At 34.3% G+C, this 72,089-nt stretch overlaps 3 protein-coding genes across 8 annotated transcripts; 2 read left to right on the forward strand and 1 right to left on the reverse strand.

Moving 5' to 3' along the window:
* Positions 1-19,057: 19,057 nt before the first annotated feature.
* Positions 19,058-23,841, forward strand: ALF4 (aberrant root formation protein). Of its 2 annotated transcripts, none has more exons than XR_001047004.4 (14): positions 19,058-19,658; positions 19,751-19,915; positions 20,014-20,163; positions 20,304-20,376; positions 20,798-20,973; positions 21,079-21,138; positions 21,266-21,416; positions 21,527-21,586; positions 21,709-21,971; positions 22,047-22,118; positions 22,364-22,441; positions 22,551-22,741; positions 22,892-22,943; positions 23,383-23,471. XR_001047004.4 is itself a non-coding variant. In XM_012220764.4 (14 exons), exons 1-14 carry the CDS (start codon positions 19,569-19,571, stop codon positions 23,601-23,603), a joined length of 1,818 nt encoding a protein of 605 aa, XP_012076154.1. In that variant the 5' UTR covers positions 19,061-19,568; the 3' UTR covers positions 23,604-23,841. The 2 variants fall into 2 exon arrangements, 1 of the variants encoding a protein (XP_012076154.1); XM_012220764.4 differs by having other exon boundaries at positions 19,061-19,658; positions 22,535-22,741; positions 23,383-23,841.
* A 6,263-nt stretch (positions 23,842-30,104) lies between these two features.
* Positions 30,105-33,647, forward strand: LOC105637325 (pentatricopeptide repeat-containing protein At2g13420, mitochondrial). 2 transcript variants are annotated; one of them, XR_002284755.3, is made up of 3 exons: positions 30,105-31,799; positions 32,251-32,394; positions 32,573-33,647. XR_002284755.3 is itself a non-coding variant. In XM_012220763.4 (2 exons), exon 1 carries the CDS (start codon positions 30,225-30,227, stop codon positions 31,770-31,772), a length of 1,548 nt encoding a protein of 515 aa, XP_012076153.1. In that variant the 5' UTR covers positions 30,105-30,224; the 3' UTR covers positions 31,773-31,799; positions 32,251-32,491. The 2 variants fall into 2 exon arrangements, 1 of the variants encoding a protein (XP_012076153.1); XM_012220763.4 differs by lacking the exon at positions 32,573-33,647 and having other exon boundaries at positions 32,251-32,491.
* Positions 33,648-37,061: 3,414 nt separating this feature from the next.
* On the reverse strand, positions 37,062-60,211 carry LOC105637324 (putative cyclic nucleotide-gated ion channel 20, chloroplastic). Of its 4 annotated transcripts, none has more exons than XM_012220760.4 (13): positions 59,907-60,205; positions 58,366-58,839; positions 56,890-57,081; positions 55,715-55,813; positions 51,573-51,710; positions 50,708-50,959; positions 49,506-49,769; positions 48,977-49,122; positions 47,273-47,350; positions 41,226-41,355; positions 38,913-39,147; positions 38,012-38,156; positions 37,062-37,574 (listed from the first exon to the last, which is right to left on the reverse strand). In XM_012220760.4, exons 2-13 carry the CDS (start codon positions 58,768-58,770, stop codon positions 37,454-37,456), a joined length of 2,205 nt encoding a protein of 734 aa, XP_012076150.1. In that variant the 5' UTR covers positions 58,771-58,839; positions 59,907-60,205; the 3' UTR covers positions 37,062-37,453. The 4 variants fall into 4 exon arrangements, 3 of the variants coding, with proteins under 3 accessions (XP_012076150.1, XP_012076149.1, XP_037497772.1); XM_012220759.4 differs by having other exon boundaries at positions 58,366-58,851; XM_037641844.2 differs by lacking the exon at positions 47,273-47,350 and having other exon boundaries at positions 58,366-58,851.
* Positions 60,212-72,089: the final 11,878 nt, after the last annotated feature.

The following is a 72,089-nucleotide window of genomic DNA, read 5'->3' on the forward strand; positions in this document are numbered from 1 at the left end:
AACCAATTAATTTCAGAATCTGCAACCGATTTGCGACCACATTTAATAATTGTGATCGACACTTTTTGCTACTGATTTGCAACCGATTAGTCGGTCTCTAATTTGAGACCGCTTAGACAATCGGTCGCAAAATTATTTGCGACGAGCACATTTGCGACTGATTAATTTTTGTTGCAAATTGGTCGCTACTGTGAACCCCTTTCCCCAGATATCATAGGCATGTGATGCATATGACAAAAGAAAGAAATGCACGTGAGTGTGTGAGTCGCCACCTTGTTTAATTATTTTAGGGTAAACTAGGAAAAAACCCTAAGTGACTCCAATTTTTAATTAACCTAATTATTAGATTAATTAACCCAATGTTTAAAGCATGGTCTACGAACCTGAGATGGATCCCGAGACTATGTCATGCTGATGAACTAACCGATGAATGAATGCTTTGCAAGGTGAATGATGTAATTGGACCAAATGAAATGTTTATGTGATTTTGATGATTTCGACTTGCCACCCGGGGTGAAATCCCGAACGTGCTTACGTACTTCCGTTTGAATGGAAGATCAAAGTCAACGTAGTTCGATAGGCCTTCTTTGAAGGGCTTTGAATGGGTATGCTTTATGCATGAGTGTGTATGCTTTGTGCATGATTTTGTGTATGCTTTGTGCATTTTGTGTGTATGCTTTGTGCATGATTTTGTGTATGCTTTGTGCATTTTTGTATGTATGCTTTATGCATGATTGTGTGTATGCTTCGTGCATTTTTGTTTAGGCATTTTGCCAAAAGATCGATTGATTCGATTAGGCGTGTTGCCAAAAATGTTGATTTTAATGGCTTTTAGCCAAAATGATTTGATTTAGGAAATTGTTGCCAAAATGTGCGATTTAGGCGATTGTCGCCAAAATGGTTGATTTTAAGGCCTTTGGCCAAAATGTGTTGTTTTAGGCAATTAGTTTGCCAAAAATGTGCGATTTAGGCGATTGTCGCCAAAATGGTTGATTTTAAGGCCTTTGGCCAAAATGTGTTGTTTTAGGCAATTAGTTTGCCAAAAATGTGCGATTTAGGCGATTGTCGCCAAAATGGTTGATTTTAAGGCCTTTGGCCAAAATGTGTTGTTTTAGGTAATTAGTTTGCCAAAAATGTGCGATTTAGGCTTTAATGCCACGATTATCAATTAATCGGGCGTTCGAGCTTAATCACAATTTATTGTCGAAACGTGATCGATTAAGGCTTTTAGCCACAATTATTGATTAATTGGACTTAAGCCAGATTTATTCGAAATAAGGCAATTGAACCGTAGTTATTAATTAACTAGGCTCTTTTAGCCAATATTGTCGGACTTAAACTTTAATACCACGATTATTGATTAACCGGGCATTTAAGCTTAATCAAATTAATTAAGGCAGTTTATTTACCAAAAAATAATGACGTGGATGCATTTATGCAATTGTAGAATTATTAAGAGTAGAAGAGAAATATGCATGAAGTGCTAAAATTAAATAGGCAGAGTTTTGTTTACATACCTGATTTAATCGAAGACCGCTTCTTAACTCCAGATTAAGCTCCTCGCTTAGGAAATATTAATTAATTTTAATTTGTTTAATTTTAATGTCCAAATATCACAATAAAAATGCAATAAAAATTAAATTAAATGCAAAAAGCGGTAAAGAAAACGCAAGGAGCGTGAGAGGGAGAAGGATTCGTCCGTCAACACAGACAGAGGTGTCAAAAATAGGCTGAAAATGGTCTATTTATAGGCCATTAAATAGACCATTTTCGGGTCCAGGGCGGCAGGTGACGCCTGGCTCGGCGGCAGCTGCCGCCCAGTCGGTGGGGCGGCAGGTGCCGCCCATGCTGGGCGGCAGGTGCCGCCTGGGAGGGCGGCAGGTGTCACCCAGTCGGTGGGGCGGCAGGTGCCGCCCATGCTGGGCGGCTGCTGCCGCCCAGGCGGTGGGGCGGCAGGTGCCGCCCATGTTGGGCGGCAGCTGCCGCCGTGTCCGGCGGCCGGAGCCGCCGTGTCCGGCGGCCGGCGCCGCTGTAGCTGGTGGTGGCCACCATGTCTCGCTCCGGGAGCTTTTTTGGGAGTTTCCGACCTCCAAAAATCATTCCGGGACCGGTTCTGCGATCCTCGTGAAATTCCGGACGTTTCAAGTACCATATTAGCATATTTTCAGTAAATGTCCAAAATGGCCTCCGGTCCGGCCGGACTGTTTGCACAGTTGCTGCAGCAAAGTCAAAGTTACTGTAGAAAAGTCAAATTTACTGTAGCAAAGTCAAACTAATTGGCATGGCACTGTAGCAGCGTGTTTTCCTCCATTTAAAGAGTTTCACATGCCACCAACAACATGAGAAGCCTCAAAATTTGAGTATTCACAGCTACATCCATTTAGCGACCGATTTCTTATACATATCGGTCGCAATTTATCGATTTTTTTGTAGTGTACGCCTGTGCTACAAGGAGGTGTCGATCCAAGAGCGTGCTCACCTAAGCACGGGCCGTGTTGTAACCAACTTGAGGACTAAGAGGCTAGTACGCCCAGCCCGTGCTAGGGAGCACACCCGTTCTAAGGACCAAACTTCATATTAGCCCGAAAACGTCAATTCTAGCCCATGCCGCTTACATGGATCTGCATGAAACGACTTTTGACATGCTAATTAAGCTTAAATCCTATCAAGCAGCTGGGAGAATCCTAATTTGGAAGAAATACAAAGTCTAACCAGTTTCTTATCTTAAAACAATTTCTTCCTTATTAGAGATTCTTTTTCCTCAACAAAGTCGAAGATGTCCTAAGGAGTCTATATAAAGAGAGAGACTAGCTACTTTATTTTTATCTGAAATTCGATCGTTATCTATATACTTTTCTCTCTCTTTAAGACTTCAAGCACTCAAGCTGGTGTCATGATTCGAGGAAGCCGCTCGAGCTAATCGTTGACTAGTTTTTATTTTTAAACTCTCTTTTTGTTTATTATTCTTTATGGGGTTATTTACAAATTTAATTGAGTTTGATTTACTTACTATGTTGAACTAAATCTCTTTACTAGGGATATGATGTAGCTTTAATTCAACTCCAGTTTATAATATTAGATTTGATTTCTTTATTCAAGTAAAGTTTATTATTGATCTTAATGCTTCCTGGTGGAGTTTCTCCCTAGATTGATTTATTTCATTAATCACTATCGAAAAAAGAGTTTTTGATATGAACAGGGTAATAAATTTCATGAAAATAACAACTTTATGCGAGAGGTAGATGGTTTGACTCGTGAGAGGTTTTCATAAAATTAAAAGCCTATATTTGTGTTAATTTGTGGATGCCTGAATAATCATAAAACTTAATGATTTAATCTATATTTGATTGCGCCATTGAAAGATGGGTAATTGAATTGGGTTAAAATAGCTAGTAAAACATCGAAAGAACTTATTAGCGATTTTAGACTTATTTCTCCTTCTTGAATAATTAAAATTGATTATTGAACTAATAGGATAAACTGGATAGAATAAGTGAAGTTAAAATCCCTAGTATCTTTTAAACCTTGATTTCTTTTCAACAACTTCTTGCTTGATCTCATTCTTATTATTTTTACTTTAATTCTTTTATTTTCAAAATACATTCTCTTTATTATCGTTTAAATAATGATAGGTTAACACAATTTTGGTATTTGGTATACAATTTTCGTGGGACGATACTCTACTCACTCTTTATTATTTACTTGTGATTTCATACACTTGCGAAAAAATCTCTTAAAATTATACAAATATAAAGAAAAAATAATATTAAAATAAAAAATATATTTTTCTTTTCTTTATCCATCTCCTAAAATAAAATCTTTTAAATCACAATCAAATAATAACATCGAATATTTAAAAATAACTTTGAAAATTTAAAAATATAAAAATTTTCAAAAGCTTTATTAATATATATATATATATATATATATATATATATATATATATATATATATATATATATATATATATATATATATATAATAAATTAAAAAAGTTAAAACGTTGAAATTTTGAAAGGCTTTCACAACATTTTACCAGCTTGTTTACATCTCTTAGCACGCTCTTGGATGATAGATACTGAGGCTATTCATAGAGAAGGGAATACAGTTGCGGATGCTTTATCTAATGAGGCTTTGGCTATAGCTAGGCTTGGCCACGGTTCCGGAATCGGCGGTTCCGGTTCCAGAAAAATTGGAATCGAAACCGAACCGAAAAGGTCCGGTTCCAGTTCCGGTTTGGAACCGTCCGGTTCCGGTTCCGATCCGGTTACAAAACCGACGGTTCCAATCGGTTTTCCGGCGAATCGCATAATTTTAAATTTTAAATTTTGAAGACCGGTTTAAAAAAAATTATTTGAACATTAAAAATTAAAAAATACACCTAAAAAATTAAAAAATACTTCAATTAAATTTATTTTTTTAAAGACTTGAACTGTTGAACATAATTATTTTTTAAAAAAAAATTTCAACTGAATTTTTTTTTAAAAAAATTTTAAACATAATTTAAAAAAAAAGGCTTGAACTTAATTTTTTTTTTTGTTTTAAAAAAAAATTAAGTTGCCTACGTACCTCTTAGGGTTTAGAGAAATCAAAGCCCACGTAATTCTTACTTACCTTATAGCAATTTCACCCCTTTTACCTTAATCACTATTTCCACCACCGGTTGATGTTCCCGTTGAGGACCCATCGTATAAATCATATAAATCTTCATTTTCTTTTGGATTTTCTTGGGCTCTTAGTTCGGCCTTGGTCCAATCATCCACGCATGCTTGTGCTTCTAATGAATCGGGTGTCATACGAGATCGTGTTTCATCAAGTATGTTTCCTCCTTGACTAAAAGCTTGTTCAACCGCAACAGTGGAGACCGGAGCTGCTAAAATTTGTTTTGCAAGTAAAGAAAGAATAGGAAAAGTATTTGCGCGACGACTCCACCAATCTAAAATTGCAAAATCAGTATCTGCATAATCATCACCAAACTCAAAAGAAGTTGTTAGATAATTATCAAATTCAGAAATAGAACTGAATTCCCTAGTTCTTTTTTGTCTTTGTAGTAAAACTTGTTGAGCAACACCAACACCACTTACCCTTTGTGTTGGAAATTGTTGAATATTAAATTGAGAAGAAGTAGAAGTAGATGAACTAGAAACTTGAACAAATTCATTATATAATTGCATAATATTTTGTTTAACTTCATGCATTACTACATTTATATTAACATTATCTTCTACATCAAGATTTAATACATCATAATAAATAGTCAAATAATCACATAAAACATCCATTCTACATCTAGGATCAAATACAATAGCAACAAGATAAAGAGGTGGTATATTTTTAAAATAAGATAACCATTTTTTTTCATTGAAAAAATACAATCTTTTAATAAATCATCATTTTGAAATTCTTGGAGTGCAGTAACAATATTAATACACATAGGTAAAAATAAATGAGATGTGGGATAATAAATCCCACTAAATTTATAGGTAGCATCATTAAAAATTTTTAAAATATCTAAAATTTTTGCACAAATCTCCCAATTTTGTGGATATAAATTAATATCCTCAATATTATTAGTAACAAAAAAGCATAATAATTTTTTATAAGAAAAAGACTCGTTTAGTAATTCATATGTTGAATTCCAACGAGTTGGGACATCCCTTGGAAAACGTTTTGGTTTTTATTATTTTCTTTACAAAATTTAACCCAACTTTTCATCACTTGGGGATGTGTCCATAAATATGAAATAGCTTTTTTAATTGGAGAAATAAAACATTCAAGAATTTTTAAACCATCTTGTACACATAAATTTAAAACATGACATGCACATCTTATATGAAAAAATTTTCCACCAATATTTGGTTCACAAATTTTTTTAAGTTCAATAATTGATCTAGTATTTGCAGAAGCATTATCAAATGAAATTGAAAAAATTTTTTTTGTCAACTTATATTCATCTAAAATTGAAACAATTACTCTATAAATATTATTTGCAGTATGTTTATCATCAAAAACACGAAAACCAATAATTATTTTTTTAATTTTCCAATCATCATCAATCCAATGACATGTAATACCCATATAAGAATGCATTTGCCAATGATCACTCCAAACATCACAACAAATTGAAACACGAATTTTCATTTGAGAAAATAAAAGCTCTAACTCTTTTTTTCCTTTATTATATAAAGAAGTAATAGTTCTTTTTACAGTATTTCTTGGTACTCTTTTAGCAGAAGGATTTAAAGCTTTTTGACAATAATTATTAAAACCTACTTTTTCACCAAAACTAAAAGATAAATGTTCCATAGAAATCATTTTTGCTAATTCTTTTTTTTGTATTTTTTCAGAATATTTAAATAAAGAAATGTTAGAAGCGTACCCTGAAATTTGTGAGACCAATCAACTCCTATTTTTGTTGGAGGTTTTGTCTCCAAATGCTTCCAAAATGATCCATAGCCGCCCGCTTGTTTAAATTTATAAGATTTTCCACAATAATTGCAAATTACATCGTACATTTTCTCGCCTTTGAATTTTTTTGTGAAATGAATGGAGAATGTGTCGGAACTTTGTCTTGCTCTTGTAACAATTTGTGCTCGTTGCTCTTGCTCTTGCTCTTCATCTTCTTGTAATTGCTCATTAAATTCGGATTCTTGAGTTGGAATATCCAAATTTTCATTTTGATAACCCTCAAAATTAAATTGGTTGGGAATCATATCATAGATGTCGTTTGTAGGGATAGATGATTCTCTAATCTTTCCCTTGCCCTTACCCGAATTTGAGTTTCCTCCACTTGCCATTATATGATAATAAGATATAATTTGGAAAATTGAATAAAAAAATTAGAGACAATAATAACTTAATAAGAGAGATTGTAGAGTAGAGAAGAATAAATGAATAATATAGAGTAGAGTGTAGTATATTGTAGAGAGAGTAAGTAGAGAGTGTAGTATATTGTAGAGAGAGTAAGTAGAGAGAGTTGAGATTTTTTTTGTAATGAATTTGTAAATAAATGAGGTACTTATAATAAATCCAAAAATTCATTTTTCCAAAAATACCCTTGAAACTAGCCATTATGTAGCCGTTTATGGCTGTTGGGAGGGGTAATTAAGAGATTTCACAATAAAATTTTTTTTAAAAAAATCAGGTCTGACAGTTACAACGGCTAGAACCGCCAGTTCGAACCGGTGGTTCTAGCCGGCCTGAGAACCGGCGGTTCCAGTCCGGTTCCGACCGGTTCTGTTCCTAATTTTCTGGAACCGGAACCGAACCGAAATTTTTCGGTTCCGGTTCCGGTTCTCACCGGTTCCGGTTACAGTTCCGGGCCGGTTCAAACCGACGGTTCCGGTTCCCGGAACCGTAATTTGGCCATGCCTAGCTATAGCTAGAGGACTGAAAATTTTAGAACTTCCAATTCCTGCTGCTGCTAAGCTTGTGGAGGCTGACAGATCAGGTGTTTTTTTGGCAAAAAGGATAGCTTAAGTTTCGTTGTAACCCTCCGTAGCATTTAAAAAAAAAAAATCTACACTATTTATTTAAAAAATTAATTTCAATAAGATATATTCAATAATCAAAGAAAAATTTAAAATATTAATTTTATGTAAACTAACTTGTCGAAAGATAAAAAATGTATAAATTTAAAAATAAATATTTGGTTTAAAAAATAAATTAAAAAATTAAAAATTTTCAAAAGCTTAATTATGTATAGTTGTATTTTTAAAAATAAATTTATAAAAAAATCCAATCAAATTGTAAAAAAAAAAAAAAAATTCAAAAATCAATCCTAAGCAAAATATTTTAAATTACAATCAAATATTATATATTTTTTAATTTTTTTTTCCTTATCCTTATCTCTCTCCTAATCAAAATATTCAATATTACAATTAAATATTATAAATATTTTTTAAGATGAAATTTTTTTAATTAATTATGACTAAAGTTATTTTGGAATGTTTTAAATTTTACCACTAACACTGTTGAAAATCACATTATTCTCTATATCGCCGCACACATACACACATATATAATCTTAAAGCAAAAAAAAAAAAAAAAGTTTTAAAAAGCTGACTTGGCATCTTCCTCTTTCAACATTTCATTTTTCCTTTTTTTACAAATTTTCCACATTTTTAATTAATTTATTTCATTTATTTTTTCCACAAAATTTTTTATAAATTTCTACACTTAAATTCTCTTGAGATAGATTATCCTTCAAAACGAGCTAATGGGCTCCATGACACTATATATATTGTGACATCCTACTCTGAGTCGAGTCTTAGCATAGAGTTGAGTAGTCGAGTTGAGTCGAGTTGAACCAAACCCGGTTGGGGTAGAATGGGTTTATAAGTGGACTTAATTGAGTGAGAGAAAAAAAGATAAAGCATGTGGGTGAGGATTGATTTGTATTAAAAGATTGAGCTTGGGTATTAAGTTGTAGCCTGTTTACAATTGAGGTACCATTTAGGAAGTTTTTCATAAAAGCCTTTGATTTTTGATGGCCTACCCGTAATAACCATTTCACTTTCCCATTTTCATGTTTATCTTCATCTTCTTCATTTTCTTCCTTTCCTCTTCCACCTTACTTTCAATTTTCATGGTAGTTAAGCCTTAACTTCAACTTCTCTTTTATCCAAGTAAGTAAACCTTTTTGAAGCTCATAATTGAATCATTTGGTGCTATTGTATTAGAATTTAATTCTTATTTATAGGTGAAGGGAGTTCTAAGAGTGTAGAGAGAAGAAGTTAAAGAAGCTAAGAGGAGCTCAAGCTTTTGGAGTAAAGGTTTGATATCTCTTATTAATTTTCATTTTCTTTGTATGAGATTTGTGTGGTGTGTTGCTATTGAGACAATCTTGCTTTATGTTGAGTGGGAGGACTGGTAATGGTGAGAAAACAGGGGAAAACAGGGGAAGTATTGAATAAATGAAGTGAATATTGAGTTTATGTTGAAACAGGTTTTGCTGAAAATTTTACCAGTAGCTTCATCTTGATTTTGACCCCATTTAATGATGGAATTAGGAAGTGTCATAGAAGAGTTATTTGTTCCTCTATGTGTTATCTTTACATGGGTTTTTGAATCATCCAAATTGGAGTTGTATATTGAGAGATATGACCAAAAGAGTACAGACAGTGCAGGCTGGAAGGGCGCGCGCGAATGCTCGCGTTGCCTTCTCGCGCTCGCGATTTTCACATGCGCGCTCGCGACTTTCACCTGAAACTCTCTGACTCTTATTTGGCACATCTCGCGCTCGCGACTTTCAAGTACGCGCTTGCGACTTGTGCTCGCAAACTCTCTGACTCTCATTTGGCACATCTCGCGCTCGCGACTGTGAAGTGCACGCTCGCGTACTTGGCCCTTGGCCTGTAAGCGCTCGCGACCTTCATCGCGCGCTCGCGAATTTAGCTTGAGAACACACTGTCTCTCATTTGGCACTTCTCGCGCTCGCGACTTTCAAGTACGCGGTTGCGACTTGTGCCCGATAACTCACTGTCTCTCATCTGGTGCATTACGCGCTCGCGACTTTGCAAGGCGCGCTCGCGACTTGTGTTTTCATACACTTTTGGACTTCTTTTTCAATGCAATTGTATTTCTTTGCTTCACTTATATGCCTCCAATCATTTTAACATCAAATACAACATTAGAACATGTATCAAAACAACATTCAAGCATGCAAATGATGTGAAATCAAATATACATTATGAATTATGAAGTTATGAACTATTAATGTGATGTTGTGTTATATTATTGACATACCAACATTATGCTCCATTGAGGTTAGGTAGAAACCATGTAGATAAGGCTATGTCGCGACATAGGATAGCAGATCTGCACCTCATACAGTTGGATACTCCGGCTACAGGCCGTTGAGTGGATATGATTATATGGGCCATAGCAGCCAAGCATACAGTATTCATTCAGTTTCATACAGTTTTTCTTATCACTTTGGTTTTACTATAACCTTATGGAGCCATACAGATATCTTGACATAACATTTCATGAATTATACAGTATTATCAACAGTACAAAAGATAATCAAGGTATCATGAAAGTATCATGATGTGTGTGCTTATATGTGCCATATGTGTTTACATGGTTCTTTCTATATATGTATGTGTTTATTTGTTTCTTTATATGTTGAGATATCCACTGAGCATTATTTGCTCAGCGAGTTACCTGTTTAACTCGCAGGTTTTGAGATTGGACCATAGAGAGTCGGCTTACAACTGCTGCAGTTCATCTGTAGAAGACTCAGTCTTCAGGGTAGCTACTCATTTTAATATGTATCTTTATCTACCCTTTTTATGGCATGTACAGGGCACTCAGTTGGGCCTATTTCATTTTGACATTTGTATCATGTTTTGTAAATATAAATTACATTATTTTTGTAAACAGTATCAGCATGCCATTATATTCAACATACATTATGATTTCAGCATGTCAGGCCATACAGTCAACCAGTTTGTAGCATCTCGACTCGGTTCATTCGGGTTCACGGGTGGACCGGGAAGGGGTGTTACAAATTTTGGTATCAGAGCCCTAGGTTTAGTTTCCCCGGGCTTGCATGCATAAGTCAGTATAGTGTACATGCCATGTCTACCCTGATGAACTAAGCAGTTGTTATTCTTTTAGGAGGATGTCACAAGAAGGTGAGAGTGAGTCACACGCCTCCAGGCCAGTGGAGGGTGAGGCTCCAGTAGCACCAGGTCAAGAGATGTTGTTAAAGCAACTTGCAGATACTTTTCGACAGATTGCAGGGGTGATGCCTCAAGCACCAATAGTAGTAGAAAGAGAAAGAAAGCCCCCACTAGAGAAGCTTCGGAAATATGGGGTGAAAGAATTCAGTGCTAACAAGGATGACAGTCCAGAAAGAGCTGAGTATTGGTTAGATGGGACATCGAGAGTTCTGGAACAATTACAATGTACACCAGAGGACAAGTTGGTTTGTGCCACATCATTGCTCATAGATGAGGCATATACCTGGTGGACTACTGTTCAGCAGCGGGTATCAGCAAATCAGCGTACATGGCAATTCTTCTTGGATGAATTCAAGAAGAAGTTCATTACAGAGGCTTACTTAGATGCAAGAAGGAAAGAATTCTTATACCTGAGGCAGAACAGACTGTCAGTTGCCGAATATGAGCGAGAGTTTACCAGGCTCAGCAGGTATGGTAAGGGGATAGTGACTACAGAGACCGAAAGGTGTAAAAAGTTTCAAGAAGGCTTGAATGATGAGATTCAGATGGGAGTGGTAGCTTCCAGATTCAGAGAGTTCTCAGCTTTGGTAGAGGCAGCACAGGAGATAGAGCGCATTCAGGCTAGTCAGCGTACCAGACGCCAGCGGTCTCAGCAGAGGAGAGACCAAACTCAGAGTGCACCCAGTACCTATCAGTCAGAAAGCAAGAGATTCAAAGGTGCTAGTAGTTCAGCTAGTGCTAGACCTTCCTTTAGCCAAGGCGCAACTAGGGGTGCTAACATGCCAGCGGTATCAGTTGTGGCTAGTTCTGCTGGAGGTAGTCGAGGTCAGGCAGAGGAATTGGTAGAGGCACCGGTAGAGGTGCAGAGTCAGTCGGTTATACTTTTCCACCTTGTGAGCATTGTGGCAGACGGCATGGTGGAGATTGTTGGTTGATGACTGGTAAATGTTGGATATGCGGAGCATCAGACCATCAGAAGAAGGATTGTCCGAAGAGGGCAAAAGTTCCTACACAGTTCATAACAGGCAGAGGAAGAGGTGAGAGCTCCGGAGGGCAGAGACAGCAGTCAGAGACTGTGGACAGACCTGATACAAGAGGTCCAGCCAGGGTCTATGCTATGCGAGCCAGAGAAGATGAGGAAGCTCCAGATGTAATAGTTGGTGAGTTTTTCTTATGTGATCATACAGTTTATGCTTTAATTGATCCTGGCTCATCTCATTCATACATTAGTGTACCTAAACCTTGGGTTAAAGGGTTAGAAGTTGCATATGTGAGTCAGGGTATGTTAGTTACTAATCCATTAGGAGATGTAGTACAGACTCATACAGTGGTCGAAGGATGTCCAATCGTTATTCATGGAAAGGAGTTTCCAGGAGATCTTATGGAGTTGCCATTTAGAGAATTTGATGTTATTCTGGGTATGGATTGGCTATCCAGACATCAGGCTATAGTTGATTGTGCAAAGAAAAGGGTGACATTATATACAACAGCAGGGGAAGAGATTACAGTAGTCGGGAAGCGGCGAGAGTTTCTGGGTAATGTGATATCAGCCATGGCAGCAAAGAGATTAATTCAGAAGGGTTGTGAAGCATACTTGATATGTGCATTACAAGCAGAGAAAGAACAGTCCAAAGTGCAAGATATACCAACAGTGTGTGATTATCCAGATGTATTTCCAGAAGAGTTACCAGGGTTACCACCAAGGAGGGAAGTGGAGTTTACTATAGATGTCTATCCTGGAGCAGCACCAGTATCAATGGCACCTTACAGAATGGCACCAGCAGAGCTAAAAGAGTTAAAGATTCAGCTGCAGGAGTTATTGGATAAAGGCTTTATCAGACCCAGTGTATCACCTTGGGGAGCACCGGTGTTATTTGTAAAGAAGAAAGATGGATCATTCAGATTGTGCATTGATTACTGACAACTGAACAAACTGACAATCAAGAATAAGTATCCATTGCCTCGAATCGATGATTTGTTTGATCAGCTAAAAGGTGCAGGTATGTTTTCTAAGATCGACCTTAGGTCGGGATACCATCAGTTGCGGATAAAGGAAGAAGATATCGCTAAGACTGCATTCAGGACCCGATATGGTCACTATGAATTTTTAGTCATGCTATTCGGTCTCACAAATGCACCAGCGGTTTTCATGGATCTCATGAACCGCGTGTTTCATTCATATCTGGATCAGTTTGTGGTGGTGTTTATAGATGACATTTTGGTCTACTCCAAAGATAAAGTCGAACATGATAAACATTTGCGGATTGTACTTCAAACACTGAGGGATAAACAGCTGTATGCTAAGCTCAGTAAGTGTGAGTTTTGGCTGGAAGAAGTTTCTTTCTTAGGACATGTGGTGTCATCGGAGGGTATCAGAGTGGACCCTAAGAAGATTGAAGCTATTGTTGATTGGAGACCACCCAGAAATGTCACAGAAGTTCGAAGTTTTCTGGGTTTAGCCGGTTATTACAGAAGGTTCGTAAAAGGATTCTCCATCATTGCATCACCTTTAACAAGATTGTTGAAGAAAGAGGTTGTATTCCAATGGGATGATAGATGTCAGCAGAGTTTTGACACTTTGAAGAAAAAGTTGACTGAAGCACCAGTGTTGACTCAGCCAGTGTCAGGTAAAGATTTTGAGATTTACAGTGATGCCTCTCATATTGGGTTAGGATGTGTACTCATGCAAGACAGGAAAGTGGTAGCTTATGTCTCCAGACAGTTGAAGCCACATGAATTGAATGAATTATCCAACTCATGATTTAGAACTGGCAGCCATTGTTCTAGCATTCAAGGTATGGCGGCATTACCTGTATGGTGAAAAGTGTTACATTTATACAGATCATTAGAGTCTAAAGTATTTACCGACACAGAAAGATTTGAATTCAAGACAACGGAAGTGGATGCAGATTCTGGCTAATTATGATTATGTCATTAATTATCATCCAGGCAAAGCTAACGTGGTAGCTGATGCCCTTAGCCGCAAATCATTATTTGCTTTGAAAGCAATGAGAATTAGCATGGAGTTGCAACAGCAGGGAGTTATTCTAGCACAGATGCAAGTACAGCCATCTTGGGTTCAGGAAGTTGCAGAGGCACAGAAAAAAGATGCACAAACAGCACTATGGGTGAAACAAGTACAGGAAGATCATGGTGGGAAATTCAGATTAGATAACAGTGGAGTTTTATTCTATGAAGACAGAGTTGTTGTACCACAGATAGGGGAGCTTAGACAAAAGATTCTGCATGAAGCTCATAACAGTCCATATATAATGCATCCAGGTAGTACCAAGATGTATCAAGATTTGAAGAAAGGCTATTGGTGGCCGGGCATGAAGAAAGATATCGGACATGTTGTAACAAGATGTTTAACATGTCAACAAGTAAAAGCAGAACATCAACTGCCAGCTGGGTTACTTCATCCAATAACAGTGCCAACATGGAAGTGGGATCAAATCACGATGGATTTTGTTACTGGATTACCTCAGACGCAGCGGAAGCATGATGCAGTATGGGTGATCGTGGACAGATTTACTAAGTCCGCACACTTTCTACTAGTCAGGATGGACTATTCTCTGGACAAGTTAGCAGACATTTATGTTAGCGAAATAGTTCGACTACATGGAGTTCCATCATCCATTATATCGGATCGTGATCCAAGGTTTACATCGAAGTTTTGGGGTAAACTGCAGGAAGCATTAGGAACGAGATTGCATTTCAGTACTGCATTTCATCCTCAAACAGATGGCCAATCAGAGAGAGTAATTCAGATCCTGGAAGACATGATGAGATCATGTGTCATAGAATTTGAAGGCAGTTGGGACAGATATGTACCTCTCATGGAGTTTGCCTACAACAACAGCTACCAATCGAGCATTAAGATGGCACCATATGAAGCATTGTATGGTAGACAATGTAGAACACCTGTGTGTTGGACAGAACTGAGTGAGAAGAAGATTTTGGGTCCAGATTTGGTTAGAGAAACGGAAGAGAAAGTGGAAATCATCAGAAAACGGCTGAAAGAAGCAAGTGATCGACAGAAGTCTTATGCTGATTTAAAGAGAAAGGATATTGAGTACTCGGTCGGTGATAAAGTATTTCTGAAAGTTTCACCATGGAAAAAGATCCTAAGGTTTGGACGAAAGGGTAAGCTTAGCCCTAGGTTCATTGGTCCATACGAGATTGTTGAACGTGTAGGACCATTAGCCTATCGCCTAGCGTTACCTTCAACCTTAGATCGAATTCATAATGTCTTATCAGACCCATGTTAAGGAGATACAGATCAGACCCATCACACGTGTTATCAGCAGAAGAGATTGAAATTCAGCCGGATCTCACTTATGAAGAAGAACCAGTTCAGATCTTAGCCAGAGAAACTAAGGAATTGCGAAACAAGAAAATAGCATTGGTAAAAGTTCTTTGGAGGAATCATAAGACAGAAGAAGCAACTTGGGAATCTGAAGACACCATGCGACAACAGTATCCGCAGTTGTTCACAACAGGTAAACTTCGGGACGAAGTTTTTATTTAGGAGGGGAGAATTGTGACATCCTACTCTGAGTCGAGTCTTAGCATAGAGTTGAGTAGTCGAGTTGAGCCGAGTTGAACCAAACCCGATTGGGGTAGAATGGGTTTATAAGTGGACTTAATTGAGTGAGAGAAAAAAAGATAAAGCATGTGGGTGAGGATTGATTTGTATTAAAAGATTGAGCTTGGGTATTAAGTTGTAGCCTGTTTACAATTGAGGTACCATTTAGGAAGTTTTCCATAAAAGCCTTTGATTTTTGATGGCCTACCCGTAATAACCATTTCACTTTCCCATTTTCATGTTTATCTTCATCTTCTTCATTTTCTTCCTTTCCTCTTCCACCTTACTTTCAATTTTCATGGTAGTTAAGCCTTAACTTCAACTTCTCTTTTATCTAAGTAAGTAAACCTTTTTGAAGCTCATAATTGAATCATTTGGTGCTATTGTATTAGAATTTAATTCTTATTTATAGGTGAAGGGAGTTCTAAAAGTGTAGAGAGAAGAAGTTAAAGAAGCTAAGAGGAGCTCAAGCTTTTGGAGTAAAGGTTTGATATCTCTTGTTAATTTTCATTTTCTTTGTATGAGATTTGTGTGGTGTGTTGCTATTGAGACAATCTTGCTTTATGTTGAGTGGGAGGACTGGTAATGGTGAGAAAACAGGGGAAAACAGGGGAAGTATTGAATAAATGAAGTGAATATTGAGTTTATGTTGAAACAGGTTTTGCTGGAAATTTTACCAGTAGCTTCATCTTGATTTTGACCCCATTTAATGATGGAATTAGGAAGTGTCATAGAAGAGTTATTTGTTCCTCTATGTGTTAGCTTTACATGGGTTTTTGAATCATCCAAATTGGAGTTGTATATTGAGAGATATGACCAAAAGAGTACAGACAGTGCAGGCTGGAAGCGCGCGCGCGAATGCTCGCGTTGCCTTCTCGCGCTCGCGATTTTCACATGCGCGCTCGCGACTTTCACCTGAAACTCTCTGACTCTTATTTGGCACATCTCGTGCTCGCGACTTTCAAGTACGCGCTTGCGACTTGTGCTCGCAAACTCTCTGACTCTCATTTGGCACATCTCGCGCTCGCGACTGTGAAGTGCACGCTCGCGTACTTGGCCCTTGGCCTGTAAGCGCTCGCAACCTTCATCGCGCGCTCGCGAATTTAGCCTGAGAACACACTGTCTCTCATTTGGCACTTCTCGCGCTCGCGACTTTCAAGTACGCGGTCGCGACTTGTGCCCGATAACTCACTGTCTCTCATCTGGTGCATTACGCGCTCGCGACTTGTGTTTTCATACACTTTTGGACTTCTTTTTCAATGCAATTGTATTTCTTTGCTTCACTTATATGCCTCCAATCATTTTAACATCAAATACAACATTAGAACATGTATCAAAACAACATTCAAGCATGCAAATGATGTGAAATCAAATATACATTATGAATTATGAAGTTATGAACTATTAATGTGATGTTGTGTTATATTATTGACATACCAACATTATGCTCCATTGAGGTTAGGTAGAAACCATGTAGATAAGGCTATGTCGCGACATAGGATAGCAGATCTGCACCTCATACAGTTGGATACTCCGGCTACAGGCCGTTGAGTGGATATGATTATATGGGCCATAGCAGCCAAGCATACAGTATTCATTCAGTTTCATACAGTTTTTCTTATCACTTCGGTTTCACTATAACCTTATGGAGCCATACAGATATCTTGACATAACATTTCATGAATTATACAGTATTATCAACAGTACAAAAGATAATCAAGGTATCATGAAAGTATCATGATGTGTGTGCTTATATGTGCCATATGTGTTTACATGGTTCTTTCTATATATGTATGTGCTTATTTGTTTCTTTATATGTTGAGATATCCACTGAGCATTATTTGCTCAGCGAGTTAACTGTTTAACTCGCAGGTTTTGAGATTGGACCATAGAGAGTCGGCTTACAACTGCTGCAGTTCATATGTAGAAGACTCAGTCTTCAGGGTAGCTACTCATTTTAATATGTATCTTTGTCTACCCTTTTTATGGCATGTACAGGGCACTCAGTTGGGCCCATTTCATTTTGACATTTGTATCATGTTTTGTAAATATAAATTACATTATTTTTGTAAACAGTATCAGCATGCCATTATATTCAACATACATTATGATTTCAGCATGTCAGGCCATACAGTCAACAGTTTGTAGCATCTCGACTCGGTTCATTCGGGTTCACGGGTGGACCGGGAAGGGGTGTTACATATATGGTGCATTCTGTTACAGACTGCTATCTCAGACGACTTGCATTTTGTAGCTTCTGACAAGAGCAATGACACTTTGACAAATAAAAATATTGTGAAATGCTTCATTCATCTGCCTATTATTCCTGTGAAGTTTATAAGGTCTGGAACTCTGAGATTGTGTAACAAGTCGTTTGGGTTCTAAATAACTATAACCATGTGTACTCAAGTGGTGGTTTCTATTATTGTTGGAATGATAGAATTATGGTGGTCTCCATTTTATGCTTTAACTTTGCTTGACAGTTCATTTACAGTGTCTTGTGTTTTATGTAATTTTTTTTTTCTTAGTTTATTTACTTTTTTAATTTATGGTGGGGATAGGATAATAGTGTTGTTGGTTGGTAGATCTTGACTTTAAATCTATATCTTTTAAGCGATTTTTATCAAACCGATTTGGAAATGAAGAGATAGATAATACTTGAAATAGAGGTGAAGTTGTTCATATCTTGATATAAAGCAAATTGAAATGAAATTCTACGGTTTCTGTTATCAAGTTATAATCCCTTCACGACACTTAATTCTTACAGGTATATTAAAAAAATGATAATGTTATATTTCTAAAATCATCATAAGAAAATTATTAATTTGATATTTAAATAATAATAAGCCAATAGTCCTGTGAAAATGAACAATAATAAACTTTTATCAAAGCTTTCCTATTGGAGGATTTAGATATTTAAGCAACTTAATTAATGATCAGTCCTTCCTTTTTATTATTATTTTTTTTTTTGAAACATAAATCCTCCGTTCTTGATTAATTTATAAGAATTCCTGTAAAAAATACCACAAAGAATTATCGTCAAATCAATTTATAGAATACTTTAATTCAAAGTAAGTGTAAATAGTCTACTATTCCATAATAGTGAATAATACATTTTCAATCTGCGCAAATGCACAGGCCTTCACCTACTTTATATATAGTATAAATTAGAAAATTTAGTTATAGGATACATATTAAGGCAACTATTGCTAAAAGATTAAAAATAATAGATGAGGTAGTTAGCTTTTTACATAACCTTATATATCATTGTATATTTGTATATTTATATATTTGATGGTTTCAATATAAAATAAAAAGTTTAAATTGTCAAATGGCTTTTTATTTGTATATTTATATATTTGATGGTTTCAATACAAAATAAAAAGTTTAAATTGTCAAATGGCTTTTTACTGAGACATATAGTTCATTTGGTGGTTTTAGTGCAAATATGGGATATGACCACTAATAATAAAAAATATAAAAGAGAATAGTGTTTTGTTAGGAGTCCACTGGATGAATTTAGTGCGTAAATATTTCAAGTTAAGTAATAAAAACATTAATTTTTTATTTACACAGTTATAAATTACCAAGAGTAATAAAATATTTGAAGCTCAACTTTTTGCTTTATGCACCAAACTTACTATTCAATTGTTACGTAAGCTTCTTATACAGTTATGAATTAAATTACACTTATTAAATTACTAAGAGCAATTTAGTTTTAAGATGCAACCGCAACAAATCCATAAGTTTTAGGGTGCAACTGTAGCAAATGGACAAATTTAAGATTTTTTTTTTTTTTAGGATGCAATTACATTTCAAAAGCCAATTAGTAACTACAGATACTCGACAAATTGTAGATAAATTGAAGGATAGGCGCTTTAAATTTATAAATAGGTTTTTTGAATGACATTATTTTTCTTACGACCCCAAATTCTAGCAAAAATTCACGAAATTAATTGGTTGAATTGGAGGAAGAGGGGTTCGGGCTGTGCGGCATTCGATCCAGCCCCTTCTGCTGTCTCCTTTCGTGTAGCAAGCTGAGATTGCTCCGCCACCACCTCTGGCGACTCCATCCGGCGCTTATGAGTGGAACCCATGCATCAGCCGCATAAAAGCTTCCTGCTCCTGCAAATTTGAATTACTCTTCTTATTTCTCATCACTTTGCGTTTGTTCATCCCCGTTTGTAGTTGGTAAAATTCTCTTGTGACGCATTGCAAGAGCCTAATCTTGTTATTAGGAGACTCTGTGCGATAAACTTTGTGTAGTAAACTGAAGAAGCATCCGCCACACCATGTCAGAAGAAACCACAGGGCTTCACGAAACTGCTTCTACCCATTCTCTTGTGCTTCGTCTACAAGAAATCCTATCCTCTTGCTCCGAAGTAATTCCCTCACAACTAAAAATTTCAAAATCATTCTGTTTGCTTTTGAGAAGATTCAATTTGAAAATGTTTTCTCTAAATTTATTCTGTAGTCAATTAAAGTTGGAGATGAAAGCTCAGTGTCAGAGCTGGTTGACTTCCTCGAAACAATCTCGGGCTCAGCGTTAGCTAACCCTGAAGACAAAGATGCACAAAACAAAGCATTGGAAATTCTTTCTTACATCCATATGTTTTTGCTTTCTTCTAGTTTAGACCAGGTTTACTTGTTTGTTCTCATTCTAATTTTTTTGTTCCTTTTATTTAAATTCGTTTTTATGGGTTTCCTTTGCTCATAAATTTATTCTATGAATTGCAGGAGGTTCTTGATGTGCTTTCATTTGTGTTGCCGAAAGCAGCTGCAAAGTTTGCAGGGTTGTCAAGTAGGTGCTTGGAGATTGCTGATATGATTATTGATCGTTTTATAGCTATATGTAGTCCACGGGACATGCTTTCAATTCTTTGCGGGGTAATTGTTTAAATTCATTTGCTCAACTTAATGTTGACCCTTCTCCTTTTCATTTGTGAATTTGATGGCATTGTTTCAAATCTAGATTAAATATATAATTGCTTTGATTAATGCTAAAATCTGTGTTTTAATTGGTTCAGGCTTTGAGTGCCACAGATAGGCCAATTAATGCATCTGGTTATGTTGCCTCTATTCTAAGCGGGCTCTCAAAAGGTCAGGATTTCCAATATTGAGTATATTATCGAAATGATATTTCTTGCTTACAGTATCATTATGAACCTTTATGCATTTCATTTCTGTTTCATGTCATGAATATTCTTGTAGTAAATTGTTTTTTATTAAAAAAATAATGAAATGTGTTTTTTTTTTTCTTTTTTTCACTATATATGGTTTTGCAGCTTGACACTATTTCTTAAGGTATAAAATATTCAGACTTAAGTGGTTTTGTTATTGTTTAATCGATAATCTACAATTTTTTGTTCTGTTTGATATAAAATGAAGGGCTTTTGCTGTGTCAGCACATAATGAAGTTTTCCAACTGCAAAAAGCTATTGTTATGAATGTGATAATTTTTTTGATACACTTAACAGTCTTCTGATTCTGGTTGAATTCATGTCGTGTCTTTTTCCCTTAGTATTCCTTTCAATACAGAGGCGTCACTTTGAGCAAGTAAAAGTAGCAATTCCAGTTATCCTAAATGTGTTAAAGATCGCATGTTCTGAGCTGGCTGACGAAGACAAAGAATGTGTTGATTTAATTTGCAGAGCTTTAGACATTGCACATTCCATACGAGCCATTTGTGAAAAAATGGTATGCCATTTTGAAACTTTGTTTTCCTGTTCATTTTCCTTTGTATATACTGAACCAAGCCCTAATAAGTTTTCACCATTTACCTAACTTGTTTCGGGATGACAGGAGGGCAGAGTAAATGAAAAGCTTCGTGCTCTACTTGGTTTATATGTTTTACAAATCATGGTTAGTACTCTCAAATTAGCTGTCCTCTAGCTAAAGTTCTTAAGTTGAGCACATATACATTTTCTAGTCATTTTATTTCAAATATGGTTTTGTTCATGTCTTAAGCTATGACACCCTTGATGTGTAGGCTTTTCTTTCATTCAATGAAGGAGATAAGTTGTCAAGCTGTCTTCATCCGGTGTCACAGCTTTCCAAAATTTTCCCATATTGCAGTGTATCATATGTTGGTTTAATAACAGGATCTGATGTTAACTTAATGACCAACATTATTGTTGGAGGTAAACTTCAATAGGTTTCTGCATGGTATTGTTTTATCTAAGATTTGTAACTTCTAAGTAAATGATGACAATCTTTCCTTGCCATGTTGTATAACTTACAAATTACACAGAGGTGGAATATGATTTTATGAGCTGTTTATCCTACATCAAACATGGTGCATCCCTTTCAGGTTTGTGTGTGCAAAAAATACAGAGGTTCCTATTCTCGTTTGTTTCTTCTTTTTCAATATTGATTATCTTAATTCTTTCTTTGTTCTTGCAATTGCTTTTTTTTATTGCTCTTTCTGTACAGTGATCTGGGGTCATATCTATGATGATGTTGCTCTGGCTGCTGGGGAAAATATGTCTGCTGTCAAGGATGAACTTCGAAGTAATCAAACTAATAGGTGGCAAGCTATAGGCATGTTAAAGTATATATTGGCATCTACCAATATGCCATGGGAATTAAAGAAACATGCCATTAACCTCTTGCTTTGTATTACAAATGGAAATGTTGCACGCGATTTACAAGCTGATTGCTCTATTTATTTGCCTAGCCTCTATGCAGTGTTGCAGGTAATCTCTTGCGATTTTGAGTTTGGGCATGCATTTTTGTTCTCTTTTCTAATGGTGAGAACATATATCCTTCAGGCCATTACAAAGGTCATCATTTATGCACCAAATACTGAGTTAAGGAAGAATGCCTTTGAGGCACTAAAGAGGGTAAGTTTTTTAACTGTAATTGAAATAGTGGAGGCACCAGTAACCCCGTGCTTTACAGGCTTTATCCTGAAATTCCTGCAGGTAGAACCTAGAAATTGTTGATAATCAATAGGAAAACTACCATAAACCATTCTAGAAAAGCAGGATATGTACTGGTCTTTTCCTTTATCCTTTTATTCCTTTTTGAAGCTTTGAAATTATTTGACTTGTGTCCAAATAATTAATCAGTTAATAAGTTTAACCAGGTACTTCATGATGTTCCAACATTTGAGAGGCTTGATATTTTAAAAGCATTGATAGCAAACAACAATTCTTCCTCCATGGTAAGTGCTTACTAGTTGATTTATAAGCTTCGACATTTGTTCAAATTATAAGCTAAAATTTCTGTCTGAAATATTTGTCACAACTTCATATAGATTGCAATTCTTTTAGATCTTGTTAGAGGAGAGTTGCACATGGAACGTTTCCAAAGAAAATCAATTAGAAAAAATGAATCATTGCCAGCCAAAAATCAAGGTAGTTCAATTACATCACTTTGGAATGATGGAGTGCTTGAACTGTTGGAGAGAGTTTTGAGGCCACCAGAGGGAGGACCTCCACCCTTTCCTGAGCATGGAGATGCGGTATTTCATTTATTAGTCTCTTCTCTTAAAAGTCTACTGTTGTTCCTTCTTCTTTTTTTTTTTTTTTTTCAGAAAAATAAAATAAAACTAGCATGTAGTATTGAATGTTTCAAAAGATTTATGTTTTACATTTATGATGTTGTTCCTCAGGTTCTATCTGCACTCAACCTTTACAGATTTATATTGATGACAGAATCAGCAGGTGAAACGTTTACTTGAAAAGTTCTAATTGGTGATGTTGCTACTCTTTATGTGCTTTGCGTTAATATTTTTTTTTCTTGCTTGAATAAAACATATTTGGGCAATGATTCTGGCCACTTAGCTACAAAATCACAGAGGTTTGCGAGTATTTTAATCGGTTTGTTCGTTTTAAGATAATTCATTTGATTCAAGCCATACATGGATCTCCTAACTGAACTTGAAAAGTTAATGCGGACATATTTATTCAGCAAATTTGTTTAAGTGAATCCAGTTACTTTTGACATTATATTTTAGTTTAGATGGTGCACCAGATGAATGGATTTAATACTTAATATTGGTCAACTCACCACTAAACACATTTGCCTGAAGATCTGAAAAATTTTATGATTTCGCTTAAATGAATTATACATTCGTATTTAATTTATTGTCAAAATGAACAGGACAAACCAACTTTACTGGAGTACTATCGAAGAACAATTTGCAGAAGGCATATAATGAATGGCTTCTGCCTCTTCGAACCCTTGTGACTGGAATTATGACAGAGAATAAGAATGATTATAATCAACTTGCAATGAACACAGTATGTGCTCTTAACCCAGTTGAGTTAGTTATGTATCGATGTATTGAGCTTGTTGAAGAAAAGCTAAAACAGTCAACATAAACTGTGATCATCACATCTGATAGCTCATGCTTTAAGTCCCAGCTCACTTGAACTACAGAGGGATAGGTAGACATACGTTTGCCGACATAAATTATTGTATTTTTGTTTCTTTCTTTTTTGTTCCCTCAATAATTTCAATACAAATATAATGACGAGAAACATGAGCCGAAAACATTTTGCAGGTAAGGTTTGGTTTGTTGTCTGGTATTTATGTGAATCAAATGTCGTAGTTTATCAATCTTAGCTTTCTATGCTGTTTTCAAGGAGAGTATCCATTTGTTAGATTTAAACACTGAGTTTGTTTTGTTTCAATGCATATATGTTATATACTGCACCTTGTTCATGAAATAAGTAAATTCGACACAAATTGGTTTCATTTTGACCTATGGCTTGAGGCATAATTATTGAAAATGTGGGTGGGAGAAGTTTTTCTTGGCAGGACCAAATGCCAATATGCTTTCTCTTTACGAAGTGCACAAATGTAACATACTCAGTTACTGGGTGCTGTTCTGTGTCTGACTTGATACTCCTGTTCAGTTTTGCTCATTTTGACTCCTAATTATAAACAATTACAATTCAGTTGTGATTTGTGGGTAGACCTGTATAAATATTGGGAGTATATATTGTTTGCAATCCTAACATATGAATTTTTGGAACAATCAGAAAATGCAAGGGTCAACTCACCTAGTTAGAATTTCTTACTTTTTTAGACTGAACGTAACATTTTTCTATCTCAAAACAGTATCGTGCTCTAATTCAATATATATAATTAGAAACTTTAACTCAACCAAAGAACTTTTCACTGTGGGTGACTATTCGGTTTATTTGGTCCGTTTCAGTAACTTTTCAAACCTAACTGGGCAAGGTGAAAAGTGAATTAGAGCATGATATTATAAAGTTGTAAGCAAGATGTGATCAAAATTTTAACTTTGTCGGTGACAAGAAGGCTCCGTTTGTTTTTTTAAAATAATTTTGTAAAATAATTTGGAGAAAAATACTTTTCACAATTTTTCGTTATTTGTTTCCGTAAAATAATTTGCAAGAAAATATTTTTCACAATTTTTTGTTGTTTGGAGCGTTTAGGAAAATAAGTCTTAACGGAAAATATTTTTCTAGTTAAAGGAAAATTAAGTCATTGTTTAAGAAAAATAACTTTCCATTTTCGAGAGAGAAATATTTTTCGAATATTAACAAATTTTATAAATTCATATTTTTTTAATTTATTAATCAGCATAATCACTACTCTTTGTCACCGTTTACCACTGGCTTTCATAATTTACATTTTTTGTTACATCTTATATTTAACAATAAAATTTTTAAATGATAAAATTTCTATTATTATTAATATTTTTATGGTCTTATAAGATACATACTTTAATATTTTTAACTAATTCTCATTATTTCAACCAAACAACTAAAAATAAGTCATTTAGAGAATATTTTTCAAATTGTTTTTCGATAATATTTTTCGACAAGTTATTTTTCTATAAGTTATTATACAGAAACAAATAGAGTACAAATCATGAAAATTTTTTGAAAACTAGGAACTTATTAAAGAACCGACCAAAAATAGATGGTAGTATTGTGATACGTGTTAAATACAATTTAGCATATATGACAATATTTTTCTTCAAATCTAAGATTTTGATTTTATACCCATTCTATTGTCCGCTTTCAAGTGACATGTGCGTGTGTTAGGTAATTCGTGTGTGTGTGTGTGTGTATATATATATATATATATATATATTTGTTTGAACAAATAATAATGACTTCTGCAAATATCCAATTTATGAAGGGTATGGAAATATTAATTCAAAACACTAAATGCCGTTTAAAAAGCTTTTGTCAAATAAGGCTTAAGTTCACATTACTTGATTTTGACTCCATGGATTCTAATACTTAGATGTTATTGGTTCTTTTTATGACGCGCATTCTACATTTTTATTGCTTATTTCGTTATTTATATTTATTTATTTTTTATAATATTAAATATTGATTATAATTTTCTCTTATACTGTTTAAATTTTTACTATATAAAAGCATGATTTTGTATTGATAATAAAATACATACAATACCAGATATTTTTTTTTGAAATATAATTCATTAATAATAAAATCAAGTACTATAAATGCTCAATTAGATTAGACATAGAACTTACTATCATAATTAATGACTTTTAATAAATCAAAAGAATTATTTATATTCTTTTGAATAATAAAATTAAAATTAAAAGAAAAATATATAATGGCTAGACATTAATTGTTAAATGAATATTAATTTCATATAAACCATAAGAAGTACTTGATCGATCCAGCCAAAGTGTGGTGGGCAAAAAGCTAATCCGGCTAACTCCCACATTTTTTTATTTAAATCTGTTGCTAGAGGTATGAAGCAGAGGTTAAGGGGGTTGTTGGGTGTTGCTATTACTTTTGATCTGGGACTTTATCCTGGGGTTTCTTTGTTACATGGTAGATCTATGGTGTCTCTTTATCAGGATATTCTTTAGAAGGTTGAAGATTGGTTGTTTAATTGGCAGTCCCATATACTTAGCCTGATTGGTAAGGAGGTGCTTATTAAATCTTCTATCTCTTCTGTGCTGCCTAATAATTTAAAATTTTAATGTTGTTATCTAAATTATTAGAAATCAATCACAAGCCATCAATAATTTTATTTTAAAAATTAATATTTACTTAAAATAATTATTTATCTGCTTAATTTTTAAATTTTTTACTTTATCCTTTTATTTTATGATTAGATTAATTAAGAAGGGAAAAGTGTAATTCAATATCTATGATATATATATATATATATATATATATATATATATATATATATATATATATATATGTGTGTGTGTGTGTGTGTGTGTGAATTTTTAAATTTTTCTTTTTTCTTCTGTACATATCAACTTATATTTTTTCACGTCATCATTTTTAATTTTCTGAGTTTTGCAAAGTCTGTATAGACTATGAAACCATATATACTAAACAACTTATAAATTATAAGTAAATTAAAAAAACTAAAAATATAATATATAGTAAAAAAAAGTAATCCGCGCAATGCGCGGGTCTTTACCTAATTATACTTATAAAATAGACGACAATAATAATAATAATTATATTTCAATGATATCATATTAATACATGGAGATAGGGGCTGAATATTAAATGTGTGTCTGTATGGTATAAAATGAATGATGTGTGTATGCAAATAATGCGGTATACACCATTTATTATTACTTACATTGATAAAAGAAAGAGCAAGTCTTCATTTAGATTTGACTAGCAAGAATGATAGACAAACTCAGATAATCTAAATAAAACACAAATATAAAAGAAAAACTGCATTAAACAGATGACCTTCCTTAAAAAAATAATTAACCTACATATATCTGCTTAGATAATAGACTGCTTTAATTGATATCTTATCGATATTTCTGATAGTGTTTTTCAAATAAAACTTTCTATTTGCTCAAATATTAACCATTTAATATGATCATCAATTATTACTTATACAGCCCATCCAGTAATTCAATATCCAACCACCATAAGTAATAATGTTATAATCAACTGTAAGCCTATAGATTAAAATACTTGCTCAATCTAATCCCAAAAAATCCTTATATACGATTGACGTCCTTAACCAGTTATCAGAAAACAAATCTCTTATGCACACAATATAAATAACCCTTTATTCAGTTAACATCATTCAAAATATTATATCTTCTAATTAGTTAATTCATCGCCGTCTTAGTTCATATAATATAACTCTAATTTCAAAATAACTGACACCATACAGTGAATAAATTTCATTTTACTTAAATTACTTTTTATTTCCTGAATGATTCGTATGACATTAAATATCCATTTATTTCCTTATTTGGTTTATAATCCTTAACTCAAGTTAATCTAAAGAACCAATATAATTTAACTATACTTGTAATTCTTCTTCTTTTTAATAATCATTTTTCTTATGCCCATGTATTTAATTTATATGTTTTGGTTAACTTATTTAAAATCCATACTACAAATCCATATTTATCAAAGTTCTCAATTTATTTTTATGGCAACACTTATAATTTGCTTTAATTTAATAAAGTCTATATCTTATATTTAATTCTTAATTATTTTAATCAAAATTAATTCCACCCAATGCCAATAATTTTTAAACTTAAAATTTACAATAAATTTAATAAACTGAATTTTTAAATTATACAGATTAAAAATCGAGTTTCGGATTCAATTTCAGCGTGCAAGTCTCGAGTTTCTGCCTCCCGGGATATCACCGGCCGTTCTCCGAACCGCCGCCGTATACGGTGGCCGGTAAATTGTTACTGCTCGGAATTGAGCACTCTTCATACCCTTTGGCTCGGATTTCACTGAGGAGTCCATATTTGGTGTCGGTTCAGCAAGATCACCCCTCTAATCCACCGGAACGGGCTCGACAAGAGCCAAGTATCACCGTAACATCGCCGTTGATCGATGGAAAGAGATCGTAGCTCGCCTGTGTTGTAGCTCTCACCGGAGTCACGAGCGTGGAGAGGATGCGACGTTGAGCGATGATCGGAGGAGGATTGACGCTAAGCGGCGATCGAAAATCGAGGTCGAAGCTGCTGTTGCTTTTTCAAGAAACGAAAACAAAGAAAGAGAAAGGGATAGGCTGGTAGCGCGATGGCAAGGAGTGGTGGCATCGCCTGGCTAAGGTGGCCGGAGAAACGGAAGAGAGAGATGGGGAGAGAGTGGCTGACTGCCGCTCAATCGATGGAGAAGAAAGAAGAAGAAAGATGAAGAAAACAAAAGGAGAGAAAGAAGCTTCTAGCGCGTGCCGGGTCGTTCCAGTTCGATTGGAATTGGTTTGGTCCAAATCAAGGTTTAATCCGATTTTCACTTGGTTTTGAAGATTTCAAACTGATTTACAGGTCTGATTATGCAATAATAAAATATTTTATTGTGCAATCTCATTGGTTAATATTAAAATTTTATTTTAATTAAGAGATTTATGAAAATCAATTTTCGGTTTATTTCATATTGGTAGTGAAAAGTATATATATATATATATTAAATTCAAAAATTTCAAAGTCCTGTGTATTTATTTAAAAAAATTAAAATTTCAAAGGCCTAATTATCTTTATATCTATTTTAAAAATTATTTTTTAAAAAATACATCCAATTAAATCATAGAGCCATTTTTTTCATTAATTTAAAATTTTATAGCGTATTTTTTAATAAGATTTCATTATTTAAAAAAGAACAAACTTTTTATATGATATCAGTCAAATAAATAATGTGTAAATAGTCCAAATAAGTGTGCACCACCATCCATCCCTGAGAAAATCAAAGAGTCTAACAGTAAAGTGTTTACTCATATTTTAAAAAATTCAGAATATAATGAACTAAAAAATTTAAATTTCATTTTCAGTACCTGAATTAAAATTTTTGATTTACCTTCTAGAAAATATATGAGAACTTATAATTAAAAATATCAAAATCTATTAATTATAAAAATTATTGAACAATAATAATGCAAGATCAAATAGAGAAAATGCATATAAATCTTTTTCTCCAAATTAAAATGCATAAAAAATCTAATTAAAAAGATATTAAAAAGGATAAATGGAATTTATTTTCTCCAATTAAAAGATAATAAAAAATACAACAAAAAGGATTTTTAAAATGATAAATGGTTTCTCCAATTAAAATGCATAATAAATCTAATTAAATTTATATACTAGGAATTCCAAATTAATGTAAGGCTACTATAGGCAATCTCATTATTTTCACATATTTTCACATTTATATATAATATAGATTTGAGTATCATTGTAATCATTTTGATAATTTTAGGCTTTGCTTGTAATTGTTCTTTGAAGTGTTGATGATTCTACAATATTAGCCTAACTATATGTAATGTAAAGCAAGAGAGTAAAATAAGAAAAATAAAAACCTCAATTTTCTCCCTAAACTTGCAGTCTTTGTCTAAAGTGAACAAAAATGACATTTTTCACCAAATTCATCAAATATTCATATAATTTGGTTCAAAATACCCACATTTTAACTTGGATCGCCAAATTAAAGGTAGAAAGGGATATAGAACTCATTTATTATGCAATCAGTTCAACTATGAGGCTGCAAGTGTTTTTACAGCCGAGGATGAGTGAAGATAAGTGTGACAATAATGCTGAACAACATGACTGTAAGGATTTTGTTGTGCAGATTTTTTCCCCTTCCTTTAGCTCTCATCTCGCTATTGGATTTTCTAATTTTAAGAATTTTTGATTTCTATAGTTGAAGAAGAAGAATTATTTGAGACTCAGATATTTTATTATAATATAAAAATAACATATATCACACCTGATCCAAACTAAAATACGAGTGTTTTTCTCAAAAATTTAGGCAAAAAAAAGTATTTTTGTTCATTTTGAATATTGGTTCCAAGTTAAAGAGGCAAATTAAACTTTTTTTTTTTTTTTTTTTATTATTTTTTCTATATAAAATAACGGAGAAGTGCCCACAACCACCGTTTCCACGAAGGGCAGGTATGCAGGCGCAGATATTCCAAGTAAGGCATAGGTTTAATTTCTCATCACTTTGCACTTTTATCTGTTATTACGTATTCTGTAAATGAAATTTCAATTAGCAATGGCAATCAGATTATTCCATTCTCGCGCCCTCATCCCTTCAACTCCTTTTTGTATTCACCGTCTCTTTTGCTCTTCCTCGTCTTCTCTTCCTTCACTCGAGCCATCAAATGATGCCGAATTGCTCTCCCAAATCCTTCTCCGCCACTACAACCCATTCCACGCCATGGAATCATCTCTCCAGCTTCATGGAATTTCTCTTACAACTCCTCTCCTCCAACAGACTCTCCTCCGTCTCCGCCATCACTCGAAAATTGCCCTCTCCCTTTTCCATTATGCTCTGTCTCTCCCTTCCTCTCAGTCAACTGTTACTTCCACCTCTTATGATATCATCATTGATATTCTGTCCAAGGTCCACCAGTTTGATGTTTCTTGGCAGCTCATAATCCAGATGGATGAACCAACTTCCCATACGTTCTTTGTACTCATTCGCAGACTGATTGCCGCGGGCCTTACCCGCCAGGCTATACGTGCTTTTGATGATATGGAATCTTTCATCACTGAGAACGTGGATGAGACCCATTTCTGTTTCTTGCTTGATACCTTGTGTAAGTATGGTTATCCGAAAGTGGCAGTTGAGATTTTTAATAAAAGGAAGTATAGGTTTAGTCCTAATGTGAGAATGTACACTATTTTGATATATGGATGGTGCAAGATCGGTCGTATTGATATGGCAGAGAGGTTCTTAAGGGAGATGGATGAGAGGGGGATTGAGCCTAATGTTGTTACCTACAATGTTTTGTTAAATGGGATTTGCAGGAGGGCTAAATTGCAGCCTGAGAGTAGGTTCGAGAGAACAATAACATTGGCTGAGAATGTGTTCGACGAAATGCGCCACAGAGGGATTGAACCTGATGTCACCAGTTTTTCTATTTTGCTTCATGTGTATAGTAGGGCTCATAAGCCTCAACTAACACTTGATAAGTTGAAGCTGATGGAGGAGAAGGGGATTTGCCCAACTGTCACCACTTATACTTCAGTCGTGAAGTGTCTTTGCTCTTGCGGGAGGGTTGAGGATGCAGAGGAGTTGCTTGTTGAGATGATCAGAAATGGGGTTAGCCCTAATGCAGTAACCTATAATTGTTTCTTTAAAGAGTATAGGGGAAGGAAGGATGCAGAAAGTGCTTTGAAGTTGTATAGGAGAATGAGGGAAGATGATCCGTTTGCTCTGAGTATGCAAACATATAAGATATTACTGGGGATGTTTATGAAGTTGAATCGTATGGAGATTGTGAATGAGATATGGAATGATTTATGCACAAGTGGACCAGGGCCAGATTTGGATTCATATACAATGTTGATTCGTGGGCTATGTGAGAAACAAAAATGGAAAGAAGCATGCAAATATTTTGTGGAGATGATAGAGAGAGGGTTCCTTCCCCAAAAGGTTACTTTTGAAACACTCTACAAAGGACTAATACAATCTGATATGTTGAGAACTTGGAGAAGGTTGAAGAAGAAGCTTGATGAAGAGTCAATAGCTTTTGGTTCTGAGTTTCAAAATTATCACTTGAAGCCATATAGAAGATGATAATACTATTTGCCGTAGTATGACAAAGTAAATCATTTAGCATACTCTCTAACTATTTAAATAATTAAAACTTCTTCCTCAGGTTTGAAGTATTGTTTTTAATTGAATCACGCTGATTCGGATCATGGGCTGTTAAAATTTAAAAACTGATAAATGGTTATATGGTTTCTGAATTTTCTTATGTTTTTTTTATTTGGTGTAGATGATTTCATGCTTTTGAGCATCCTGTTCTGTTTCTTCTAATTCTGAGTTCAGAAAAATTAATTAAAAAAGAAAAAGAAGAAATAGAATATAATTGTAATTATTTAATAAATAACTGCTACTATCTGATTTATTTGTTATTCTGTTTTTGCGTGGGGTGCAGGGGGCTACATCTGTCTTTGAAAATGACCTTTTAGGTTTCTTATCTTGATCACTTTTGGATTATCTGAGCCAAAATAATAACAATAACAACAATAGTTTTTTCTTTTCCTTCCAGTATATCTTGCAAAGTGCATTATCTGCTGCTGGATGCTCGTGGGAGCACCATAAAGGACACTGAAATGCTACAAAAGCCAGCTTTAGCTCTCACATGTAAAGTGGTTTTAATTTATCAACCCAAAAGTTGTAGAGTTGGGAAGAGGTGAGATATTATTTTACTCTTAATTGGTCTATTTGTATTATGGTCTACTATTTCTTTAATTCATATTCCAACAGATATTGCTCATCTGTTTTAATTAGAGATTTTTGGTTGACTAGATGGACTTTCATTCATTCATTTCATTCCTAACTATTTCTTTTTCTGGATTAATTGAGCAAAGGTGAAGCATTTTGATAAGACCTCAGTGCATGATTGTCAAATTAAGAAGACAAAAATAACTTTTAAGCTGTTGCATAGTGGATTTTAGCTTGAGTCTTGGAAGGTAACAATGAAAAGGCAAATGTGATTGCTTCACAAATGAACTAGTTGTTGACCCTCATACACACACAAGCTGGTTTGGAAATTATAGACCCAAGAGTTTTATCAAAATAAAAAATGATTGATAATTGATAGTATGTAAATTGCCAATTTTTTGTAAGTATTTTATGTTAATAATGATCTTTATATCAGTTTTCTTTATTTTAAAAAGATTTATGCAGTAGTAATACGCATATGAGTGTTGTTGATGGCATTGACAATTACTAAGTAAAGGCAAATGTGATTGCTTCACAAATGAACTAGTTGTTGAACCTCATACACACTAAGCTAGTTTGGATTTGGAAATTATAGACCCAAGAGTTTTATAAAAATGAAAATTGGTTGGTAACTGATGGTATGTAAATTTCCGATTGTTCTAAGTATCTTATGTTAATAATGAGCTTTATATTAGTGTTCCTTATTTTAAAAAGATTTATATAGTAGTAATATGCAAGTAAGTATTGTTAATGGTATTGACAAATACCGAGACCTGCTATATGAGAGTTATTATCATATAATTATTATTTGAATTCACATGAATTCACATGGTAATTGAAGGAATGATCTAGTAGTAGTTTAACATTCGTATTTTTATGAACTGATAAGAAAAAGAAAAAACGTGGATGGTGATCGGATTGATGATAAAATAGTCATTGGTCGTGAACAGTGATTTGATTGACGATCCGATCATGGAACAGATGAAAATATTTGGAAAGGTTGTATTTGATATCAATACTATTTTCGTTGTTATTATCTTTGTGTTCCTATTTGGTCTCTTCAAATGGTTCAATTTTCTAATTAGGATTCAATCCCATGAGTTTTAGCTAGCTCTTTAACCTGCGACATGTATTGGTATTTTCACACAAGGACAATGTAGTTTTTAAAAAACTCCTTCTCTATCTGTTTTATTACAAAATCCACAGCATCCATTTTCTTTCTTGCTCTTTGTTCTTATTCTTTTTTTTCTTTCTTTCTTTCTTATTGGAACATAAACTCCATTTTCTTTTCTTCATTTAACTCCATCAGTAATTATATAATAAAGCGTTGCTCAAACCGCCAAGCACAATCACTGCAACATATGTTTGCCTTTGCAAACTTTTAAAATCTATTGCGGAGACTTGAAAAAAAAAAAAAAAAAAAAAAGAATTGAAACACGAAAACATATTTTCCTACCACTAAATGAACACATGCAGTTGCCAACACCAACAAAACAGATGTTTATGCCTAAGCAGCGGGGAAAAAAACCATTAAGAGGTGAAAAAATGGGGAAAACTTCCTCTTTCACTGGTAATTCCACTCCAAATTGTATTGTTTAAGAAATGTAAAGCCCTTTACAACTAATGTTGCTCCTAACCTCATAGTTTATTTTGGCATCCACTCCATGAATCAAACCATCAAACAAACGTTTGAATAGTATTTACTATAACAATTTCAGATATAAAAAGAAAATAAAAGGTAAAACAAAGGGATAATGCAAAATAGTCTATTACTAAACATTTGTGATTTAATAAGAAAGTAAAAGGAAATAAAATACCTAAATTACCAGCTTTCTTAAGGAATAATCATGGCGATGTTTAAATCTGCAATAACGAATACATTATAATTTAGATTAATAAAAACCTTGTAAAGTGTTAACCTCCGGTAGTTTGAGGTGCAGTAAATTATGAATTAATCGCTCGATGAGATAATTTTGGATTTATGACAATTGCATTAAGATAAAGATTACGAATCCTTAATTTGAATTTATTTAGTAGTTTAATAATATTATTTTAATATTATTTATTATTGTATGTTAAGATAAAGTGTAAATACATTCTCTGAATTGCAAAAGAAAGTTACCCATAGAATTAAGGAACAAAAAGAAGCAAAATCAGTCATTCTAGCGCCTCAATCAAATTAGCAGTTTTCCTAAATCATTCATTCAGAAATAACTGAAGCATAAAATAGGCCCTGTTTTGTCAACAACAGTGTTTGAAGTAGTGTTTAGTGTTTCGATAAGGTTGAAACACTATCTTAATTAATTATAGCGTTCGGAAACACAATATCTGCATTAGCGTTTAGAGTTTTAGACAGTTTTTATGAAACATTATCTTCATTAGAGTTTTAGACAGTTTTTATGAAACATTATCTTCATTAACATTTAGCGTTTTATAATTTTTTATGACATCTGTACTCGTCACTTGTCTTTACCTTGTTCGTCGCTTTCATACCATTTTCTATCATTTTATATTAAATAGTTAATCAAATAATTATTTGTACCAAACACTTTTATTCTAAACCGCTATATAATGGTTAACCACTAATAGTTAATATTTAACAGCTAACCACTAGTAAATCAACTAACAGAAAGCTATTAAAACAGCTAATAACTACTAAAACAGTTAAATTTGCCAAATAGACCCATAATGTGGCTCAATACCAAAACATATATAATCAAGCAGTTGGTAACAAAATTAATTTTGAACGACATATCTCTCACCTCAAGTTTAATATAATCAATCCTCCATAGAATTTGAATAACCCAATTTCAGATTTTCACTCCTATGGCTTATTGGTAGATCATTTTTATTTTTAACGATACTAACTAATATATATGTTTGCCTTTTCAATTACTCAACTGTTGGTGTTCCTGCTATTAATACCAGAAGCTAACTGATTAATGGTCCAGTATACTGAATTCAAAAAGCTAATGCAACCCACGAGCAAATCTCAGGCATTTTGCTTATCCCTCGCTTAATAATAGTAACATCACCTGCATAACATAGAAGTAAAATGAAAGGAAAATGAAAAGGCGTAACTGATATTGTTGATTGTGGTTTTGCTGTAATCTGTTACAGAAGACTTGATAAGGCTAGGTTTTAATTTTATGGCCAAGGCATTTCGATTGAAAACTCTACATTATAAACGAAAAAAAAAAAAAAAGTCAAATCAACATTTCAAAACTCTATATTTGTGCCATGTCAGCCTTTAAGGTTCTATTTTTATTTATTTATATAAACATAAGTTGAATTAGTACAGGGGGATTAATTAAGATTTCATCAAATCTAAGAAATTTTGATTAAATTAAATAGCTGCCAGCAAAACTTAGAAAATTTTCTTTTGAAATTAGAAATTTTTGGAAAATAAAATCAATCAGTAAGCATATAGAGATGAAGAATGGTAAATTCCAAATTTAAGAAGTTTTTTCTCGTTATTTATTAAAGATCATATTTGAAATTGGTTTGCTTTATTATTTAATTTAGTTCATTCTATTTATTTCTTTAAAAAATTTAATCTATTTGTTTAGATAATTTCTAAGAGTTAAGTATCCTGAGAGAATGATATCTTTTTATTATTTCTTACATAGTGAAATTGCAGTTTTTACACAACACTCATAGTACTCCTCATGATCAAACATAAGGGAGTAGAGAAATATAATAAAAGGAGATTTTACCTTTTGCTTCCCAGCTGTATAATGTGTAAGAACTTCGAGTAATAATTTTTGTAAACCAAAATATGTAAAAAAAAAAGTTCAAAAATTTTAGTCCTTCATATATTTTAGCTTTGTAATGCTACTTGATGTGATAAGTTGAGTTATTAAGCTTTGAAATAAGGTTATTTGAATAATAATTGAGTTATGAAGTCTCCTGAACTCATCAAATTATTGAAAAACATTTATATTCAGGAGTTCGAATTCAAGATCTTTTGCTCTTCCCATAAGTGAGAAAAATTTAAAATTTTGAATTTTCCTTTGTTTCATGTACTAAGCAAGGAGTTCCTTTGTTTTGAATTTTGCTAATTCAAAACATTTTTCTTGAAATTTCATAAGAGTGACAAATCCTTGCAAAGAAACAATATATGTTATGCATTTGAGTTTAAAAAAAAAACAGAAGTCAGGTGATGTTTTTGGTTATTAATATTAATAGAACATAAGATTAGCTTCAAAAAAAAAAAAAAAAAAAAAAAAAAAAGAACATAAGATTAGCTACTATAGGGGCATTGGATGTGACAAATGTTGTTTGAAAAACTGATGCTATGTTTGAGAGGATGGAACAAGTAAAATAAAGATGTAAAATAATACCATTCATCTTTCTCCTAAAATGGATTGAAGCCTTTGTTTGGATGGGTGTAAAGTTTGAGTGAATGTAAAATAAAGAGTGAAAATTTTTTGAGATTATCAAAATCCCTTGTTTGGTTTGAGGTAAAATATCAAGGACGGTGTAAAATAAATTTATTTTACACCCATTTTAACCTTGTTTTCACTCCATTTTAGGAGGAAAATGAATAGTAAAATTTTCCACCATATTTTACTTTCACCCCTTATTTTACTTCCCCCCTTCCCAAACAAAGCAGAAAATTAGGCTAGAAGGATGTAAAATAAATATTTTCATCCAAACCAAATAAAAAATTTTGAAAATCTCAAGACATTTTCACCTCCTATGTTACATCCACCCATATTTTATACACATCCAAACAAAGCATACGGAAATAACTTCTTCAAGATGGATAAGGATGTCTTAAACAACCATGCACCTCAAAAGCAGGGCAAACATCGTCACAAGCAAGCGGAAGCGATACTTGTTCATCAAGTAGATAGTCTGCTGACTCACGACCTCTATTAATAATTTGCTTCATCTTGAGATCCTAAATATTAATTGTACGCGACAATTCAATACTTGGATAATTTTATTAAAAGAGAGTAAATTGAATGAAAATTTAGGTAAACACAAGCAGAAGCAGAATCAAGGGCCCTCTGTTGCATAATTCAATAGTTCAAAGAGCGATTTGAAAGAGATTTATTGAAATACTTGAGACGCTTTTGTCTATATTTCCATGCAACTTGAATGGTTGACGCTGCACGAGCTCTCCAATAGGGTGATTGGTACCTGTTAAGAAGCAAAACAAAAGCTCTCAGCTAATGAAAAGATCCGAAGGAACTGTAATCTATGGAGCTATATAAGCCACTTCATTTTTGAAGATTAGTAAGCTCAAGAAGACCAATGACGAAGGAAAAAAAGAAGTCCTCAAGTTAATGCTAGAGTTATAATGACAAGGAGCTTTCTTTGTAATTATTATTATTAAAATCCATTTTTTAACAGTTTTCCGATTGTTTTGGTGAGCATATATATACAAGCAGAACAACAAAAAGTACAGAATGGTTTCCTTTCTTATTGGTTATTACTCTTCCTTGTCTCTCTTTTTTTCTTTCTTTCCATCCTCATTTTCTGATTTTTATCTTTTGCTTAAATTCCAGATACTTAATCATTTCAAATGGTTAGCTATCAAATGGACCCCGGAGTATTTGAATTTGAACAGTAATAACCTCATGGCTCCTTGAACACGTGGATTTCGGAAGTTTCTTGCAAAACGCTGGGTGACTTCTTCAAGGTCTGCAGCTCGAAGTGAAAATGCTTCTACATGCGTCAAGCATTTTATTGTCCTGAAGCTACGCAGAGTTCTTTTTCCACCTACAGTAGCAAAAACAATTTTGCAGTTTAGTTTATGGTCAGGATTATTATAGCGTTCAAAAAGTTCTGACTGATAATTTGAAAATGTTTATACGGACTTAGCCAATTAACGCAAGCAGAGAGGAACTGAATTGACAAAACACACACACATATATAGGGTCAGTCTAGTTGATAAGAATAAAAGCTCCTCTTTTTCATCAACCAGGTTATGATTCGCTGGAGAATATTCCAACAGCATTAATACTATGTTTGGGAAGAGGGAGAAAGTAAAATAAGGGTATAAAATGGTAACTATGCTTTCCTTCCAAAATGGAGCGAAAATTAGGTTAGGAAGGTGTAAACTTAGGAATTTTGAAAATTACAAGGCATTTTGACCCTCTATTTTACATCCATTCATATTTTACCTCCATCCAAACAACCCATCAATGTTAAAAGTTACTTCCCCTATCCCAAAAAAGTTGTCATATTTTTTTATTCTACAAATTTAAGAAAATACAATTAATGTAGTGATAATCTATGTGTTCCCTTTTCTACCCTTATTCACATAATAAATTAGTTCCAAATTTGTAAATTTAATTAAATGAGAGTATACATAAAATGTGAATTTATTGAAGGGTAAAAGAGGAAAAAAACTTAAAAAATATACTGTAAATAAAAATGGACAATTATTTTAGGACATCCCAAAATGGAAGTATATTTTGAATGCCTTAGGCATGTAAAAGGAGTGTGAGCTTACCAGAAAAGGAAAAAACATACCTCTGAACTCAAGACACCATGCAAGAAGTTCCTCTCCACAAACATCCCCATCATATAAGGGGGCTTTGCTCCCATCTTCTCCTGTGCTTTCCAATTTCCCACGAACGATAAAAACCATCTTGTCAACCCGACCACCATGATAAAAAATTTCACTTCCTGTGATGTGTATTTCTGGCCTCAGTCTCTCACATACAGAATCAAATACATCATCCTCCACCAGAGAAAAAATCCAAACCTACAAAAATCAAGCATTTTAACTTATAGAAATAACCAGGTAATTGAAAGTTAATGGTTGTGATAGCATTAAATCAATGTTTGATGAATTTGCCTATCTTCCAACTGATAAATGTAAAATTCCATCCAATAATTAATCTCCAAAGAACTTGGATCTACTACCATCATTACTCTATATCTATAAATTATATGTGCAATTAATAAAAAGAGCATGATTGTTCTAAGACATTCAATGGACCAAAAAGGGCATTATAGCATATTGCATAACGGATGCATCCTCATAGTTGACTTTTGAATGCTTCTTTAGACCGCACCCGCGGTTCAAAACTTTTAAAAAGTTGAACCAAAACCAGCTCTTAACATTGGTTCTTCTATAGTTCCGGTTCCACATGGTTTTGAAGCCAACAGTTCAAGTCATGGTTTTAATACGGTTCTGACAATTTGGATTTTTTTTTCAAAGAAAAATGGAAATTTGGTTTTAGGATTACGTCTCCTTTCCAAAAAAATTAATGTGAATTTAAAAAATTATTAATAAACTTTATTAGTTAAAACTTTTAAAATGCTCATACCTATAGAAGGAAAGATTGGTTGTGCAAACAATGGATCTACTTACCTTATTTATATACAATTCTTATTTAATTTCTAAATTATCCATTATAACAGAAAATATTTTTGAATATTTTGGTAAATTAAATAAAAATAAAAATTAACATATAGTAATTTAACCGTTCAATTTGAAGATGAAAATAAAACCTCCCATGCCTCATCAAATATTAAACAACGAAATAAGTTATAAGTTTCACTTTTTTTCAAAATAAAAAAATGTATTGTTAAGTCAAGTGTTTTAGTGGGCAAGGCACGTAGGGGTGAGGGGTTATGCAACCAAAATGTTACGTGGTTAAAAACTTTTCAAACTAAAAATATACTGATTTGAGAAATTTTCAGTTCGAACTGCACTGACCGCCGGTTCCAGATCAATTCAGGAACACTCTTTCACACTAATATGAACCTTAATCAGCCCAATTCAGTTCTCATCATAATTCCGGTTTGGTTCAAGTTTAAATCGAATTAAATGGCCATTTCTATTCTTATACCTGATACAATCCACCTTCACTTACATAAATATGGGATCCACAACGCTTAAACTTAGGTGGATCCTATGTACTTGAGAGTAGGGTCGATGAATGTAAATGAGATAAGCCAACTAGTGAACTATTTGAGTTTGATTTGGAAAAATTTGAAAAGATTCGGCTCGAATTGAGCTCAAGTCTAATTATATTTGGCTCGAAATCTCACTGAGCCTTATCGAAATATTTATAAAGCCTTATTGGCATTGAGCCTTATCGGCGTAAGCAGGTTTTGATTGAACTACACTCGACCGAGCTCGGGCATCCATTAAGCCGAGCTTAAGCTTAAAATTTCCAAGCATGTTGAGCTTCAAGCCGATCAAAAGTCTATCAAGCCAAGCTAAGGTTCCGCCTAACAAGATCAACCTCGGCTTGGTTCATTTACAATACTAGTAAGGCGCAATATTCCTTAACATATTTAGTTCACTCAATAATTCCCTGAATTTTCATTAGGTAAACAAATTCTTAACATTTATACTATAGTGTGGCTGGCAGTAACATGGTTCTAAAAATGAGTAGTTATACCATCTGAACTCAATCCTAATTCACTACAGCTGTGAATATAGTGATTCACACAACGGTACCCTGATTTTTAAAACCAAATTTACTATAATGCCAACCATTATTCTTACATTTTTAGCACGATACACTAACATGCCTAAACCACACTCTTATTGTGATTCCAACCTAAAAGGTGGCGTATGTCCTCATTTTCATTGTACTTGTTTTCAGCAACTAATATAAAGTTCTTTACTTTCTATCAGCTTTTAATTTTCTATTGCCATCTAACTAAAAAGTTGGTTGGTTTGCTGATTTGGATAAACTAATTTTTCAATGGATCCTATGGGCACAAGCTATGGATCAGTAGATATAATTGAGGAGCAATAAATCGAGTCAAACACAAGACTGAAAATGAAAGTACATCGATAAGCTCAGTTATTAAATATCTTACTTTCTTAACAGATTTAAAAAGGTGTCTTCTTATCTTCCGCTGCAAACTGTCAGAGAAATTCTCTAAAATCATTTCTTCATTCACTCCTCTGGTGGCAGCCCAAATATATCGTTCAGCTTCTAGTACTTCGCTGCATGACAGCAACAAAGTTGGATTGAGTAGCAAATAAATGTTACATACACAAAATTGTAAGACTTCTGAATTATGAGAAGTGTTTAATATAAACTCTATCAAAATCAAACTCAAATTTTTCATTATTTTCCAATTATTTTTTTTTTTTTTTTTTTTTTTTTTTTTGGGCACCAGCAATGACATGATTATAAAACTTACTATACATTTGGGGGAAAATTATAATTTTATCCCTCTAGTTCGCCACAAATTATTAGTTTATCCGTGCATTTTTTAAAAAATACACTACAACATCCCCATAGTTTGTCCCGTTACATAATTTTATCCTTCCGTCCATTTTAATCCATTTTTAACATCAAGTCAAAGGAGAGAGAGAGAGAGGCAGTCAGATAAAAGAGAATGAAATTTTCCCCAAAACGCCCTTTAACAGCTATATCATTCAATCGATTCATCCATTACTGACTATGAACATGCCACAAAGTTAAATATACACTTTTGATATCTGAACCCTACCTCTTTCTCTTTCAATTTCAATGGACTCTCTACAGCCTGCTGTTTAACCCCAATTCCAAGCTTTGGATCCTTCTCAGCCACCTCCACATCAAATCCTAGATTTTCAGTATCAAAATCCTCCTCCTCCACCTCCATCAAAAGAACCTCAGTTCCTGATCCCCAAAACCTAGACAAAACCCCAATTCCAAATCCCCCAAATGTATCCGACAATGGACATAATCAGCAAATCATCCAAGAGAACACTGTAACACTCGAAATCCCAAAACCCCTGCTATCTGAAAATGGTCTCACCATTACTAACAGTGGCGACAGCCAATAGGGACTACTTGGGCAGTGTAAATTTAATGTGGAAAAATATTTTCTTCCACTTGATTCACCAATAGGGACACATATATATACACATACAAGATACTATAAACCTATTAGGAATCTAACTCCTAATAGAGTTCTATTTACAACTCCTAATAGAGTTCTATTTACAACTAATCCTTAACACTCCCCCTCAAGTTAGAGCATAGATATTAATCATGCCCAACTTGTTACAAAGATAGTTAACTCGAGGTCCATTTAGAGCTTTTGTAAAGATATCTCCTAACTGTTCACTTGTTTTAACGTGGCCTGTAGAGATAACAGCTTGTTGTATCTTTTCACGAATGAAATGACAATCAATCTCAATATGTTTTGTTCGTTCATGGAATACTGGATTTGATGCAATGTGAAGAGCAGCTTGATTATCACACCATAACTTTGCAGGCAAAGATGACTTGAAGCCAATTTCCTCTAACAACTGACGAATCCAAATTAATTCACAAGCAGATTGTGCCATAGCTCGATATTCTGATTCAACACTTGATCGTGAGACTACATTTTGTTTTTTGCTAATCCACGATATCAGATTTCCACCTACAAAGACACAATATCCTGAAGTTGATCTTCTATCAACCTTCGAACCTGCCCAATCCGCATCTGAAAAACATTCAATGTTCAAATGCCTATGACTACTGTAAAGCAGGCCACGACCTGGATTACCTTTCAAGTAGCACAAAATCTGTCCAAAAGCTTCCCAAATTGATGTACCACATTGCAAAATCTACCAAACCAAGCTCGAGGACTCTGTTTTAGGCCATAAAGAGATTTTCGAAGTTTACACACTTTACCCGACTCCCCCTGAGCAACAAAGCCTGGTGGTTGCTCCATGTAAACTTCCTCCTGAAAATCCCCACGAAGAAAGGCATTCTTAACGTCCAGCTGATGTAAAGGCCAGTCAAAAATAGCTGCTAAAGAAATAAATAAACGAACAGAAGACAATTTGGCGACAAGAGAAAAAGTATCAGAATAATCAAGGCCATAAATCTGAGAATAGCCCTTTGCAACTAATCGAGCTTTGAGACGAGCAACAGTCCCATCAGGATTCACTTTAACGGTGAAAACCCACTTACAACCAATAGCATTCTTACCTGCCGGGAGAGCCACGAGATCCCAAGTCCATTAGTATCTAAGGCAGCCATCTCCTCTTTCATTGCTGCACACCAACCAGGATGGGACAAAGCTTGGACAACAGTTTTAGGGGTAGAGACAGAGTCTAGGTTACTTACAAAACAACGACATGAAGGAGAAAAACGATCATAACTAACAAAAGAAGAAATAGGATAGGTACACTTGCGTTTACCTTTTCGAAGAGCAATGGGAAGGTCAAGGTCTGACTGAGGAGTGGATGGCACAGGCTCAGGTTGAGTGGAGGGAACCGGATCTTCTGCTGAAGCGGTAGATAGGGGAAGTGAGTCAAAAGTTCTTGGTCTCCTGGAATAAATCTGTTCAAAACGAGGCGTACAGATGTTGGTGCAGGGGCAGGAATAGGAGCAGCGGACGCTGGAGTAGGAGCAGGAGCAGGAGTAGGGGAAAGGTTAGGAATAGGAGTAGGAGCAGGAGAGTTATGAACTTGTTGGATAGCATAGACTAAAAGGTCATCATCCTCCCCCTCACTCTTATATATAGAAGATGGAAAAAATGGAGTATTCTCAAAAAATGTGACATCTGCAGAAATAAGATAACGGTCAAGATCGGGAGAAAAACAACGATACCCTTTTTGATGTCAAGAATACCCAAGGAAAACACAACGAAGGGACTTTGGATCTAATTTGGAAACCTGTGGACGAACATCACGAACAAACAAGTACAACCAAAAATACGAGGTTCAATGGGAAATAGAAGTTTAGAAGGAAACAAGACATTACAAGGAATTGCACCATTAAGCACAGAAGAAGGCATGCGATTAATTAAAAAACATGCAGTAGAGACAGCATCAGCCCAGAAATGTTTACGGACCTTCATTTGGAATAGAAGTGCCCTAGCAACCTCAAGAAGATGTCGATTTTTTATTTCTGCAACCCCATTTTGAGAAGGAGTATCAACACAAGATGTTTGATGGAGAATACCATTCTGTGACATATTAGATTGGAAGGAACTAGATAGGTATTCTTTAGCATTATCACTGTGCAATATGTGAACAGAGGTATTAAATTGAGTTTTAATTTCAGCACAAAAGGAACAGAAAATAGAGAATATCTCAGAACGAGTTTTCATTAAAAATAACCAAGTACTACGAGAATAATCATCCACAAAAGTTAAAAAAATACCAAAAGCCAGTTTTAGAAATAATAGGACATGAACCCCAAACATCAGAATGAACTAACTCAAAAGGGGATGAAACCCGTTTATTGATTCGAGGAACTAAAGGTAAACAATGATGTTTGGCAAATTGACAAGATTCACATTCTAAAATTGATAAAGACTGAAACTGCGGACACAACTTCTTTAAAGTAGACAATGAAGGATGACCCAAACGACAATGAACTTCAAGAGGAGATAGAGCACTAGCACCAGCACAAGCCAGAGATAATGAAACGTGTTCATGCAGAAGATAAAGGCCACCAGACTCACGTCCTGTACCAATAATCCGCTTCGTCAAAAGATCCTGAAACACACAATATGTAGGATAAAATTTTACACAACAATTCAGCATACGAGTAATTTTGCTAACAAATAATAGATTAAACGAAAAACGAGGCAAACAAAAAACAGAAGACAATGGAAGAGACGGAATGGGATTGGCGGTGCCAATACACTTGACAGGAGATGTGGACCCATCAACTAGAGTAACATGACGATTAAATTGTCCAGGTTCTTTTAATGAGGATAAGAGACTAGGGTTACCTGTCATGTGATCGGTGCAACCAGAATCAATGACCCACTCTAATGAGGTAGACATAAGACATGAAGGAGGAGTACCTGAGTTGACAGCAGCAGCAATTGAGGAATCAGTAGACTTCGAAGAACGGTATCTAGAGAGCTCAGCATACTCCACATCAGAAATTGTTACATTGTTGTCAGAAGAAGTAACTGCATAATCTTGAGTTGCCATATTTACTCTTGGTGGCTTATTTATCAGTTTCTTGCAATACCGTTTAGTGTGACCAGGTTCATGGCAATAATGGCAGATAAGAATGCTTGCCTCCCGAGTGATTGGTCCATTACTACGGTTATTTCGTCCTCTTCCTCTGTTTCCTGGCTGTCTAGCTACCTGATTACGACTCACAAGGGCACTATTATCAGAAGGGGAAGGCGTATGAGAACCTTCAGTACGTAGCAATCTAGCAAAAGTCTCCTGAAGAGAGGTAACATCACTGCCTGAAAGAACTTGTGATTTGGCAGTTTCAAAAACTGGAGCAAGACCTGCAAGAAATAAGCTGTAAGGGGTTTATCTCGCTGGTCAGCCCAATAAAATCCTTTGCAGACCTCATACATACGAGACAGATTACCTTTTCCCGAGTACAAGAATCCAAGATATTCCATTAATTCTTTAACAAACTCACAATGATTGATTAACCCAACCACTTCACTGTCAATAGAATTGCGGATCAGTAAAAATAACTTAGCATCTTCCCTGAGCCAACGTTGCCTAGTGTCACCAGTTGGTGGATCATCAATTAGAAGATCATCTTTTTCAACACTTCGCAAATAAATTTGAATTGTCTTACTCCAATCTAAATAATTAGTTCCTTTCAATTTATGTTCTGTGATTTTATTCATTGCTGGGATCAATTCAGTAATAGTAGTTTTAGAATATGTAGGTTCAAGATCCATTATTAATAAAAACTAAACACCCTACTAGCAAAAAAGAAATAGACACAAAAAAAGAGTCTTTCAATGAAAACAAAAGTCGAAAGGTAACCTGAAACGCCAAATTGACAGAACTGAGTACGCCCCTACCAAAACGTCGCCGGATCGGAAAAACAACTATCTGAATAGACTGCTGACATAAAAACGAAGCCAGAAAGCAATTTCCGATCGCCGGAAACAGCCGAACGTCCCGCCACACACCGGCGCGTGGTACCATAGCAGAATCTTGTATCGGCGCGTGGGGCCCACGCACAGGGAATCCGGTGACCGGATTTTGAGGGAACACCAGTCGGCAGCTGGTGCACTCCTGAGCGGGCTGTAAGACGAAACAGTGACCCTAGAACAGCACCAACACTGACAGCCACCACGCGCAGGGAATCCGGTGACCGGATTTTGAGGGAACGCCGGAATTTTCTATGCAAATAGCAAAGATCGAGTTTAAAGAGCCATAGGCTCTGATACCATATAAATTTAATGTGAAAAATTATTTTCTTCTATTTGATTCATCAACAGGGACACACATATATATACACATACAAGATACTATAAACCTATTAGGAATCTAACTCCTAATAGAGTTCTATCTACAACTCCTAATAGAGTTCTATTTACAACTAATCCTTAACAAGCGGCAAAGAGGAGACATGGTGTAGGCCACATGTGAACTTATTTTGACTGAAGCAACTTTTTTCAGGCACTAAAATATGGAGAATTCAAAGAGATGAAATTGATTTGTGATAATTAAGCAACACTTCATATCGCTTCAAACCCAGTGTTTCACGAGAGAACAGAACATATAGTCAGGATGTATTGCTACCTCTTTTGTCAATTCAAATGATCAATTGGTAGACATCCTTACTAAATCTCTTAATATTATGCTGATATTAGGTGATATTATTCTGTAACTCGGGGATTCATTTTTCGTATAGGTTTACTCTTTATACTATTTATGCCCTAACAAACTTGAGGAAAGATAAGCCGTTTGCTTTAAACCTCTCTTTCCTTTAAAGTTTCTCTTTTATTTTCACAAGTATCTTATAAGTAATCAAAACCAAAAGAGTTGCTTATCATTAAAATCTTTACTATTTTTCTATACAACCATGTTGTATGGAAGCAAAATGGGATCATTATGTTTTACTAAATATTTATGATGATCAAGGAAATAGGCAGATTTTATTTGGGACATGGAGTGCAAAGAAGGGGATGTGATGAGATAAGTGATGCACCTTCTTAGTTCTTGTGGCAAGCGTCGATGGTTCATCCACTGCTCAAGATCCCGTTGCCTAATTGACATTTCTAACCTCCTGGGAGAGAACAAAAGATAAACAACTCATTTAAGGAAATACTTTCTTCACAAAACCAAAGCAGGATCCATTAGGCTTAGTTGCAAAATTTTCAACACCATCAAAAGTAAACAATATAATTTTAATTTATAAAATTTTCTTCTCAATGTTCTGTGCATGTATATGATGTAACATTATCCAACTTAAGAACTTTAAGCATGGAGTTACATGTCATCACAGTTCACGTCGCACTCACATACAATCTAGATGCACTGCCGCACTCACAAACAATCTAGATGAACTATATAGAGTGCCTATTATTTCCGTTTTACTTAATTACTTCAAACAGCTGAATTATGTGGATGGTGTCCAATTGCAACAGTAAGGCTCTGAAACAACATGGATAACTATAGATACTAAAAGAGATTGAATCTGTTTCTATTAATCAACTTAAGCATATTAGCACTTCCAAAAAAAAAATAAAAAAATAAAAAAATTATACTTCCTCCATCCCATTTTGTTTGTTTGTTATTCCTTTTTTGGATATCCCAAAATTTTGCAAGGTTTCCAAATTTAGATATGTAAATAATTATTTTTCCCACCATAACCTTTATTATTGTTCATAAATGAACGACTTTTATTAATATCTTAATGAGTTAAGGATAAAAAAGGGCAAAATAACTTTTGTTGACTAAATTCTTAATATGCGTGTTTTATCAAACAATGCAAACAAAATGGGATGAAGGAAGTAATAGACTTCTTAGCATGTAATGGAGTTTGACGCATTTTGTTTGTCGTTCTAGACCTTCACTCAAGCAATATTGGATGTAAAAATAGTGATGTCAAAGCATTAGAAATTTGATCCTCATGCTGTTGAACTGAGGTTTAGTTTGCTTAGAACTCAAATTTCAAATGCCTTCATAATGTTGTATAACATCTGAGTTTCTTATCCTAAACAGGAGCTACATGTAACTTTATTATGGCTATTAATGAGGTGACAAATAAAAATGGTTGATAAGCAATCTCATGGAAGATAGTTATCATGATGATCAAATGAAACAATAATAAAATAGTATATTCAGCATCGTCATGGATAACCAAAAACAAAGAAGTTTTCGAGATTTGGAGTTTATAAATTACAGTCCTTGAGTGATACAAGATGGCAATATTAATGTTTAAAGTAAATTTGAAGCACATTATCCTACTATGCATGATAAAACTTATTTAAAGAGGAAATCAAGTCTTTTCAGTTAACCCCAATAATTTTTATCACAAGTTTGGTTTGGTGAAAACATGTTCAAGTATTGTGAACTGGTTGAAGTTAGACTAGTCAATTATTGCATCTTGCCATAAGAGCTACCATTGTGAAATTTGAATTTAGAACTAATGAAATAATTTTTCAAAAACAAAAATAATGAACAATAAATTAAGATCCATCCAGGAAACTTACAGCTTGTATTTATTGTTAAGGGCACTATGCAACTTTGACAATTGGGCCCTAATAATTCATGCTCTTGGAAGAAGACTACTAAGAGGCCATACAAGAATAATAATTTCACCAAAAAATATTTATGAAAAATTTGATGCAATGCATCCTAATCAAGTGGCTTTGGCACAACATTTAACAAGGAAAAACAAAAGGTTTACCTCTGACAAAGAGCCTGGAAGAAGTTCTGCATATTTCCTATGAATTTAGCAAAGAGCAGAAGGCTAAGTCCAATTATACCCATTGTAAAGACAACCTCCCAAACATTATAGCCTGGTGTCTGGTTTCCAGCAAGAGTGCTGATTTGCTGCATAAAATTAGACATGAAATATAATGTCGATAGGAAATGCTCCCTCTGTCCCATGATAATCTAATTTGACTTTGGCAAGGAGATTAAGAAAAGCCTTTTGGATGGAGTGATTTTTGTTGGTTTACAGCTTTCTAACAGCAACCACACAACTGGTTTGTTGATTAGGTGGGTTTATAGTGGGTCGATTTATAAGACTCGTAGACACAGACACAAAGCATGCATGTAAATACCAGTTAGAAACTTTTAATTCTAAACTACTTGTAAAACAAACTTTTACTAGAGATATAACTAAATGGTTTTCAATTAGGCAGAGGTAGCAAGCCAAAGTTCAAAAATAAAAGGAGACAGAATAGCTGAGAAAACATAACACTGATGATTACCTGGAAGCCCCAAAACAGTGAATATAGATATCTAGTGCTAAAGCTGTGTTCAGTGGTTAGGTTGACAGCTTTGGTAAAGATTCCATAACGAAAACCACCTTCTGTAAAACAAGCACTAGCATTCTCGTTATATTTCCAGCCATACCATGTCTGGTCAGAATCAAATTGTCTAATAGCGCTTCCCTTTCCGCAGTCTAAGAAACTCATGCAGTTCTCCTTGACATCAGCATTGTAGCAGGCATTGTGAAGACAATGATTAACCCTCTGATGCAAGAACAAGGAGCAGTTATTTTATTTGAGGACATTTTCCAATAATAATAATAAAAAAAAAAAAAAGTAAAACAAGAAGCATGTACAATGCTGAAGAGAATATATCCAACATAAAATGAATAAACAGTCAAGAATATAATGCTAGGGCGTGCTAGGGATTAATTTTTTCACCTTCAATGAACAGATATCACATCATTTAACCATGTGATGACATGTACTGACAACTTTGAGATGAACAATTTTAAGATATCCAGCTCTGTTACAAGCAAACCAAATCGGACAAGGTGCCACTATACAGAAGGTGAAATAAATAAACCAATATAGATACTTTCACCCAAGTTGAAGAATTTACATTTAGTGATCCAGAGTTCAAAGGAATGCTGCTTTTCAATTTTGAAGCCAAGCTACTGCAATTCAGTAATTTGTTACTGTTAAGGATTAGTTGTAAATAGAGTTCTATTAGGAGTTAGATTCCTAATTAGTTTATGATTTGTATTCCTAAATAGCTAGGTAGCATAGGAATTCCTTATATATGGACCTATGAAATCGATTGATGAGATACAAGAAATACAATTACAATATATTCTCTCAACAGTTACTATTACCATGTTTCATGGTCATAGTTCACCATTTCATTATAGAAACAAATCACAAGGTAATAAAATTGACAAATAGAAGAACAATGCAATATTTTTTTTTTTCAATCTATTGTGACTTCTACAGATTATGAATTTGGAGATTGTATCACTCTATGGCAACAATTTTGTAAATAGTCAGACTATGAAAGTTGATATCCAGCAATTAAAAGATAACATAAAATAGGATTACTCAAAGTACATTGAAGTTTACAAGTATGAGCAGACAAAAATTGAAGGAAAGAAACATTAAAATGAGTCCATATAAAACAGAACATTGAAAGGACTTTTGCCGACCTGTAACCCAGAGAGGTACCAGCCTGACCCAACAACATGGCCTGACAACAGAAAGGGGAGAAGATTTATAGAGAAGTTTGCCCATGCTGTTTCAAATAAGAAGCCCATCCGAGACTTGCCGAGAAAAGGGAAGAACCTAATCAACCTGGGAATGTATTGGATGACAATTGCTGCACACAAGAGATTTTTGGAATAATCTGCTCCAGATGATGCCATTCCCAAGGCTCTTGGTCGGACCAATAATATAATAATCTGCATGTGATTTTTAACAAAATGAAGCATGTATTCTCAAGTGTGCACGTTATATGGGTAGAGTGTAATTATTTGTAAATGAACTCTTAGAACTAGAAAGGTAACGCTAAAAAATAAAAATATTATTTAAATTGAACAAGTAGTTTTAGATTCTTCCAATGCTTCAGCAATATCTAAAAAAGTGACCCTATTTTCCCCATGACAGCCACATCATTAGAAAAAAAAAAAAAAAAAGCGATCAACTGGAGCGATGTCAGGTATGATGTTATCTGTTTTTAAATATGTGATATAGAAACACAGAATCAGGAACATTTGTCTAAATAATATATCGGCCAGAGCACAAGGGTTTCTACATTAGGGTCTCAAGGAAAGGTCAAATGCATAGAGCTGTTCACATTCATAGGAGTGCATTCATGTTTTGAACTTGTGACCTCCAGCTCCAGATAATAACAAAGCAATCTTATCGCTGCACCAAGATCAGACTATAATTTTCTATAATATCAAGGGTCAGCATTTTCTCAATAACTATATATGAAAATATGTAGGCATACAATTATAACTTTTTTATCATAAGTAAACTTTGACCCAAAAGAAAAAAAAAAAAACAACTTACTTGAGGAAGTGGTAATACAACAAAGAAGTCAACAAAAAAATATCCACAGAGATAGTGCAAAGCAATTTTCTTTGGATCATCAATTAATACGACAGCACCAATCATTGTAGGCTTAGGAGCTACATAAGCCAACCTAAACTGCACAAAATTAATGAAATGGATATTGTTAGATTAATCTTATCAGTATAGATATTTTAATCAATGCTGGAATATGAAACAGCTTCAGGCAAAGGCATTTAAATTAGATGATATTAGCACACTGAATATTAGAGACTAAGAGCCACTGGCTTTTATAAATCAATTTCATGTGGTTCAGTGTTATAATATTTAGGCATAATCTTATTGAGCGCATGATCATAGCAAAAACCACGTAAACATAATATATGGTGATACTAGGACAAAACGCAGTGTTTCCACTCCAAACTCTCAGCATTTGGATTGCATTCTTCTTATTCTTTCCTCTTTTCATCCTTGTCCTGTTCCTTTAAATACATAAAGATAAAAGGTTTCCACATCATAAAATGGCTAATGCTATTTTTGAGTTTACACCCACATTTTTGCTATAACTTTGCGTCCTATGTGATAATGCCACATCACAAACTTTTTGACTAAAACCATCACACAATCGCACCAACAAATAATAACCTTTGAGCTACTTATCATAATCATATTCTATACAAGCAAGCATGCACATGAGACCAGAAGCCATCTATTGGTTCGAGTAGCCATTCATGAGCCATGCCACTTAAAGTTTCTTCATCTTAATGTCAATTTGATAACACGAAATGCTTACTTAATGTTTATGTAATTCAATGTGGAAAAAATATGTTTTTTTTTTTTCATCGGTAGGGACATATATATATACATATACAGGATACTATAAACCTATTAAGAATCTAACTCCTAATAGAACTCTATTTACAACTAGTCCTTAACACTCCCCTTCAAGTTGGAGCATAGATGTTAATCATGCCCAACTTGTTACAAAGATAGTTAACCGAGGTCCATTTAGAGCTTTTGTAAAGATATCTCCTAACTGTTCACTTGTTTTAACGTGGCCTGTAGAGATAACACCCTATTGTATATTTTCACGAATGAAATGACACTCAATCTCGATATGTTTTGTTCGTTCATGGAATGCTGGATTTGATGCAATGTGAAGAGCAGCTTGATTATCACACCATAACTTCGCAGGCAAGGACAACTTGAAGCCAATTTCCTCTAACAACTGACGAATCCAAATTAATTCAAAAGCAGATTGTGCCTGATACGGAACCCAAAGGAAATGAATTCCTAGAACCCCTTATCGAGTGGATCGGATCAAAGATCAAGATGAATTCCCCTCTATGGCACCCCACGTTTGTAAGGAAATGGAAACACCAATAATCGAGAAAAAAAGAACAAGATAAACGCCACAATGAGTTGATAAGGCTACCTTAATTCTTGATGCAATTAGAGGATAGCAATTTCTCACAATCACTCTAAGCAAGAACATGCAAAGCATGAACAAATTCTATTTTTGATTCAAATTGTCAATTGGTTCCGCCGTTTACAAAGAAAGCAAAGGTATTTACACTAGAAACTAAGCATAATTGGGCTAACCTATGGAATATAACCCATTAACACAAGGCCCATATCCCTTACACGCTAGCCAAACCAAATAAAGCCTTAAAAGATAAAAACCACGTCCAAGTCAAACCGTGGGCGTGCTACCTAGCACCCCCATGCTACCAAGAGGCAGACTCTAGCATGCCCAAGGCATGCTACTCAGCACGGGCGTGCTGCACCATCAGCACATGCCTCCAACAATGTAAGAAGTATAAGTGTGCCTTCAGGTTCCACGCAACACTTGTCGAACGCAAGATCATGAAGCTCTTGTGTAACTTGGTCTTGTACATATAAGGACATGGCTGCCCCATATTTCTTGACACGGCTCCGTGTAATTGGCCCACTAGGAAGCACCAATGGATTTCCCAAATTGTTCTCCTTGCTCCCTTGAGCTCCGTGGATGAGCGATGGTTGATTTGTATCAGTGCCATAGCTCAATATTCTGATTCAGCACTCGATCGTGAGACTACATTTTGTTTCTTGCTCCTTCACGATATCAAGTTTAACCCACAAAGACACAATATCCTAAAGTTGATCTTCTACCAACCTTCGAACCTGCCCAATCCGCTTCTTAAAAACACTCAATGTCCAAATGCCCATGATTACTGTAAGGGATGCCACAGCCTGGATTAACTTTCAAGTGGCACAAAATCTGTCCTAAAGTTTCCCAATGGATAACAGTAGGAGAAAACATAAACTGGCTTAAAACGCTCACAGAGTAAGCAATATCTGGACGTGTTACCGTAAAATAATTCAGTTTGCCCACCAATCTTCTATACATCTCAGGATCATCACATAGCTCATCACCAATTGAAAGTTACAAATTAGGAGTCATTGGAGCATTGCATGGCTTAGCACCCAACTTTCCAGTTTCCTTCAGTAAGTCAAGGACATATTTCCTTTGAGATAATAAGATGCCTCTCTTACACCTAGAAACTTCAATACCCAAAAAATACTTCAACAATCCTAAGTCTTTTGTCTGGAACTGAAATGACTTGAGTGATGTAATGCCCGCTGAATCACTCCCTGTAATAACAATGTCATCAACATAAACCACAAGTAGAATCAAACCAGTCTTAGTACTTCTAAAAAATACAGAATGATCAGAAGTACTCTTCTGCATGCCAAATTGGTGTACCACATTGCAAAATCTACCAAACCAAGCTCGAGGACTCTGTTTAAGGCCATAAAGAGATTTTCGAAGTTTACACAATTTACCCAACTCCCCCTGAGCAACAAAGCCTGATAGTTGCTCCATGTAAACTTCCTCCTGAAGATCCCCATGAAGAAAGGCATTCTTAACATCCAGCTAATGTAAAGGCATGTCAAAAATAGCTACTAAAGAAATAAACAAACGAACAGAAGACAATTTGGCTACAAGAGAAAAAGCATCAGAGTAATTAAGGCCATCAATCTGAGAATAGCCCTTAGCAACTAATCGAGCCCTGAGACAAGCAACAGACCCATCATGATTCATTTTAACAGTGAAAATCCACTTACAACCAATAGCTTTTTTACCTGCCGAGAGAGACACAAGATCCCAAGTACCATTAGTATCTAAGGCAGCCATCTCCTCTTTCATTGCTGCACACCAACCAGGATGGGACAAAGCTTGGACAACAATTTTAGGCTTAAAGACAGAGTCTAGGTTACTTACAAAACAACGAGATGAAGAAGACAGATGATCATAACTGACATAAACATGACCTTGACGAAGCAAGGTAATTTGTACCATTTAACCGGGCTGATTTGCAATGAAGGGTTCTCATGTGAGGAGATAACCTTAGTAACAATGATTTGTGAGCCATCACCCATTGTTAATACCCAGAAAACACACAAGAATCAGGTCTGAAAATCCGAAAAACAACCAAAATAAGGCAAAAAAGGAAGAACAGCCCAAAATTTTGAAAATCAGACCAGGAAAATAGCTTGATAGAGGCGCAACACCAGGATGAGTATGACGGAGAAAGCTGCTTCTGGAGAGGTGGCCGGAATCGGCATCACACGCTGTCATGCACCGGTGAGTGGTGAAAGTGCCAGAATCTTGAAGTGGCGTGTGGGCCCACGTGCAGCGTCGGATGGCGGCTGGATTCTAGGAATCGGCCAATCAACTGATGCTCTCTCCCCTCAGGAGGGTGGTGTAAGTCACCTCCCTCTCTCCAGTCGTCAGGAAGCTTAGCCTATCCTAGGATTTGTCCCTCTCTACTGTGTTTTTTTCTCTCTCTAGGGTGTGCTGGAAAAAGTCAGCAATCCTCTGATACTATGTTGATTTTGTGAGAAGAGTGGAAAAATCTCATTCAATCTCGTGTAAAAAATAGTTACAATCCTATTTATACATAGGACTAAGGCGATAAGGAAGTACCTAAACTATCCTTTACACTAAAGAATAAACTATCATAATTTGTTGTTACAACTTACAAAATCAAATGTTTAATGGGTTTTAACAGACAAAACTTCAAATGGTAGATTTGGTGATGCAAACAACACAAACGAAACAAGCAAATAAACAAGAGAAGGAAAAAGAATCTCAATACCTGAAGAAGTATGTTCACTAAATATAAGAAATCAGCGATGCTCCTAAGTACCAAAATTGCAGCTGTCATAGACCAGTTAATACCTATGCACTTATCACCCTGCATTCAAAAAGGCAAAATGATATAATTCCAAAAGAAATGGTTTCATGGCTCTCAAATGCAAGCAGTCACACTGCACGGCTGATCAATTTGTATTAGGTGATGGAATTTCAATCAAGTAAATTATGAAATTTCCTTAAACCTCCACCCAAATAAGGCCTAGAAAAATTAAAGAGACTGCCAGTCCTACTAATGAGTTGAACATTTGTCATTTATTATGTTCTTAGTGAGTTGAGCATAAGCGCATAGTTAGGAACCAACTTTATGCAGCTATAATGCTATTCAGTTATGACAATATAAAGAATAACAAATTCTATTAGATCAAATAAGGAGAAATATGTGAACTGCAATACAAGTTAATGAAAGATAAATTCAGAAATTAGAAAAGGATCTTAATAAGGCCTATGGTAGCTCGATCACCATTGAATATGATGTGCTTGAGAATTAAAATATAGCATCTGCATACTGCACTCAATAGGATAAGGGAAAAAATCCCTAATAATGTCATGATTAATAATGAAAATCATATAAAAATGGCAAACACTAACAGTAATCATAACCATTAAGCGAAGTTAATTTAAAATCACTCCCCCACCCCACTCCTCTTCAAGATTTGATTCACTTTTTCTTTCTACTATTTTTTTTCTTTAAATAGTTCAATGCTATTATAGAAAATAACAGTATTGGTTGGATGTACTTCAAAGTAACATATAGTTTGCCTTGAATAAAGATCATCAATATTCATTTAGCATCAGTATCACAGTCTTTTAATCACATTCTTGAAACATTGAAATATATATATTTAATGCAATCTGATATTCAAAGGAAAAGTAATATGAAGCAATCAACCAACACCTAGTAGCTACATCCATTATATGACAGCCCCATTTCTATGAAACATGACCACAAGCACTAAACCATACATAGTCAATGTAGAAATAAATATAATAAATAAATCTGTGGTTTATATTATGGAACCTCTCTAAAGTTTAACTATGGCTATATTCAAGCACATTGAGCCTGTAAAATGTATGCTTAACTGTAGATTCTAGAATGAAAAAACAGATGAAACTAACCTGTTGCACAGATAGCATGAAGAAAAACAATGGATCTATAAAAATTGCCACCAAGCAACTAATAAGGAAAAATTTGTTCCACCATTGGACAATTTTAGTATGTGGATTCATGACTCCAGGAATAGATGATCTCAAAAAAGAAATAGTTCTCCGAGCCCATCCTCTTGCATCCCCAAACAAAGGATTATGGAACTGCAAAGAAGCAAAAGTTTCTAAAACTAAATGAGCATGTTCTTATGTAATCACATAACATTATTAACCTTTCTTAGGACAAAAAGAAAATTGTAAAGGAAGTAGGAAAGGAGAACAAAATTATTACTCAAAGTACTAAAGCATTCTGAAAGAAAGACAGAACAAAAATACAATCATATGAATCAACATAAGCCCATTATTGTGTGCAAATACTAGTTCTTCATATTTGTAGCAGCATAAAAGAGACATAATCCACACATAGCTAGAATGTAAAGAAGCACTTAAACAAATTGAAATAAACTAAAAAAAAAAAAAAGAAAAAAAACGCACAGTAAAAAGCCTCAACCTAAAAATTACATTTCCCCTTGATACTACCACAATTACCAACAACTCATGTATGCCACTAGAAATGAATCTAGAATCATTTTATTCGGAAAGCCAAACTCAGGATACACATCACAGTACAAATAAATAATTACTAGCAATCAACCATTGGGCAATAACATAATGGGTGAGCCGTAAGCATATGATTTGTAATGCGAGATCTCAAGGGTTCATTCCCTTATACTTCTTAGAGTACAATAAGAGAATTTCTAATTACCATTATTTCAATTCTTAGAATGAAATATAATGAGTAATACTCCAATTTAAAACTTCATTTTTTAACCAACTAAAGGAAAAAATGACTACAGTACTCAAATTTGAAGAAACAAAGTGATAGAAAATTACAAATTGTCAGTATTTTTCAATTCTGCAGCTTTATATCCTGATCTTTTTCTCATAGATTTCAGCGATTATTGAATATGAATATTTGATTAAATTAAGGAGAAATACTTGCTAAAGTGCATGTTTCATGGTTAATACTTTGTGAAAGACCAATAATACCTCGATGAAAACTTGAAATGTAGCACTAAAGCTAATTGGAAAGGGGGGAAATAGGAAAGAAAGAAAATAAGTAATGAAAATAACAGTTTTGTCCCTCTTTTTCTTGTGCGGAAAGTGGAAAAATAACTAGGAAAGAAAATAGTAGGGAAAATATCATGTCGATCCCACAATCCACTTACTTCCCTTATTTGAGAAAGTGGGTGGGAAAGTTTTAAAATAAATTATAACCATTCAGAATTTATTTTATTTGAATTTGATGGTGACAAGATAGAAATTATACTATTTACAAAACAACATGCTTCCCGAACATTGTGTAAGTATCCAGTATAACAAGGTTAGAAAGATCAGTCCACCATCTAGGGGAAAAGCTACTTTTTCTTTCATTAAAAGAAGGCATACCTTGGTATCAAATATAGCAAAAGCTCTCTGATGTCTAGCTTTGAAGTTGTAATATGTTGGACATGTAGTGCAGTAAGGATCATTACACATCCCCAATAGTCCAGACCTTAGTAAGTGTTCATTTTCGCCACTGTACTTATCATTAATCCAATAATTTTGATCCGTTCCGTCAAAAGAAAGAAATGTTTCTGCTCTGGATGCTTTTCTGCGCGACACACCATGATTTGGCTGAGAAAGAATTTCAGGTATTCTGCTGACGTAAAGTGAACTACTTTCACTATGCAATCTGTCAGTATAGCCTCCATTCCTGACTTCAGTTTCAGAGAACTCCGTGTAATTCATAGGAATAGAAATTGACACGCTTGGATTCTGGGATAAAGATCTCTGTGACTGATAATTGCTCATTTTCGCCAAAGAAATGTAAGTGTGATTTTATAGCATTGGTATCACATCTTTATCACAACCAGCCATGTCCTAAAGTGAACGCTTAAGAAATAAAATTCAAATTAGATTAACATTAATCCAAACACAACAACAAACCCAAAACTTAGAACAAACAACATGGTAAGCAAGATTCAAAGTCCCAAAAATCAAATCTAGAGTAAGTCACCACATGGAATCTCCAGAATATGCTATTGCAAATTTGAATTGTAGAAGTAGGAATGAGGATTCAATAATTTTAAAATTGGTCATAAGCTACAAATTTAGAGAGTTGACTTATATCTTTTTCAGACTTCCACATAGCAAATAAGAGCAAGCCATGTCCTTCAAGGCTAGGAACCCAACACCATTGAAGCATAGATGGCTTCACAACTCAAAAGACAAAAGTCTCTGCGCAATTCATGATCTATTTCTGATTTATTATGGAACAAAGTCAAACTTCATTTAATCATATATTAGTGAATTTTCAGAAGAGTATAAATAACAAGCAGTTGACTCTTAAGATGAGCTGGTCAACAATGATACTTTTTCTGATTTTGGTACATTAAATATTTTAAATGAAATAAGCTCTCGCGATGGGAATTATGCATACAAATCAAGCAGTCCATTAGCCATAATTTAGATTTTTTTTTTTTTTTTTTTTTTTTTTTTGGTTTGGTGACAAGATGGTAGAAGACTCAATTTTCAAAATTAATGAGATGGTATAAAGACTCAATTTCCTAAATTAAGTGCATCAGCAAAAACTTTATGGAACTCAAAAGCAATTATAGTCCGGCTTCAAGATTAAAACTTTGATCAAAAAGGTGAGAGCAACTTAACAACCAAGCTAATAGACCAATTCCATTATGAAAAAAGTAGTTATTGAAAGTATAGCTAAAAACCGAGCTAACAGACCAATTCCTTAGGGTTCCAATTCCATTACTAGAAAAAATTGTAGAATAACAGACCAACAATGTTAACGATAAAAATCATTTAAGAATGAAAAGTATAGCTATTTCGCAAATGAGAAACAGAATTAAGAAAGCCATCCGGTAAACCCATAGAAAGAAAGAAAGAAAGAAAGAAAACTGCTAACTAGGAAAATATAAGTAGACAAGAACCTGTAACTTAAGACTATGTAGCGTAGCAAGCCAATCTCCATCCAGCAGTCAACGACTTAGATTCTTAAAAAAAATAGCTGGAAGAGAGAACCCGAAGACTACAAGACCGTGCTTCCTGGCAATTGCTGTCAAGGAGACTGACCCATTTGCTCAACTTCATATTTTTGAGAGGTATAAAATAAACTAATATTTTGATAATAACCATTTTTCTACTCTAACAATCATAGTGCTGTGTCAATCAAAAGAAAAGAGAGGAGTATAGTCGCACTTTATAACACGCCTAGCAATCAGCAGGAAAAGAGAGGGAAAGAAAGTCGAGCACTATATATAAAAAGCCTAAAACTGATTTTTTTTTTTTTTTTTTTTTACCACTTTTTGGCTAAACCATAAAAATGGATTAATATGACTTATATCCTGAAATTTAGAGTTTATTACGCTTATACTTTAATTTAAATCTTATTACAATTATGCCCCAAAATGAAAAATTGAGAGTATTTTTCACCTTAAATTAAAATAAGAGCTGATTTGCAATAATAAAAAAAAAAGACACATGAAAGACATAATAGAAAATCCATTTTCTATTTGTAAATAATGAGAAACATCATCGATAACATCATTACATTTTGATTTTGTTGATTGATTCAAATTATAAAGCTAAACATACCAATGTTAAAGCCACTATCCAAACTCAAACTACTTTCTACAAATTACAAAAATAAATTTTGCAGTAATTAATGATGTACTCAAATGATAGACGAGAGTTATTTTAAATTAGATTTTTTTCCCTCTTCAACGTTGTCGTTTCAAGTTTGGGTTTAAGTTCTGGTTAAATTAACCGAAGCTCAGTTATGGGTCCTTGAAAATATATTTTTTATTACAAATCAACCCTTAATTTAATTATGGGGTGTAAATATTCTCAATCTTTCATCTTAGGGTGTGGTTGTCACAAACTTTAAACTAGAGTGTAAGTGCAACAACCTCCAAAATTCAAAATATAAGTATATATTAAGCCCATAAACACAATCCCTATAACTTTGGTTTATTTACACTCATTGTCTCTTAATTATATTCATTATTTCTTAATTGTCCTTATACTTTAATTCCTCACTTAATAATACATCAACTTCTATTAGAGCAACATGAAAGGATTTTTACTAGTTTTTCTGTAAACAGCCGGTAATTTACTGAGGTGGAATTAATTTTTTAGCAACTCATTATTTTAAAAATGCCACATCATATTTTTTTTTAATAATTTTTTATCTCCTGTAATTTTCTCTCTTTTTAAATTAATTATTTTCTCTCCTCTCTCCGCTGTCTCTCGCGCTATCTCCTCGCGGCTTCAACAACTCGATCTCCAATTAATTTCATCTTCTTCGGTGTGCCACAAAGACGGAAACTAGTGAATATCGGCTCCAAATATGTCTATGAGTTCAATTATGTCCTTCGCTTTCACAATCGGCTTTGTACAAATCGAATGAAATATCAAACTACAACTTTTTTTTTCGTATTCTCTAGTGGAAATTAGCGGCTTTCAGTCATCTCCGGCGATTGAGATAGGTATAGAATAATTCCTTTCCTTCTAAATTACAAGTTTAGTAGAACAATATTGAGGATTGATGCCTAAATTGAAATTGCCCAAACTAAGAGAGATGATAGAATGTTCAAACTCCGATTACTGCCAAATTATCTGATATATGCTGAAATTATACCTGTATTTATGATCTATATGATCTTAGCTTCAATTTGACTATAATATTGCTTTGTGAAATTGCTTGATTTGAAAATTCCCAAATTTAGAATTGTTTGGATAACAAGAAATGAAGGAAATGGCTTTAATCATAGCAGTTATCATGTCTGTTGCAACTGTCTTTAAGTGCATCCATGTCCAAAGGATTACTGCAAAGCACCATATGATAGCTAGGATGCTCTTTCCAACTGGTGCAAGCCTGGCTTGAAAAGCACTAACGAGACGGTGCTTGCAAAATCTTTTTTACCTCTTATTCTTGTTTTTGTTGTTATATGTTTTTTTTTTTTTTTTTAATTTTATTGGCCATTCTCTATCGTATTGATTTTGAAACTCAGATTTACTATTTTGCTTGGAGTAATTTTTTTTTTCTGTTTTGATTTTAATTTTTATTTTTGACAGATTATAAAAAAAGGGAGATTCGGATTAAAATTTGTAGGCCCTTCAGACATTTTAGATTTTGGATTACCAATTCTTATATAATCAATAAAAAAAAGGAAAATAAAAGAAAGAAACTAGAAATCAAGAACAATTTTTTAAAAAATCAAGAAAGTATTTTGCATTATTTGTTCAACTAGGAAAGGGAGTATTTTTACTCCTAGAAATCCTGATGTTTGAGATTTAAGGTAGGAGCAATTTAAGGCAAGGGAGACAATATTGCTTTTAATCAGGAGAAATTAGAGAGAAGAGAAAAGAGAAAAAGAAGAGAAAAATCTAATGTGGTATTTTTTTTTTTTTTTTATTAATTTTCCAAAAAAAAAGGTCATTGTAAACTTTTAACCGAATATTACAGGAAAACTGGTAGATAAACTTTTTCATTGCTCAAATAAAAATTCATGTATTTTTAAGTGACAAATTGAAATATAGGGACAATTCAGAAAAGAAATTATAATTCAGGGACGACGGGAGAAAATAAGCCCTATAACTTTGCATCTTATAATAATGACTAAATCAAGACCTTCAAACTTTGCTCGTAGTTTTAATTATACCATAAATTCAATTGATTTCTCATAATACCCTAAACTTTAATTTTATTTACAATTATATTCTAATATCAAATTGTACCAATTCAATGAATAAAATATTATTTACCTCAGATCCACACTATTTGATGGTCAAGGTAACCAAAAATTCATCACTTAAGACCTTAACTTAACCTTTTCTCCCAAATAATATTTGAAAATTGCAAAAATTTGGCATACTGGTAGCTATGGTGGCGGTGACAGGGAAGTAGTCTAATTTGGGTGAAAAGTTAAGTTAGAGTGTTGTTAAATAATGAGTTTTTGGTTAATTTGACCATAAGAGAGAATAGGTCCAACGAAAATAATATTTTATTCATTAAATTAGGTATACTTTAAAATTACAGAGCTATTGTAAATGGCAATGATGACAGAGATACTGTCTAATTTGGGTGAAAAGTTAAGTTAGAGTATTGTTAAATAATGAGTTTCTGATTAATTTGATAATACGAGAGAATATAGGTCCAACCAAAATAATATTTTATTCATTAAATTGGGTATATTTTGAAATTATGGAGCTATTGTAACTAAAATTGAAGTTCGGAATACTAGGAGAAGAAAGTTGGATTTAGGGTATAATTAAAACTACCTACAAAGTTTGGAATTTTTTTTAATGATTTAGCCTTGTAATTATTATATTTCAAAATCAACTTAATTTTCCAGATACTCCAATTACAACTTTTGATAAAATTGCATTCTAATTTAAAATTGATCAAAATTAAGGAATAAAATATACAAAATACGGGTCTCACATGTTACAATTAAATCAACTTAACCCAAAAAATGAGTTAAGTAAAAATGGTGAGTTTCACTAAGAAGAATTCCACCCCAAAACCCTTTCCACCTTATCCCTTCAACCTCAGCCCTCAGTTCTCTTCTCCATGAATCATCCCTCTTCTTTGGAAACATAAAACCATGATAAACTAAAAGTTTTGGGCTTATAATTTCAATCTGAAATGATTATGAGACCGTTGGACTAGGCCTATTAAAAGTGCCTTTGGATAGGTGGACAAATAAGTCAGGATCTATTTAGTCCGAAGAGAAGGGGATGAAAATAAGAAAAATTCAATAGGGGAAAAGCAAAGATAAGAGAGATAAAAGAAATATAAAAAATTAAAGGGTTGAAAAAGAAAGGGGAGACACAAGGTACTTGGATGCATGAGACAGTTCTATTTGTTTTATAGGTTCACATGTCATTAACATTATTGGTTTCCCTTATTTATAGGGATCCTAAGAGTACTCTTCCAACAAGCTGCACCTTCTTGAAAATCTATATATAAAAATCCAAAAATGTCCTATATATATAAGCAGTATTTACAATTTATGGGTTTTAGACCCAAATTGCCCTATTGGCATTTGTCTCTATGATATAGCCTTTTCTAAGATTTGCCAATTCGGCCTTTAGCTTGGGCTGATTTTTGGATCAGCATCAACAATGCCTCCCTGCATATAGGTTCCACTTAGTTCAAACTCCAGTGAATCATGAGTCGGCTTGGGGTAATCAAAGGACATATTAGGTCACTTGAAGGCTCGTGTTTCTGATGGCCATTGCTTCTTCATTTTTTCTATAAATGGTGGACCTGAGCAACCCCTTATTGTTTGACATTTATGTGATCTTTTATAATATCGACTAATAACTTCTTATTATTGTTGTGAGGCCTGACTCAAGCGCTAGGTCCAATCCACTTAAACAGGATTGAAACAATCGTTTGTGTTAAGTTCATAGAATGATTTTGTTGAATCGCCACCTAAATTTCATTTTAGGGTAAATGTATGAAAAATCCATTTGACTCCAATTAAAGAAAAGTACACCAATCAACAAAACTAAGGAGGAATCAGAGACTAGGTTTTCGATTTAAATGTTCAATTAATTAGCCAATTATTAATATTCAATCTAAAATGAAAAGATTTAAGATAAGAAGAATGACATTTATAATAAAGTAATAAAAATGGAGCAATTAAATAAAGCGAAAAGAAGCATAACGAAAATAAAGTAAGACAACAAAATAAATTACAATATAAATGAGTATTGTCTTTAGCCCGTTGATGGGATTTTATGGTAATCACATATCTTCGAATCCAAAAATAAAAGAAAACAAAGGGGGAAAAGTCTTTTGGTTTATTTGGTCCATAAATTGTGTTAGAGAGTCATGTCTACCTGCTTATCCCTTAGAATGAGAATCAGGACCAAATAGCTCTTTCCCATTCTAAGATGGAGGTTAGTTGTTTTTAACTTGGAATGGTTCATTGAAGACCTTTGATTTATTATGTTTTAATCTTATGTGCCATTTTCATGAAAAGATATTGATTTTTGGCTTTGGAATGCAAAAAATGGATTTTTGAATTTGAATCGCCAGTTTTAGGATTTAAAATGGATTTTGGTATTGCATCAACAGTTTTAGAAAAGAAAGGTGTTTGGTGAAGCTATTTGGAAAAAGAGATTAAAACATAAAATTCAGAGTCATAAAGGACTTACCTTAGCCTTTTGGCGACACCTACATGGTTGACCATGAGGCTGACAGAAGGATGGATCGTCTCAACTCCTTCTTAGGTGGACAGACGAAGTGAGGACCTTCTATCTTGAAGATTCAACTTGATTTAGATTTCAATGAGAAATCTAAACAAAGTGAGATTTGGATAACCAAGGAGGGTCCAAAATTAGAAAAAGCTTTTTGTGAAGATTTGGTGGACCAAGAAAGCTCCAAGCCAAAGGTAGGAAACATTAAATTTAGGCTAAAGAAAGAGATTAAGGAGAAATGAGTTCAGAAGAATATCGAGTCACCCACTTAGAACACTCAAGAAGAGTGGAGGAGATGAGAAGAGAGTTAAAAAGTCAAAGGAACATTTGAACTAAGGTTTCTAGAATATGCTTTGCAAAGAGTAAAAGTGAGATTGTGTGATTTGGAGTGAAGGAAGCTTTCCCTTATATATGAGAAGATTAAAAGGTATAATTCATGTCTTGGGATGAATGCAATTTTCAATTTTGAGACGTCATTGTTTGTATAGCTCAATTTTCAGTTTCTTTCTTGCTTATGGTTTTTACTCGTTCCGACTCATTTTAAATCCAATTTTGGCATGTCATATATCGTTGGAAAAATTTCTCTAGTTTCTAATCCAACTTGAATTGCTCAAAAATTAACTAGAACTAGAGACATAACCAATCAACTAGAGATATTTTATTTCTTAGCTCTTTTTTTAATTTACAATGATTAAGCACTTGGATCATGGTCCATTTCAACTTGGATTTTAAGACATTTTTCAGTAAATAGCAAGAATAGAATTTTTAAATTGGAATGACAAGAAGAAAGAAGAAATCAAGTGAGAATTAAATCTTGAATTTTACCTCTAAATGAAGAGAATGGAATTAGGTTTCGGACCTAATCTCTTTCTTACTCTAATGAAACATTTTTTTCTCTTCTTTCTCTTTTTTTTTTTTTATTTTTTTAAAAATTCAAATTACATAATCTTGGCATGAAAATAATTTTATTTATGATTTAGATCGAACTCAACTGAGCTTCCCATATATTTCGAGATTTTGAAAAAGTTGTATAATTTTGTAAATTTGAGAATCAGGTTGTCATAGTTCTGATTATAACACATTGTTTGACTGGTGCAAAATGTTGGTTCCTACCAATCGATTTCTTATGCTTGTAGGCTGGATAAATTTTGTGGGGTCTAATTATGTTTTGGACAAATCTTCTTATTTTGGAGAATTTGGGCCTGCTTCCATTAATCATGATGCTCAGGGTGTTCTGAAAATGGTTCTTTGATTTTGGAATTGCAAGACTAGAGAGCGACTAGTTTCTTTTATTATTTTGAAACTTTTCCTTTTTTCGGATTAAACCGAAAGATTCAAGTATGTGATTGACTTTCAACTTTATTCTGCATAGGAAAAGTAACATTACTCCTAAGAAACCCTTTCTTCGAGAATCGATATCATTTAGGTGAAAAAGGCAATTATTGGGTGAAGCCTCTTGGATTTATATCTTCATTTTCTTGTAATAAAGTGCAATGCAATTTTCTATTTCTTTTTCATACCAAGACTGATGAATTCATTTCCTTCATTTTTTCTTTTACTTTTCATTTTTTTTATTGATTTTATGTTCGATTCAAGTTAGATTAAAATAAGATTAGGGTAAATAGAAAGAGGAAAAGAAATATAGTAATCATAAAAATTGAAAAAGATTCTTTATAATGAAAAAAAATATCATCATTACTGCTGATGATTACAATTGACAAAACGACCAAGAAGGTCAATTACAGACGCAAGAACATTAGAAAGTAAAAAACTAGACTCAAACTTGAACCCTAAAGTAAAATCAAATTTGGACCCAAGACAAGACTCAGGCTTTTGAATTAGACTTAAACTGAAGACTCTATATTAGACTTAGACTTGGTATTACTTGTAAACAAGGGCAGGCTTCTTCTTGAAGCTTCCAAATATAAGGCAGTTTCTTTTTCCAATTTTCTATTTAGTGGGATTTTAACTGATGTACCCCATTTTAGTACTACTTTCTCAAGGGGAGAGATGGTTTAATAGGTGGAGGGATAAAGTTCTTATCACTTGCCAAGTGATACGGATTCGCTCTCACTCAATCATGGAGCTCAAGGGAGCATGGGTACCTCAACTTCTAACTAAGATTCGAGGATGAATCTTTTCGAGGAAAGGGGGAATGATACGGATTCGCTACCACTCAACCATAGAGCTCAAGGAAGCATGGAGAACAACAAAGGAGATCCGTTGGTGCTTCCTAGTGGACCAATTACAAGAAGTCATACAAAGAGATATGGGGCAGCCATGTCCTTATATGTTCGAGACCAAGTTACATAAGAGCTTCATGATCTTGCTTTCAACAAGTGTTGTGTGGAACTTGAAGGCACACATAGGCTTCTTACATTATTGGAGGCATATGTTGACGGTGTAGCACGCCCTGGCCATACTAAAGCCTAACTTTGGTGTAATAAGTTAGCCCATTTGTGTTAGTTTTGAGTTGTAATGTTGTTAATGGGTTGGGCCACCAATAAATTGGGCCACCCTTTTATTTTTATCCTTAGTTGGTTTGGATTAATCATTCCTTATCCTTATCCTTAGTTGGTTTGGATTAATTATTCCTTATCCTTAGTTTGTTTGGATTAGTTATTCCTTATCCTTAGTTGGATTGGATTAATTAGTCCTTATCCTTAGTTGGTTTAGATTAGTTTATCCTTATCCTTATCCTTAGTTGGATTAGTTATTCTAAATCCTTTAAGGATCAGGTTTTTAGATTTTAGTATAAATAGCGTTGTTATGTTGTTAAACAAATAATTCACAACAAGCACGCGCGTGTTAGGCTTTGACTCTCATTGTCGGACCAAGCTATACAAGCACGCCCGTGCTTCTATCTAGCATGCCTATGCTCGGCTCTGACGTTATATATAAAAAAAAAGAAGAAAAAAAATTTTTTTGGATTTTCTTTGATTGCTTGCTTTGTTTTGGGTAGAATTAATTAGGTCCATATTTGATTTGCTTTGTAGTAAACTAAGTTCATACATTATATCCTGAAATTGTCTTTTCAATTCTAGTTCCTTTATTCTTGTTTTGAGCTTTCTTTTGCTTCTCTACATTGTTAGGGTGTGTTTGCTTGTTTACTACACTCTAATTGATAATCAAGTTGTACATTGTTTTGTTCTTGTACTGCTATCCATTTCGTTTTTGAGTCTTCTCTCTAGATTTTGTGCTTACTTTTATTGTTAGGGTTTATTCCTTGTTTCTAAATATGCTTTTGAGTTGGTTGGTTGACCTAAGATTCTGAAGTACAATTAGAGGAATTGCAAAGAGTGATTAAAGAGTGTAAACACGTGAGGGAGTGCTTTACTATTAACTCAAATCTTTTTCGTGTTTTCTATTTTGAATACTAACCATGAGTGCAGGCAAGTCTGGAGATAATAGTGGGGATGGAAGTCAAATAGAGGATCCCTAATTGAAACTTTTAATGGAGTCAATCCAAGGGCAATTTAGAATCCACAACAGTTTTCTCCAAGACATGAGAGAGGAGTTGCAAGAAATAAAAGTAGCCTGAAGCTCTAATGAAATAAGAGCTCATCCACGTACTCCTAGATTTCAAGCCCATGATGAAGAGGAGGCTAAAAACACTGATATTAGTAAGGTTGATAGGCACTTCGAATCCATCAAGATGAGGATTCCAGAATTTTATGGTAACAACAACGCTGAAGAATACCTTGAATGGAAAAGAAAGGTAGAATAAATCTTTGAATGCCATAACTATTCTGAAGAGAAGAAATCTTACCTTGCAGCTATTACGTTCAAGGGTTATGCTATGTTTTGGTGGGAACAATTACTATTAAAAAGGAGAAGAAAAGGAATGCGACCTGTGCCACCATGGGAGATTATGAAGGGTTTAATGCACCAAAAGCTTGTCCTTGCTCATTACTTTAGGGATTTGCATAATAAATTAGCAAGAAGGGTGCAAGAAGGGAAAAGTGTGGAATACCTCAACAGTATTCATTCACAAAGGATAGGCAAAAGACCATTCTAACACCACTTTCCTCAAAAGAAGTGTATGAAGACCAATGTGAAAAGTAATGGATGACACTTGAGGCTGTAAAGAAAGAAAAAGAGAGGGAAAATAAAATGAGAGAAAATAAACAGTGCAAATAAAGAGAAAGAAGAAAAAGAAAAAGAAAAGAATGTGAGTTTGATAGCTAGGACAAATGAGGTTAAACATGCTTTGTACAACAGTCAGCCTATAATTGTACCTTTGTGCAAGGGAGCTTATTTAGCCACTAATGATCTTAACCCATCTTTGCAAAGCGTGTTTGTTGATCCTTTGCAGGACTTTGAAGATGTGTTTCCAGAAGAGAATTGCCAATCTTCATTTGAGGGTGAAAAGATGGTTCTTGATCCATTATCACCTCAAGAAAGATATACTGATCAACAGAAGCTACCTGAGAGAGAGGCTTCAGCCTTAAGGAACAATGGGAGTGAAATTTTGGAATCGAGAGAACAAAAGAGTGAAAAGAGTGAGGTTGGGAAGAAAGAGGCCACAAAAGATACAAAACAAATTAATGGCCCAATGGTGAGTGAAACACCCGATAGAAAAGAAAAAGAAACAAACCTTTTATGTGAGAGCTAGAGAGGTTGAGAGTGTTATCGCCTTGAGGGAGCCCGTGTTGCTTCTTAGGTTCAAGGAGGTTTTATTTTCTAATGCTGACATTAACCTTGATAGTTTGCCTTCTGTGTTTGTTTCTATGTTGCAGGAATTTTTTGATGTCTTTCCTAATGAGTTACCAAGTGGTTCGCCACCTTTAAGAGGAATAGAACATCAAATTGACTTTATTCCTGGTTCCACCATTCCAAATAGACTAGCCTATAGAAGCAATCCAATGGAGACAAAGGAGTTGCAAAGGCATATTCAAGATCTAGCAACCAATAGAGTTCAATATGGTCTAAAAAGGAGAAGAAGAGTACAGGAAAAGGCATGGATTCCAAGGAGAAGTGGTCGGATTCTAGCAATCAAAAAGGTACCTCAACTTTTAACTAAGATTCGAGGACGAATCTTTTCGAGGAAAGGGGGAATGATACGGATTTGCTCTCACTCAACCATGGAGCTCAAGGGAGCATGGGTACCTCAACTTCTAACTAAGATTCGAGGACGAATCTTTTCGAGGAAAGGGGGAATGATACGGATTCGCTACCACTCAACCATTGAGCTCAAGGAAGCATGGAGAACAACAAAGGAGATCCGTTGGTGCTTCCTAGTGGACCAATTACAAGAAGTCATACAAAGAGATATGGGGCAGCCATGTCCTTATATGTTCAAGACCAAGTTACATAAGAGCTTTATGATCTTGCTTTCAACAAGTGTTGTGTGGAACTTGAAGGCACACCTAGGCTTCTAACATTATTGGAGGCATATGTTGATGGTGTAGCACGCCCTGGCCATCATACTAAAGCCTAACTTTGGCGTAATAAGTTAGCCCATTTGTGTTAGTTTTGAGTTGTAATGTTGTTAGTGGGTTGGGCCACCAATAAATTGGGCCACCCTTTTATTTTTATCCTTAGTTGGTTTGGATTAATTATTCCTTATCCTTATCCTTAGTTGGTTTGGATTAATTATTCCTTATCCTTAGTTTGTTTGGATTAGTTATTCCTTATCCTTAGTTGGATTGGATTAATTAGTCCTTATCCTTAGTTGGTTTAGATTAGTTAATCCTTATCTTTACCCTTAGTTGGATTAGTTATTCTAAATCCTTTAAGGATCAAGTTTTTAGATTTTAGTATAAATAGCTTTGTTATGTTGTTAAGCAAATAATTCAATGAAATAGAAAATCTTCAAATTTGTTCATGCTTTTGGCGTGTTCTTTGATTAGAGTGATTGTGAGATTGCTTTCCTCTAATTGCATCAAGAATCAAGGTAAACTTATCAATTTATTTGTGGCATTTATCTTATTCTTTTACTCTATTATTGGTGTTCTTGCTTCTTTAAGCTTTGGGTGCCATAGAGGAGAGTTTAGTTTGATCTTTGAAGCTATTCCAATCTTGTCATAGAGTTCTTGGAATTAATGTTCATAGGGTTCCGCGTCACCAAGCTTGCAACTAGGTGGTCTTTTGCATTTTAAAGAGCAACAAGATCAGTTGGATTGGCCCTATCCTTCAAGAATCGCATATTTTTTACAGTTAAGGGCGTCAATGAGGGTGGATTTTGAAAGATTCGTCTTACTTCTTAGGGGGGGTGATAAACATCTCTTGAAAAGCTTTAAAGGTCAAGGTGTCATTGTTGCTCGGAATGCCAAACATTGATACTTTTAAGAAGATAATGAATCTCAGTGTTTAGATTAGATTTAGACACATAGGCCAATTTGGTAAGAACCAAAGATGTCTTAGCAGGTAAAGGTAAAGAGGAACCTCATAATATAAGGGCTTTTAAACTTTAAAGGTGACAGTAAAACAGTGCCTTATGATGCAAGGGCTTCAGATGATATGGTTATTCTAAAGTTACTCAAAAGGTCAAGGTTTTTGGATTTCTATGGTCAGTGGGATTAAAAAAAGGCATCCATGAGATAAAGGCTACCCAAATTGTAGGATATGATTTGCCGAAAAAGGATGAATGTTTAATACTTTAGACATGGGAATGTTCCCCATATTGTACGACATGGATTACCTAAAAGTTGAGAGTTCATTTAGTGTTGAGGTTACCCTAAAGGTTAGGATATGTTTTAACATATGAAAGATACTTAAAGTTAAGGGTTACCCCAAAGGATGGGAGATCCCCAAAGGATGAGAGTTGAATTTGGAGAATGGTTACCCAATAAGTGGTGGTTGATTTTAGAAAGTGGTTACCAAAAGATGGAGATTCCCTAAATTTAGGCCTTAGTTGCCCTAAAGGTATGAGGTTTGTCCTAAAAGGTATAGTTTTTCCC

This window comes from Jatropha curcas, chromosome 4, assembly GCF_041381405.1.
Source record: "Jatropha curcas cultivar XTBG-Jc1 chromosome 4, XTBG_Jcur_1.0, whole genome shotgun sequence".
Classification (NCBI taxonomy): domain Eukaryota; kingdom Viridiplantae; phylum Streptophyta; class Magnoliopsida; order Malpighiales; family Euphorbiaceae; genus Jatropha; species Jatropha curcas.

Excerpts from the sequence above, each read along its gene's own strand:
- LOC105637324 (XM_012220760.4), bottom strand. The coding sequence starts at position 58,770 with ATGAGCAATTATCAGTCACAGAGATCTTTATCCCAGAATCCAAGCGTG. Across the intron at positions 50,960-51,572 it reads TTGTATTACCACTTCCTCAA|ATTATTATATTATTGGTCCG; the intron begins GTAAGTTGTTTT and ends AATCACATGCAG. Across the intron at positions 38,157-38,912 it reads ATGGTGTCTTGAGTTCAGAG|GTGGAAAAAGAACTCTGCGT; the intron begins GTATGTTTTTTC and ends TTGCTACTGTAG.
- LOC105637325 (XM_012220763.4), top strand. The coding sequence starts at position 30,225 with ATGAAATTTCAATTAGCAATGGCAATCAGATTATTCCATTCTCGCGCC.
- ALF4 (XM_012220764.4), top strand. The coding sequence starts at position 19,569 with ATGTCAGAAGAAACCACAGGGCTTCACGAAACTGCTTCTACCCATTCT. Across the intron at positions 20,377-20,797 it reads TCTAAGCGGGCTCTCAAAAG|TATTCCTTTCAATACAGAGG; the intron begins GTCAGGATTTCC and ends TTTTTCCCTTAG. Across the intron at positions 22,742-22,891 it reads TTCCTGAGCATGGAGATGCG|GTTCTATCTGCACTCAACCT; the intron begins GTATTTCATTTA and ends GTTGTTCCTCAG.